Source organism: Glycine soja, chromosome 5 (genome assembly GCF_004193775.1).
Source record: "Glycine soja cultivar W05 chromosome 5, ASM419377v2, whole genome shotgun sequence".
Lineage (NCBI taxonomy): Eukaryota > Viridiplantae > Streptophyta > Magnoliopsida > Fabales > Fabaceae > Glycine > Glycine soja.
This window is the reverse complement of record NC_041006.1, coordinates 1,684,795-1,756,582: the sequence shown is the minus strand read 5'-3', so window position 1 is coordinate 1,756,582 and position 71,788 is coordinate 1,684,795. Positions and strand designations below refer to the sequence as shown.

The following is a 71,788-nucleotide window of genomic DNA, read 5'->3' as shown; positions in this document are numbered from 1 at the left end:
ATCCAAAATAAATAAATAAAAGAAGTTACAATACACGCTCCCTATGGTGCATAACCAAATATCAGGCCCTTTTCAGTATTTCTTCTACCATCTTATGTGCACCAATTGAAGGGTCGGGTCGGGTCGGCAGCTTACTCTAGTTTATTGCTTTGATTGAGCTTCTGCAATATGCCGGCCTAGGACAGAATTGGGCATTCAAGAGTTGCTATTTACACTCTCCTTATTACTAATATATTCTTTGTAATTCTTTTTCCTGAAATATCCTGAAAATTAATCTTGTGATTATGCACTATGCTGCATTTTGTGATTCTTTTAGCCTCTTAATCTGGCGTCATGAGTTGACACACCAGGATTCAAGGAGTAACTGATGACAACAGTAAAAAATATAAATAAGTAAGGCATTATATGGTTTTGACTATGGGAACCCTAGGAAGTCTATTAGCATGTTTGGGACACTCTTAGGCTCTGTTTGATATGAGAAGGAAAGTACAAAAGAAGTTAAAGAAAGGAAAAAGAGTGAAAAGTGAAGTTGTTTAAATAAAAGGAAAAAATAAGTTTTTTTCTCATTTTCTTGATTGGACATATAAAAAGCAAAAGGAAAGAAAAAAACCATACATTAAAGTAATTATTATTATTGTTATTTTCAAAACATTATTATTATTAAAATATTTTTTATTATTCTTTCATATGTTATTATATTCGATTCCTAGCTTGCCTTTAAGTATAGAATATATCATATTAAAAAAAAATATTTATCTTTTATGTACTCACAATATCAATAAAAATTAGTCATTACTTCCAATTAAATTACTATTTACCAATATCATGGTCCCAAAAAAAAGTGTTACCTTTTAGTAAAACTGTAGCTTATTAGTTCAAAGTTTTGGTTCTCTTTATTTGGTATGTAGGTGCGCAGGTTTTTTTGGGGCAAATTTGTCTCAACAATTAAAGCTTATTTTTCTGTTTGTTTTCTTTCCGAACTTAGAGGATTTGAGTCACTATAAACATTCTTTCCTTTTCTTTATTTTGAGTAAACCAAAAAATGAATACCCGTTCCTTTCCTTCACCTTTTTCCTACACTAAACAAAACATTAGAGACCACGTCTAAGATTGAAATTATGTCATGCAAAACCTACAAATAGAATAGATAATTATAAAAGGAGAATTGACATCAACACGACACAAAAGCAAACGAAATTATGTTAATTTGTTTCCCAATAGTTTTTATAGAGATTTTTTTTAAAAAAAAAAACTCATTAATTTAAAAATAACCTCTCAATAAAATAAAGAATATGTACATATATAAGTACATATCTTATAACAGAAAATATCTTATATAAGATGAGAAAATTAAATCTAGACCATAAAATCATATATAAAGAATTAAGATTTAATATAATATAATTTCCACACTCTCATATAAAATATATATATATATATATATATATATATATATATATATATATATATATATATATATATATATATATATATATATATAACTTTGAAAATAAAAGTTTTTAAAGCTTCTCTAGCTAGAGTCCAAGCTTACACTCAATCACTATATACATCTGGACACGCATGCATTATCATGTATAAATATATATAATAGAATCAATTGTTTAGTTGCAAACTCATGTATGTAATTTGATTTATATATTTTACAAAGCTAGCTCGTAGTCATATAGCCTAAGTTTTTGTTGGTTTTGTCGGAAAAATAGAAATAATCTAGGTGAATAATTCTCTTGGAAATTTTCCTAAAATAAAAAAAATCTTTTGGAGTTTAAAAACCTTTATCAAATCTTTATCAACCAATTACTAATCTGATGCCATAAGACCAAGATCAAATCCTAATTGAAGTATTAGTTGAAATTACTTGAGACAAATTCGATTTATAGAATTGAATATAAAAAGAGAGTTGGAGAGAAAGATCAAGGCACAAAATTTTATACTGATTCTATTTTTAAGAGATCTACATCCAATTACCTCAAGAACCTTATGAGTTGAGATTTTTACTATAATTTCAATACTGCGAGTAAAATTAGTTTTTGATTCAGAGGGTTAGAAGACACTCGAGACTTTCGACATAGGACAAAAAAAATGTATTTCCAAGCACTAAGAGCACACAGAAATTAAATGGAACATCCTTCTTCTCGAATCCTTCAAGATAACATCAAATCCTACACTTTGTGAAACCCTACAAAGAGCTTTGGAATTTAATAGGTTAAACTGCATTTGGAAACAATACTGATACCCAGGCACCAATAAAACAAAATTTTCTTTCCATGCAATAAATGAAGACTGGAATGAACATAACGCAATAAAATAGAACTGCTTCTATCACTACCTACGCCTAAACTTAATCATGGTTTTGTTCAATTAAAATTTCAGACTAAAGGATGACAGTAAGTAAATGATTGTATAACCCACCAGTGGAGCACGTTAGCCTATATATCACCAGTTATATTGAACTCTATGATCGACTTGAGAAGAGGAATGTACAAATGCCTAGCAGACAGTTATCACCATCAGCCGTTATCTCCTGAGCTCAAATTAATTTTGCTGATTCACTGCATTCTCTTGTCGTTGGAGTTGTGGAGTTGTGGAGTTGTGGAGTTGCGGAATCCGCCACTGAAACTACCAGTCATTGGAAAATTAATCTTATATTGAAGAATTAGGGTTCAGAAACATTGACAAGAAAAAAAGAAATAAAGTCAAAAATAGAAAATGTTCGGTACCAGAGATCTATTCTTTTTTATCAGGTCCTTTAAAAATCATTTCCCCTCTTAACATAATACCTACTTTTAAACATTAATTGTTTTGAAATCAAAACTCAAAAAACATATAGATGAGCTAGTGTTGTATATCACCATAACACTTTAAATGCATCTTCAACATCTAGTCTTCAGAAAAGAGCATTTTTTTTTTTCAGGGAAATGGGTGGGCCCCGTACAGCAATGGAAAATTTAATCCAGCTTTTCATGTTTTCAGCAATACAAAAAAACACATGTAAAAAAAACAGAGAAATCCATCCAGCATCAAAATAACATCTTTTAATGCCAAAGGGTAGCACAATATGCAGCTGCAGCCAAAATCATATCTAAAATCTAATCAATGATGCTTACATGCTTCCTTTTAAGTTTTAACAGAAATAATTGAAATGAAGCAAAAGGTTATCTTCTGGAATTGGGATAAGGACATTATTCCAAATGTAACATCATGATTTTTTTTTTTCACAGCAAAAAATAGGAGTTGAGGCAAAATACTGTCAAAATGGACAAAGCCTGACCTGCATAAACCAACTAAATGTATGGACTGGACAAATAAAATTCAAGCCCAAAATCAGGTTGGCCTGCTAGCCTGAAATCTTATCTATTTTTTACCCCAACAAGCTATCGACTAAGTGCATGCCTGACACCATTTTTTGTTATAAGAATTGAAGCCTAGTTGATAAAAGAACTAGCAAACTGATTCATTTGTCATTGGCTCAACCCCATCGTCCAAATTTCTTAATTCTCATTTGTTTAAATATTTTTTAAGGATTGATTTATTGCAGAGAGATTTAGTGGCTGGCCAGAAAAATATACCTACACCAAATTGGAGCTGCCTGAAAACAGCTTGGCCCAAGTGGATCAAGCTGGCCTGTTTTGACAGATCTGAAATCATATCCTATTATTTCACTTACAAAAAACCAAGCCAGTTATTCTGAAAGCATAAACAGCACAGCAAGGGACAATTACCGTTGCAAGTCCAATAGTGATTTAGTCATTGGTCTGATTGTAACATCCCTGATTTTCGACTGCTCAGCGGCTTTCACACTACGGCATCTCACACGATGACACTTCCCTTAACATTCTTGTTGGTCAGAATCCTTCACCGGTCAGAACCCTCCATAGGTAACTCTTTCCGAGACCTTGAAAATCAGCTCTATCTGCTTCCAGGATCAATAACTATCCTCACAAACCAACACGAGACTTTTCAACATGTTTTGTTTTCACTCACACATTTTATGGGAAACTTTCCAGAAGGTCACCCATCCCATAACTACTTCAAGCTAAGCACACTTAAATATAGAATTCTTAAGTGATAGACTACCGAAAAGTAGATGCATCTTATTGGTATAGGTAGTACCAATTAATTCCTTTAAGCCACCTCAACTGTACAGTCCCATACCTGCACGACTTCCGAATCCCTCTCTTTCCAGTGTGATTCGTCGGGGTGTTACACTGATTGGGGAGGAAGGATGGAATCCCAAATTTAGTCCTTTTTTCATGTCAAAGGTTAATGATAGAATTATTCCCTCAGTTCATCTACTCAATGTTCCAAGCCGGAAATATTTGTTCCCAACTATCCTAGCCAGTTTGAAACCCTGCCTCTAAAAATATATCTTTACCTAAAAATTTAAGATTTAGAGATACTTGGTTCATGACATGGTATTAGAGCCTTTGACAATGTTGTCTAGTGATCAATCTTTGTCCCCCCATTGGTCTAATACAATTGGGCCAACACAAAGGCTTCTTGCATGAGGAGGCATGTTAGATCTATAACAGTTTGAACCTTTGGAATAGTTGGTTTATGAGTGAACCCCAAAAAACAAAGTGATTGAAAGCAAACACATAAAAAAGGCTAATTGCACTAACTACTATTTCACTTTTCATACCTTGATTTGACAGATGCAAAGCGCTCTCAGCTGCAGCAGGTTTCAGAAATTCAGTGTTGTAGTTTGGAGCATCACTTGTTTTATTGTCTCTTGGAACTTCAAAGTTGGAAATTAGCACATTTGTTTGATCACTTGTTTGCACCTCACCTTGGGAACTTGTCACATCATTTGCTCCATCATTTGTCAAGTTTCCAATTAAAGATTTAGGTGTTTCATGTTTTTCATCATTTCGATTCAAAGCCGCAGCTTCTGGTTCTGGGTTGGCAGAAACCTGTGGGATAGTCATGTATATATAAAAGAAACTTTAAGAAAGAGCAGCCCAGCATTCCTAAGGATACAAAATTATTAGTTTGACATCTATTATTTAGGAACATCATAAACAACAAGGACTCACTAACCTAAACTTGTATATCATATCTTCTGATGAGATTCATATTCTCATTTCCCAACACAGGTTGGTCATTTTTCAAACATACACAATTAGATCCAAGCAAACCAACCATCATTTAGAAACTAACAATGTCATCTTATCAAGGGAAAATTATAAGAATTGGACATAATTTGACCCATGGCAAATTGACAAGAAAGGAAAAACATTATCATTGTACACATATCCCAGGAATATATCAAATGAATTACATCAACTACAGTTCACAGGGGCACAAAAAGTTATAAAGAAAACACTTATAACAAAGTTACAGAAATGGATCTCAGGATTGGGCTAATAAATTATAGGAAATAAAGCAGCATTTTCAAAGAACAATGGAAGATACATAGACATACAGTATCTTCAAGGCTTGAACAGAATAAAACTTAGAGTAAACTCAATATCTCAGGCAGTATATACTCTAGCTTGCAGCAGTTCTGGCAATTTTTAAGACCACAAAAAATCTGAGTAACAATCATAACGTTAAGACCAACTTCCTTTCAGTAAGAAATATCAACAAAATCACTTGGTCATTTTTTTCACAGAATAATTCTATTGACCCATCTCTGACAGGTGGAATTAAAAAAAAAATAGAAATCATTACTCAGGCCATCCTCTAGAACTCTAACCAACAAAAAGTAGAGAAAACAACTTCACCTTATGGGTATCAGAAGGATTGGCAGTCATTGGGTTACTTGACATAAGCACAGCAATGGATTCGGTGCGGTGTTCATGACATTCGGAACAGTCTCCACGAGATGCTTCTCGGTTTTCCATTTGATTTTGCTTGACCACTTTAGGAGTCTTTAATTGGTTAGAATGTATACCATTTGAGACAACACTATCAATTTCACCGACAGTCCTTTTCCTGCTTCGTGAATTAAGCTTAAGTTGAAACAAACTTATATAGAAAAAGGTGGTGCTTAATACTAGCAACACATTGAAAAGTGAAAGAGATTGGTGAGGGGAAGAACCCAAGAAGACATACCTACTGCAAGTATGAGCACCTGAGTACAGAGAGTTAGGCTTGTTTAAAAACAGAATTCCACGAAGAGGTTTTCCATCAATAACAGTTTCAATAGTATATCCTTCTGAGATATTTTCAGTAACCTTGGCTTCAAACATTTTTTTTCCGGGAGGTGGGGATTGGTTTACTGGGATATTTACTCTACCTGCATTTATGATAGTGGGCATTTAGCTATCCCCAAGTGGTACTTTAAATTGTAAATAGTCAAATATCATTTCAATTGTTTTTGTCCTCCAGGCTCATAAATGATTAAAATCAAAACTTTTAGAGGGATCATTATTTTAGTCATCACTGACTTGCCATAACTACATTCCATATCTAAGATTTGACACATACTAGTTGCAAGAGCAAGACCTACATGAACACAAACTTGACTAATTAAACATGATGAAGAGTCAACAAGGAACACCAATTCTTGCTGCCTTAAACTTAATTAGCCAGATTGCCCAAATATTTAAATGTAAGCCCTGACATAACTTTGAAGAACTTCTTGAATCCAACAAATCTTTAAGCTTATGTTGCACGAATATGGATAGACCATTGGGTACAATATGGTACAAGATACAATAATTAAAAAGAAAAAAATGCAGGCATGGCAATATAATATATAAAATGTAATTATATTTTTAAATAGCTTATATTTTATTAATTTATTTTTCTTAATTTTTTTATTTTAAATCGCAATATCTTGCTTTGTCATCATCATTGTATTATTGCTGGTCTTTATTCTCTTGAAAAAAATTATTAAAAAAGCATAATCATAATCAAATTTAAATTTTAAAAAAAAAAGAAGCAATATTCAAGTCAGGATAATGATCCCATCATCATCCCAAGAAAAAATGTACATCAAGACTTAAGAGGTTTGAAGATAAGATAGTAAAGCTCTAACACAAGGGAAACCGTATAATATATACATGTAGGGCTTTATGAGAAAAACTAAACTTTATGATATCCATGAGATGAAGCAGAAACTTTATGTATAAAAAAAATTCTTACTTGATTGGCTATAATTCAACACTGTCATGATCTGTCCCACATCAGAACCCACTCCATATCTAACGAGAACTTGATTTTGGCTAGGATTGGGATTTTGTTCTAGGCATTTCAGTTTCAATTGCTTCTTTAAAGATAATTTTTCTGGTCTCTGTTCACTTTCCCGTGCAATCCCTAATAGTCAGAAGTATATCACAATTTGTTATGTACATAATAATCTAGCAAAATATCAGAACCAAAAAAGGTTGCATTAGAAAAGTTAATAGAGTTGCAAATAAATGACACTTTGCTGAACCTGTATATAGGTAATACATATCATCCAGGGCCTCAAGACTTTTATTACAACCACCGATGAATATAAGAACACCACTCCTAAAAGGGTCTAAACAGTCACCAGCCACAGAAAATCTAGCAGAAGGACCATTTGTTGCAGTTGTAACATTTGTCCAAACACCAGTATCTACACTCAGATCAGAAATGAAAGGATTATATAAGAAATCTCAATTCAATCAAATATTTATCAAAACTATCACGCTACCCATTTCTGAGCACCATATGAGAATTGATTAATCAAATTAACTATATGTCTTTCTAAAAATTGAGAAATTACCATATATATTACAATATGCACTAAAGCAATAATTTTGGGAAAAGTTGGAGCTAGACCCTACTTTAATTTTAAAAGTTAAAATGACTAATGTGAACCTCTCATCATCAAAAAGATTGAATATCTGCTCAAGAAATGTGAAAAGCATTTTTCACCAATGAAATGTGTAGAAAAATAAGTTTGCCAACAGACAGTCACTTGAACAGATCCTCCATGAGGTCTAAATTCTAAACTAAAAGGGCAAGAATTATAAAAGTCAGAGCAATTACACTCACAGGAAGGTTCTGCTTTAATTAAACAGTTAAACCACAGTACAATACAGACAAAAACTTAAATGCAAAAAACATATTCTTCTAAGCTATAATGAACATACCAATATCGAGCATATAAAGGTCATTATAAAGATTTTGGGCATCTGTAAATCCACCAAAAACAAACAAGTTCTTGCCAAAAGAAACAGTGGAATGACCAGCTCGAGGTGGCAACAATTGGCCAGATGTACTCAGCTCCCTCCAAATTAGAGTATCTAATATTTACAGAAGTTCCAAAGAAAATTATTATATTCTGAATAAAGCTCCTTTACTTTGCACTATTTATAATTCATTGTAAATTTATATTTGTAATATTACAATTCAATAAAATTAATAATTAAAAAATAAAAAAAATGAAACAAATCAATACCAGTATCAAGAATGTGGATGTCAGACAAATAATAATCATGCCCATCTTCACCCCCTATCACAATAATTTTGTTTTTCCAAGATGAACAACTGTGGCTATCACGAGGAGATGGTGGAGTGCCTGACGTTGTAGCACACTTCCAAACAAATGTCTCTACAATTGAAAGAGTGAAAAGCAATTATCAGCATGTCCTACATCTAATCAATTAATCAAAAGTAACAGACGAATTTTCAACACAAATGCAAATGTGAAAGGAAAATAAAAACTAACTAAATGTTGAAAAGCTCCACAGTTCACACTCAACACCCCTACTTCTCTCAACCAAACAAGAGCTCTCTCATTTCATTCACAACTGAAACTATAATGAGCCTCTACAAGGTAGCCAGGAAATATATGATTTTTCCAAGTTCAAACATGTTCATACAAAAATAATCAACAAACTAGGAAACCCTAGTCAATTTTGTCATTATCACCTATATTTGGTCTCACTTAAATACAAAAGGAATAAATCTTGCAGTGAACTAACTTGCTCCCTAACTGGCAGTATGATGTGGGAAAATCACCTGTATTTAATATGTAAAGATCATTGTAGTAGAGCTCATTATTATTATCTGCAGATTTTCCACAACCTCCAAAGATGTATAGTCGTTTGCCAACAACTGCTGCACTATGACCCTCACGTGCTGGTGGTCCTTCTCCTCTTATGGTTGGAGAAACCCATGTTTGCAAAGCTAACAATGATTTAACATCAGTGAGTCAAATAGTAAAGAGATAAATCACAGACAATTAGACATAAGCTACATAACATTCTCACATTTTAACTTAGCTGTAATTTTCAAGGTCATCATCATCCAAGGAAAGGGACCACATATACACACAGAGGCTATACATAGACCATTGAACTTGAGCTAAAGAACAGACGATTTTTGGCTTTTGGAGGCAAAAAAAGGGTGATTAATTAGTTTAGATGTGAGAAAGATGACTCACAAGTGTCTAATATGTGCAAATCCTTGAGAGGGTTCATTCCATCTGTACCCCCAAACACAAACAGATTATCACCAACGGCTGTGCATGTATGGCTGTCCCTAGGTGTAGGTGGGGAGCCTTTTAAAGCGGGTTGGCTCCATGCCTGCTTCACTGCAAATCAGAAATAAGGATTCAGAAAAATAAAAAATAAAAAAAAAACACAATTCCTACATTATAACAACAACAAATGCATAAAAACATATATTTAAAACCAGGCCAGGCACAGAAGTACTATAAAATAAATAAGGTAATACTAATACACACTCTACAACATCAATTACAAAACAATTATTCATTATCCGTTTCAAACCTATCAAAAAACAAAGATAAAATGTTTGCCAACAGCAAACACATCATCACAATAACATGGGAATGAGGAAACGCACGTACCAGTGTCGAAGACATGAACTTGGTTGGTCTGACAGTTATCTTTGCCGTAACCACCAAATACATAGACAAGTCTGCCACTTTTGACGGCGTTGCAGGTGTGACCCCACCTCTTCCCTGGCCCTCCACCACCCTTTGTTGTTGTGCCTATCGCCTTCACCTCAACCTTTTCCCACCTCATTTTCGATAATGCAAGAAATCAATTTCTTGCTAACCACCCCAATTAGAATACTATAATTTTAAAAAAGGGATTTTTCTGAATTTTTTAATTCGAAAAAAATATGGGGAAGAAGAAACAACTGGGTGGGGGCGAGGGTGAGATGAAAACAGAGGGAGACGACATACATGCGAATGGGGAAAAATTATAAAAGTGTCAAATCAAATGAGAGAGAGACAGTGAAACTGGTTTTTTTTTGTTTGGCTAATAAAGCTGAGGCCAGTAAAAAAATCTAAAGAGAGAGGGGGGTGAATCTCAAGAGGGGGTCTTTGTGTAACACATGGGGAATTTTGTGAAACGTGGCATGTAAATTAGTCCTATGATTTGTTACTTTATATTTTTTTTCTAAACTTATTTTTTTTCTTAATAAATAAATTTGTTTAACTTCATTAATTAAAAATTTTTAAACTTTAGAAACTAAAAAATTCAATCAAAAACTAAAAGAAAATAAATTTAAAAATTATAAAAACTAAATAAGTAATTAGACCTTAATAAATAATGAGAAGAGTGTGGCATTAGGCTTAAAGAATTCTTAGAATTTAGGTTTTTGTTTAGAGGGATCTATGATGGTTCGTTTAATATACTTATTTTGAAATGAACGGCTGTATTGGTATATCGGATGAGTTATTCGTAGTGACATTAATTTAAAGTAATAAAATATTTTATAGTATTCTATGTGGATCTAGAAACTTTAGGATGAGTCAACATCTGATTGACCTCATAGCCCAGTCTTTCTTTCTCAATTGTATACTTACTTTCCAATTTGTCTCTCTTTGCTTTCCATGCTTCCCTTTTGCACCTTTGAAAAATGATTTTATTACTGATTGTTGATGAACCCTAATACTGTCGAAGTTTCACTCCTCTAAGTTGTGGCATTTCCGTAATCAATAGGAAAATAACTGAAGAGGAACTGTTGTAGAGTGTTTTAATGAAAATTGGAATGGTGGTGAGCAAGGTTGTGGATTCAGGCATCAGGAAGGAAGGGGATCTTGAGGTGTGTGTGTTTATTGAGCAACACTTGTAGGTGTTTTTGCATATAAAGCTGTAATCAATTTTGACAATGAACTAATAGTCAAAAGCAAGAAGTTCTTTTATTTTAGTTATTTGGAAGATAGAAATATTGACTTGAGGAGCATTGGAATGCTTTACTGGGGATGACAAATCATATTTGTATACTGAGACATCAAGAATTGATTCAGGGTTTGGATGATTTGGGGCATCAATTGTAAGTTCTAAGATTGACTCATCCTCATTCCATTTAAGAGTTAATTTTTGGCAAAATTTAGTGAAATTTCAATGGTGAAAAAAGGGGTAAAATGGGGAAAGGAAGTCTGGGTTAAGGGGATTGACTGTTTTGCTTAATTTTTCTATTGTGCGAATACTGATGGACTGCGCTTGGGGCTGCCTCCCTGATTGACTTGAGTTTATAATAGAATGCTGGTGAAATTTATTAATTCCGATTACTGGATTGTGTTTTGAATGAATTGAATCAAAGCTTGGTACTGCCTCCTATGCCAGATTTGCAATACCTTTTTTACTACCAATCACACAAGCTTTGGTCTCCAATTCACAATAATCTTCCTCTGTCCAACCACAAACAGAAGCCCCTTCGTTTGATCTCAGTTTCAACTTGATGGACCCCGAGCTGTATGTAAACACGATATTCTACCTAAATATCTTAAACACAACAGGTAACACTTGGTAAAAGGCCAATCACAGGGATGCACTTGTTTCTTGACAGGAAATGTATTATATTTTCTCCATAGATTGTGTCTTATTTCTAAAATCCGTAGGTGGGCAACCTAATGAAGACTGCAAGGGACTGTGATGGCTGAAGAAGAAATTTTGGACATGGGGAGTGGTAGGAAGTTTGGATCCATAGCAATAACAGATACCAGCAATTGTTTGAAGAGTCCACAACCATACTCCTGAGTTTCTCAAAGTGAATACATCAATTTTTGCTACACGTAGACATAGCAATACTAAATTCTAAGCCTCCTGATCTATATAGATCGGGGACAAGGGTATTATATATTCTGTTCTCATGTAAACCACACATAGCTTACTCTACCTCTTTATGTCAATATACAATCCCAAAACCTCCTCGTATCCATCCACTTAAAATAATGGACTAAGAAACGTATCAATGAGAATGAGATGGGATCACCCCCGCCAAATCATGAACATTGTTAACCTAAGCCAAATGTAGCAGTAGAAGAAAAACTGACCCAACCATGTTGATTATAACAGTACACCATACAACTACACATTCAGCAAGGCAAATTCTGCAACAGAAGATCATTTTTCTTTTTCATAATCTATTCAAGTAAAGCACACTACACATACTAATTACCTACTCCTGCTTAGTCTTCCACAACAAATGGAGCCACAAGCTGTTTGTATACTTCATTAAAATTAAGGCTTTAAATATTTCACTTGATTCCATTCTTTCTAAGATTAAATTTAAATGCAATTCTTTAGCTACTCTTGATATTGTTCTCCAATCAAAATTGAAGGAGCCCCTCAATAATTATCATAATAAAGATTTGCATTAAGGTCTGCAATCTACATACGTTTACTAAAGTGAAACTTCAATTCTGATAAGAGAATGCAACCAAAGGTACCTAAGAAACCACATTTAAGTTTTGTATCTTCCCAACTATATGACTGCAGCCCCAATGAATGATTTTTTTTTAAAGTCGTGAATTAAAACCATGACAGAGACTAAAATGATTAGTTAACCTTCACAATCTCAAAAACAAGAACATTAAGCTTCAGTTTATCCAAAAAAAGAAAATTTCACCCAATTTCACCATAAACACGTCACTGAAGGTAAAAATCTAACACACTCACGGTCAACATTTTAGTATCGCATTCACAGCAATTTTCCTGCAATATCAAGGATTCGGAATTGAAAACATTGCTTAGTCTAACAACTACCAATAAGACAAGAGTGACTCAAAAGAAGAAACCTAAACTGAAATAAATTGCGCCAAATTGCAGCGTGAAGCATTATCATTCTTTTTTTAGTAATTTTTTTATACAAGAACGATACAGTGAAACTGGATTGTTCCTATACGTTGTTGCTGTGTGAGTAATTTTGACAAACATTAGGAGGGGGTGCTGCTGCGGAGCCTGTAAACGATGCGTCCTTTGGAGGAGTCGTAGCGGGTGACCTCGACCTTGACTCTATCGCCGGGGAGGATCCGAACGTAGTTCTTGCGGATTTTGCCGGAGATGTAGCCTAGAATCAAGTCCTCGTTGTCAAGGCGCACGCGGAACATGCCGTTCGGGAGGGACTCCATGACCAGACCCTCGAGGACCCACTTCTGCTCGCCGGACTTGTCGCCCTTCGCGGCGGATGCGGCGGGGATGGCGCGCGCAGCCGGAAGAAGCGGCGGAGGGACGAGGAAGGAGAGGGTGTGACGGAAGGGTGGGAGGGTGAGAGGGGAGAACTGGGTGCGGGACGGTGTAGGGTGGTGACAGTAACGGTGGTGAAGGATTGGGGTGTGGAGTGAGGTGGGAGATGATGATGGGAACATGTCTCTGTGTTGTGGTATGAAGACGAAGCTGAGTGGTTTGAACGATTTGGTTGGAAGGAAAATGAATGGGGTTTATGGTGGGATAAGGTTTGGGCTTAGGCAAGGCAAGACCAAGGGGAAAGATATATTTTTTAATACATAAATCATTAACTAAATTTATATGATTAATATTTATTATGAATAAGTAATTTAATATAAAATATATTTTGAATTTACCATAAATAATTTAAATTGTAATATAAAATTTATTATAGATATCAACAATTTTTAAAAATTAATGAAATTTAATTTAGAGGTAGAAGGCAAAAAAAAAAAAAAAAACAAAGTAAATTAAAAGGAAAAATTAGACTAAAATACAATTTTGGTCTCCATATTTTTAGTTCAATCGTCAATTTCAATTTAAGTATTGAAAGTTAATAAAAAAATGTTGAATGCTAAATCACTGTGTAACAATGTAATGTTGAGTCCTTTAATTGAATTCTTACGTAATTTAAAGAGACTATTTTAATAATTTTTAATTAATTCCTATTAAATCAAATGCTTTACTAATCAAATTATCAATTTAAAAAAGCTCGATATTATAGTGTTGCATCAACAATTGCCAATCCACATTTTCTTATTAGTTATCAATGTCCTAAAATTGAAGGTTAAACTAAAATCCTTAATTTTGAAAGATAAAGAGACTAAATGTCTATTTTTTTTTATAAGAAGGTGAAAATTGCACATGGACTAAAATAAAATAGTCTTAAAATTACCAAGTATACAAAAAAAAAAAATAGTAATTTAAGGTGATTGTGAAAAATTTGGTCCTCAAGCATGGAGAGAATGAAACAGTCACTTTTCAAATTGTATGATTAAATTTATCAACAAATAGTAAATTGAGGGGGTCTAATTTAATTAATTAAACAAGATGCGAGAATTGATGTAAACCATGTGATGTCTGATTTTAATTTCCACGGATATAAAAAACCTGATGAATGGATTAAAACTATTTAATTTTGTAAATTAGCAGTAGGACATTAAAATTACATAATTAAAACAACTTAGTTAGACGCCTTTGGTAAGAACTAAAGGGTTTAACATCAATAATATATCATTCAAACCTGAAAAGAAAAACAGTAAATTTTCCTATGCACGGCTGTTAAACCAATGTCTTCAATAGGATACCTAACATAAACTTATTGAACAATAATAAACACACATTTCCAGGGTATGAAAAAGGATTTAGAATCTTCCTTTCCGAACCCCTGCCCAAGCTATGGCTGCAACAGCAGCACCTCCCAAATGTGCAGATCCTGATATTTGACTGTTTCCCTGCAATTTAATAATCAACAATATTTTTTTTTAGTATTCTGCCATGGAATAATGACAACATTTGTAGGAGAGGACAAAGGGGGATAGTCTTTGAAGTGGGCATCATTATTAGAACTTGAATTATTTATTTAATACAATTAAGCAAGCCAGAGGTTCGTATCTTGTGGTCAGGCAAAGATGACTTCATGCACGACTTAGTGCAATTAGAACCATCAATTACAATCACATGATTCAACAATTTATCTATTTTTCTTTCACCAATTCTCATTAAAAAAATGAAAAGTTAAATAAACTTAAAAATGAAAAAGGAACTGCAGGAGCACAACTCAACTCATTTTTTTTATTATTCCATTGTGCTGTTCTCATTCTTTTTGTAACCAGTTGGTTCACAGTCAATTTCTCACTCCGTGCACCCTATATGGCTATTCCATTCCTCTGTTTTCACTTTTCTTAGATAATGGCTTCACACAGTCACTCACTCTATAAGCACCTTATTTGGCTGTATCATTGCCATTGCTCTGTTTTTGTTATCACGAAACATAGGCTTCGTGTAGTCACTTATGAGCTAACCGTTTCTTAGAGAAAATTTTACTTTTCTTGACTGTATTACATGTTTAATGTAATTATCATCCATAGTTTACACTTCACAGTATGGGGAAGTGCACTTAGGATGAACTACCATTTAGAAGGAAGACAAAGAATTATGACTCGTGGCATGAGTTCATTTCGTTACTTATGTGGTATTGGTTTTTAATTTATCAGCTTTTATATAAGTTGATAATGTTAAAATGGATGTGTGGCTACACAAGAAAGGATATAATACAGAATGATTATATATGAAAAGATATTACTCATATTAGTATAATATCTGTTTAGGAAAAGATTAAAGAAAATTGATTAAACTGGTTTGGACATGTGCAAAGAAAATCACTGAAGACACTAGTGAGGAGAGAACATCATATGGTTAGTTTCTAGTATTGTAATAAGAGGTATAGGGAAACCAAGAAGGACACTAAAGGAAATTATTAAAAGGGATCTCATGGTAAATAATACTCCTAAGAAACAGGTTTTTGACCAACCCAATGACCATCATGTAATTCACACAGTTGATCTTACCTAGTGAAATAAGACGGTTGTTGTTATATCACTTAATAGCAAGACTCCATTATGACTTTGATCCCATTTTGACAGATGATTAAGTTGTTTTGTCAATTCCTATCCTAGTTTATAGCTATTTTTTCATTGCCTCTAAATCTTATTAATCAATACAATTTATTTATACTATTCAAAAATTGGTTTGGCTATTTGTAATTTACATCCCAATTTGATAACCATGATCTTAAGGCATCAAGATTGAAACAAAAAGACTGTTTATACAGAAATTACCATACACAGAATAGACCTACTAAATCTTGAAAAAGTTTGTAGAAATTAAGTTGATTTTTTTTGGGGGGTTACAATAGTGGAAATAAGATTGGAACTAATGATCTCATACAAACTACCCAAAACCCTCGCAAGTCAGAACTAAGTCTTATTTTGTAGAAACTATGATGCCATTGAACTAGTTACAACTCTACAACTAATTTACTCAAGATGGAAAACACTATGAAGAATAGTAAACAAGTCTTGGAGAGTTCACCATACCTCAAGTATCCTTAGCATATCTTTCCCAATCAAAAAGATACCCTTAATTAACAAAAATTTATAAGAGAAAAGAAAAGGATATATTAGTATCTGCATCACAAACTTCACAGTTTTGGTTTAGCGTAATAAGGTTGAGAAGAACATACCAGCAAGACCGCGGGAACTGGTATAAAAAAGTCAAGGTAAAGGGTTGCTTTTGGAAAGAGAAATATGTCAAGTAGCATAACTGCATTTACAGCTCCACTTGCCCCCTAATGATTGCCAAGTTCTAGTTCAATTAATCCGAGGTAGTGATATTAACCGATATCACAAGTTATACAAGATAGTAATTTTCAATGCAACAATTAAGAGAACATTAAAAAAAAAAATAGATGTTTCCTGCAACCAGGAGAACTTAATGAAGTGCAATAGACAGCACAAAATATATTAATGCTGGTGGGCAATGACAACTCATGTATGCATACTGATATGTGCCATAAAGCAAAGGTACTGAAAAAACAAAGTGTAGAACCCAAATTGAAATGAAATCATTGACTACATTAAATGTCGCACAAATCACACCAGAAAGAAATTTCCTGTCCAGACATGCTAAGCACCCACGAAAAATTAAACTTATGTAGCAATGTCCTCTTTCATTTGATTCTGAATAGAAAGATTTTCAAGGAATCAACACAGTTTAAAAGTAAAAGGCAAAAATAATTCCCTGAAAATACACTGTTCGTCAAAAACATAGATGGCAAGTCAAACCAAGAACATTGTTAAGAACAAAACACAGCCTATATTTCCTAAAGCTTACCAATGCTAATTCCTTTGAAACAATCATAGTTCTCCAGTCCTGTTGCAAATGCAGAGAAACATTGGCATTCAATAATGAATTGTTGAGAAAGACCTTTCCTTTTATTTATTTATTTTTTTGGGGGGGAAGGGTCCAGGATATACACTTTTTGCATGTTTGTAAAGTATTTCAACCAAATATGTTTAAATTCCAACAAGAGAACAAGTATTCACTTTTACTCATATGTTAATGAAATTTATCACTAGCAGTAATCATCTAGACCTAGGTATAAAATATGTTTATCAATTAACCATTGGATACTATTAACAAAACAATTTTTTTTGTCTATCTTTCTGGAAAATTCATTCATAGATGTTGGTTCTAAACCAAATGTGAAGAAAAGTTTCAGCTTTCAGTTTCAAAAGTTACAGGTAGGTAAATCAAATTGAAAGTAAAATATAGACATTAATATGTCAAAAAGGTTGTGATTTGAAGAATTGGTATATTAATTACTATACTTTTCTAGTTTCTGAAGTGGGCATAAATCAAAATTTTGTTAATTTTCTTTACTCAGAAATTGCAAATTTTAATAATCATTGGACCTTTGATGTTTGTGCTTTATAGGCCTGATGGATCAAGTAAAAAACAGAGCCACCAACTGCCCCAGCAAGATACAACTTCAGCAGAAATTCAGGTCCAAAATTTCTTCCAATCTGCCCAAAGCCCAATGGGAATAGTTAAAGAGTAATATATAGAAGCTAAAAGAACAAATAATTCATTGAAGAAAAGCACGAAATAAATTTATCAACCGAGTGATGGCATCTAAGTTAAACTAATTTTTTTGCAAACTAGACAAGCTATATGCTAATAACAAATAATTAAATCTATTTACTACCATGGCGTGTATGCCAATGACAATAATATCTTTCTTCTTTTGGTAAAATCACAGCCTTCAAAATTCAAATCTTATTGCTCTAAAGGTCTCAACTCCTAGTCCTAACATATAGTAAAAACTTAATTCCTAACACATCGTAGCAACTCAAAGGGGTCATATTAGTAAGATATATATATATATATATATATATAAAGGAGAATTAAACAAAGACAGAAACAAGTGAAAAATAATGAACAAAAATATAATACAAGAATAGCAACTTACATTCATTCCAAAGAAGTAGAGTCCAATCATGTTGGAAACTATATGCCAGGTATCTACATGACTGAATGCATTGGTAATCAAAGTGTGCAAACGTCCACTCTTAAAATTGTCCAAAGAGATCTGTTCACAGCAAGTAATTGAATTAGCAGTCTAGATGTTGTTAAATCCATACAGACAATAACATTGAAGGTTGAAACAACACATTTCTCAATTCTATCATTCAATAGCCTGTAAAGTGCCACACCAGCAATCATTATTACTTTGTTTTTAAGGCAAAAGAATGAATGAGGCCTGATGGATGGGGATTAAAGCGATCCCAACTAGGTTAGCACACCCTGATTCTCCAGCCAAGCACAGGACACCCAAAATATATTAAATATGAAAAAGGATAAAGATAGACAAGGCATCATGGGGGGCAAACACCAAACCCATGAGATGATCAAAGTTAGACTTAAACTACCTAAACCTGTAGTTTGATAAACTTATCCTATCATTTACAAAAAAAAAATAGCTATCATATGTGGAAGCGAATCCCACCAACAGAAAGAATTTACAGAAGTGTCATTCGCCACTAATTTATCAGCACAAGCATTTCCCTCACGAAAAAAGTGGCCAATCAGGAATTGCTTATCTTTAGTTAGCTGAATGCAGTTTTGATTATATCTGTTGAAATTATGGGGCTTTTATGTATAGAGGGAGGAAAAGAGATAAAAGAGAATCCTTTTTTATATTAATTGAGATGTAATACAACGAACAGGTGTGTTTTATATTTTGTAAAACCTAAAACACTAACTTTTATTTATAGTATATATTAATCAAAATCCCAATTAATTAGAGAAACAATTTATGATAAGATGAAATATGATAACCAATCCTAAGAGCTAATAAGGAAATAATGAAACTAATTCTACCTAGAGGATAATCAACGATATGATAAGATATTTTTACAAATTCTAACAAAACATTATACTAATCTATATGCATCAGGTATGGATTTGGTTCAAGCATCTCATAGTATCTCCAAAAAATAAACTTCCACTTGAAAATGAGGATGTCATGGCTGTTAGGAATTAATCAAAGCTTCAAAACTCTAGGATTTCCTCTCTCCATCCTCAATAAAAATAAAATAAGTGCACTGATACAACTAAAAAGATATTAGTAATATATTATGCCACTATAACACCATCTTACTCCGAAGGTTTGCTAAGAAACAATTGATTGACCCACGATAAAGGAGGGAGTGACATACAAAGCAAATGTCAGGCAAATAATATCTACAAGTGTGGCAAAATCAAGTTGAGCAAAATTTATAAATAAAGAAACTCACAGTAAAGTTCTTTATCATAAAATTTTGATCTGCTATCCTCCACAATAAAAAAATAGCAACATTAGCTATAATCAAGCCCAAAACCATGTCATTAGCTGTTAGCCCACGGAGCCATGATCTCCTGCAAACAGGAAAAAATATATTATTGAAATTACTATATTGTATGCAAAATTGTAAACAGATTAAACAAGTGTACTAAAATTTAGAAATCCTGACCTTTCAACATAGTACTATTAGTGGAAATCTTTTTATTACCATCCCCCTAATGAAGGAGAAAGTGACAAGAAAATTCAGACTTTCACCAACATAAGGCATAAACTTTTTGCCAAACAAATAACAATATTTTAGAGCATAACTGTCTGCCATCCTATTTGTTTGATTTACATGCATGAAGGCTGGAATGATACTACATTACATTACAAGTCAGCTAATGACAAGTTGTGCGCAACCATATAAAGGATTGAAAATAGCTATGAAATGTAAACTATCGAAGATTTCACTGTAGAGGTGCAAGAATTAGAAGAATAGGAACCTAGAATGGATAAAAGATTTGAACATAGTAAATTAAAGCACATGTAAGTACTTAAGCTCAAGAATTACTACCTCTGTTCTTTTTATGAGACCTAATACCTAATTCATCATGATTAAGAAAAGTAGGTAATTTAGTTTTAGAAATAAATTTGTCCTAAATTTAAATATTTTTTTCAAAAATACCATTGTCATTAATGCTCTTCTCTCTCTTCTAAATGTTTGTCAATACAACCTCTATCTTATTTAATTAAGGATATTTTAGTTTAAAGATTATTAATGCAAGACATTATGGATTGGATTTTATAAAAAGGAACAAGCATCACTTTTAATTTAGGTCTTATAAATAGGAAAGGAGATAGTAATTTACAAGACTTGGAATTGTCAAATTTGGCACTCAGAGGGCATTGGCCTTCATGTTGCACATTATATGCTAAAAATGACACGTTCTCTAAATAGGACTGTCTACAATTGAAGTTTAGAGTGCCTTCTAGGCTTCTATGAGACCACCACCAAGGAATGTACAAAAGTCACGAGAGCTTTAGGTACGATCACAAGAAGCAGTCCCATGAATCACCAACACAGAAATTAGTCAAATGAAATAAAAGTTCAAAAAGATTCCATAGTTTTGGGCCCTGAGCACTTGTGTAGAATAAAATAAGAAAGTAAAATGAATTAAGTTTCTCTTGTAAAGCTAAAATCAACTTATGTACTTAAATTTCTTAGAAGTTTTGTCATCGAACTTCTTCCCAAGCTCAGATTTATAAGTTAAGTTTAACTCAAATAAGAAGCTCAATTCATTTTACCTTTTTATTTTCTTCTCCTAAAAGTGCTTACTTTATCCAAAGGGAAACTTAGTACGTTAACCCAAATGACCATTCAACCATGCGTTAAAATCAGGCAAGGAATATATATACTTTAGTACACACACACACACACACACACAAAAAAGAAGCAAAAACCCTAATTAAACCCAGTGGTCATTCGAATAAGAAAGCACGGAACTGCTATAGTACTGATTCCACGCATAATGCTAGGGAAAAATTACCAAGAACGCCGAGAAAAATCGTGATTATGGCTGAAATTGAAGTTGTGTCGAATAAAATAATGAAGACTGGGCCTGCAACCGATTTGGAGGCTTCTGGCAGAGACCCTGAGGAGAGGATTGAAGGCGAAGTGACGCGAGATCATTGGTTGGGAGAGAAAGGCGCGAAATTTGGTGGAAAAGGAGCGGCATGAGTGAAAATGATGAAGTGGGTGAGTGAGGAAGGGAGAGTGAATGTGGTTCACTTGATGCAGTTGGGGTTGCGAAGGTTTGGGAACAGAGGAGAAGGCGCTGTGAGTGTTGAAGATACGGTGGTGAGAGTTGGTGTTGCGAAGGGGATGCTGTGCCTGTACCTGTGCCACCAGTTTGCGAATTAAACCCTGCATTTTGAGTTGTTACGTACAGGAAACCAGAAGATGTGTTTGTCTTTTGTAACATAGGTGCTGCCTAGAGTTGGATAAATTTCTCACACTGGTTAGTTAGGGTTTGTATTTTTTGTTAACCATAGGAATTGAAGAACACAAGTGAATTAAAAAATTTATAATAACTTACATGTATTTTATTTAATTAATTGATTAAATTTTTTGGTACGTTGCGTTTTGGATTTACTTTTACTTTTATCAAAATCAATTCTAAAATTACAATAAAAAAACCAATAACAAATAGTTGTTCTGTTTTGTGTTTTTAAATTTTCACCTTAATTTTAAGGGTCAAAATTGATCGGAGATATCCAACTAAATAAGAAAAAAATCTTTATAAATTAAAATTAAACTTTTTAAAAATTTAATGATTAAATTAAATCATTTATAATAATTTAAGAATCAAATTAGTAATTAAGTCAATTAGTTTTTTAAATACTAATCTATCAACTGTAAGATATGTTGAATTTGTGAGGAAAGACTCGAGTTTAATTTTCACTTAATATATCCTTAAAGATGACCGATAAAAAGTCCTAAGTAAAATTAAATATCAAATTAAAGATTAATTTTATAAACAATTGAAAGGACTACATTTATGAAAATATCTCAAGATCTCACTTATATCTTTGATCTAAGTGATATTAGTTTAAAAACCTTAAATAACATTTGTAAATGGAAAAAAAATATTAAAGGTGACCAGTTATGTTTTATAATGAGCACAAAGGTCATAATAGCAAAAAAAATTAATATAAAAAATTTTCTATAAAAAAGTTTATGTATAAATTAATTTTAATTTATGAGAAAAAATTATTTCATTTTTCATTTTCTTCTCTTATGTTTGAAAAAAAAATATTTAAAAGGGGATTAAATGTATTTTTAAAGTCAAGATTACAATTAAAAGTGTTTTAAGCGCTACTAGTGAGAGAGAGAAAATTGAAATGAAAAAATGTAGTGCATTTTTTTAATCAGGGGGAAAAGGCATTTTAAATTTTTTGAAAATAAAAATAATATTGGGTAGTTTTTAGGATGTGAGTAGGTGTAGGTTGATTGAAGAGATTAGTTATAGGAATAAAAGAGAAATTTGAAAATGTGATTTTAAAGATAAAATGAAAAAAAAAAGTGTACATCAAAATATATATTTCTTTTATTAATAGTATAGATATACATAAATGTAAAACAAAAAACTAACCGCTAATACATAACTCTCACTACATGAGAAAGAATAAGAGAAATTAAAGGAAGAGGTCAATGCGTCCTAGACATGGACACATCTTCATGATTTGTTCCATACTTTGCAAGCCAATTTGTACAAGAGTTAGTCTCACAAAGAATATGCAGATCCCGAATCATATTGATTAGAGAAAAATAAAGGTGGAATCTATCGGAACTGTTCCGAACTAAATTAAAAGCCATCTTTGAATTGGATGCACAAACATTAAACCTGCAGCCATCATTCCAAAGTTTTTTTGAGACCATGGAACATTGCAAATAATTCAGCTTTAATGCTAGTTGATGTTCCACAAGCCCCTGAAAAACCTGAAGTCCAATTACCTAAATGGTCACGAAATATGCCACCGAAGCTAGCCTTCCCAGTTTTCCAAAAGAGCTTCCATCTATGTTCAGTTTGACAGGTGGAAATATTGGAGGTTCCCAGCTAACATATCTGATGGTCTTCTACCGCCAAATATTGGAGGTTCCCAGCTAACATATCTAATAGTCCGAATGAAGAACCGTCAACTTTTCATCACTTAACTTTTCACTCATCTTCCTTTATTATTTTAAAATTTATCAAGTTTATTACATTCTTATGTCATTTTTAAGCACGAGAATGTAATTAAAGTAAAAGAGAACATCATTTATTTTCTTTAAATTTTTATTTGATTTATTTAAGGTAAAATTTATAATCCATTGTGTTAGATGAGTATTTTATAGTATAGTTTAATTATGAATTGTGTAAAAAGGGTTAGAAAACTAGGTATTAAGGATTATTGTAGTTTCCTCAAAACCCTAGGTTTGGTTTGCTAAATTTAGGAATTTTACCTAATCTCTTGTTCTTTTATTTAAAATGTTTAGATCCTGTGAAAAATATGGTAGTTGTTCCTTTCAACGGCGTTAGAAGGCATTGATTATGTTCTTTTTGAGTGAGTAACTAATCTGCTTATGGATATTTTTTTTAAATTCTTTTAGGAGAAGCGAGTAAACTTCAAAATTATATTCTCTTGTGATCTTTGAAATTTTAGGAGTACTTGAAAGTAAAGTAAAATATTTATTTTTGCTTGATTGAAATTTATTCTGAGATTTTCGATAAGGTATTTAAGAATGAATATTAAATTATAGTTTGTTTTATTTATTATGAGTTCATGATTGATTGTCGTTCTCTATAATAAAGAGATAAGGTAACCTATGAGTTGAATACTCATAGTATATATATGTTTTCCGTTTGCTGCAACGAAGAAACAATGCAGTCTATGAGTTGAATATTCATAATTCCTAAAGATTCATTCGATGCAATGAAGAAATAATGCAACCTACGAGCTAAATGTTGTAGTTCTGTAACTACCGTTTGTCACAACGAAGAGATAATGTGATCTACGTATACATAGTGGAATGAAAGTTTGTTTATAAAATTATTATTCTTGAATACAAGTTTATATGTAGTTCTAAAAGTTTTCAAGAGAGTATATAATAGTTTCTAAAAGAAAGTTGTATTTATTTTGCTTTTATTTAATGTCATTTAAATTCTTTTTTTATGTAAAGATTTGTGCTATGTTGTGCTCTCTTTCATGTTCGCTTTGCATTTTATATTCTCACTAAGTCTTCATAACTTATCCTCTTATTTCATTTTATTTTCTCAGATACACAGGTAGTGGAGTAGCTGACTTCATGATATTTACAGGCTTACCCAAGAATTTATTTATCTTTTTAGTAAGTCTCCATTGCGTTTGATGGAGAGTGTTTTTTTTTTGTGACTTCAATATAATGCAATTATAGGGATAAGAGTAATAATAAATATAGACAAAAATCTCTTTAGTTTGAAATTTAAATGATTCTTTTATAGATATGTTGATGGTGTAATTATGATATTTTGAGACACTTTGATGATTAGTATTTATGATCAATATCATTATTAGTTGATATTTTAGACTATATATTAAGAATCTATGTTGTGATGTGTGACCTTAATATCTAACTATTAGATCTGAATATATATTTATATATAAATTTGTTTGGATATATGATATATTTTTACATATCATTGGACCTTTGATAATTGCAAGAAAGAGTTATAGAATTGCTCAAGAGGCATTGTACTCAAACTTTAATAATCACTGGACCTTTGATGTTTGTGCTTTATAGGCCTGATGGGTTAAGTAAAAAGCAGAGCCACCAACTGCCCCAGCAAGATACAACTTCAGCAAAAATTCAGATCCAAAATTTCTTCCAGTCTGCCCAAAGCCCAATGGGAATAGTCAAAGAGTAATATATAGAAGCTAAAAGAACAAATAATTCATTGAAGAAAAACACGAAAGAAATTTATCAACCAAGTGATAGTATCTAAATTAAACTAATTTTTTGACAAACTAGCCAAGCTATATGCTAATAACAAATAATTAAATCTATTTAGTATTTACTACTGTGTATGCAATGACAATAGTATCTTTCTTTTTTTGGTAAAACCAGTCTTCAAATCTTATTGCTCTAAAGGTGTCCCCTCTTATCATATACTCATATAGTAGTAAGTAGTAACTTAATTATTGCTCTAAAGGTGTCCCCTCTTATCATATACTCGTATAGTAGTAAGTACTAACTTAACTCCTAACACATAGTAGTAATTCAAAGGGAAAGAAAAAAGAAAGGGGAGAGTTTAATATAACGACAAGTACTATACAAGAATAGCAACTTACCTTCCTTCCAAAGAAGTAGAATCCAATCATGCTGGAAAATATATTAAAGGTATTTCTGTGACTGAATGCATTGGTAATCAAAGTGTGCAAATGTCCACTGTTAAAATTGTCTAAAGAGATCTGTTCACAGTAAATAATTGAATCAGCAGTCTTTGTTGATGTTAATCAATACAGAGAATAAATAACATTGAAGGTTGAAGCAACAATTTCTCAACTCCAACTCCATCATTCAACAGCTGGTAAACTGCCACACCAGCAATCATTATTACTTTGAAATTTGACGAAATCGGTTGAAATTATGAGGTTTTACGTTTTAGGTATAGAATGAAACGCTTATAGATATTAATTGAAATGTACTACAATATACTTAGGTGTTTTATGTTTCTTAAAACCTAAAGCACCAACCTTTGTATATACTTTGTACTAATCATAATCCTAATTAATTAGGGAAACAAATCATGATAAATGTGATAACCAATCCTAAGAGATAATATGAAAACAAGGACAATAATCTCAGTATGAAGGTTTCCTAAAAAATTATACATTACAAAGAAGTTATTTCATTTTTTTTCTCTTAGTTCTTCTCCAAGAGTTATCTTGGATAAACTTATCCAAACAGGTCCGAATTCTTTATGATAAGTTGAAAAACTGAAAATGTGTCACGTAGAAAATTGGTCGAGATAGTGTTCCGGAACTATCTAACAATTTATCATGGCATTACCAAGTTGATTAGAGTTCATAAATGAAAAAACTCACAATAAAGTTTTTTATCATAAACTTTTCATCTGCCATCCCCCACAATAAGAAAACAGCAACATTAGTTATAAATTTATAATCAAAAGAGCAGCCAATGCATTCAAAAGATCCCCTTAAAAATCAATTTATATCATGTTCGTTAATCACTTGTGAGACTCGCAGCAAATCATGATCTCCTTCAAACAAGACAAAAAATATATTATAATGAAAATCACAAGCAAAAGCCCTAAGTAAGCCCTCATATTTTAAAACATAATAATGTTATAGGGAAAATTATAAAGAACGCCGGTGAGAGTGATAACTATGGTTGAAATTGAAGTTGTGTCGGCGAAAATAATGAGCGTGAGCATTGGGCCTGCAGCGTAGGAGGAGGGTTCTGGTTCTGGTTCTGGCAGAGAAGGTGAAGTGATGGAATGAGTGGAAATGATGAAGTGGGTGACTGATCAGAAAGGGAGAATAATTCCGTTGTGAAGGTTTGTGAACAGAGGAGAAGACGCGAGTGAGGAAGATACGGTCGCGATGAGGTTGGTGTGTGCTTGGGCAAGTGTAATATGAAGTTCTACGTCATGTTGAAATTAAAAGGTTGTGAAAATAACATCCATCAATGAGTTTTATGGTTTTTAGATTAAAGTGTTATGTCAATTTTATTTATCTAATTGCTCATCATTAGTTATTATAAATTTCTTTAGTATTTATTCTTTCAAACGCTCCTCCTTTTTATTTGTCTGTTAACATTGTTTCGTAAAAATAAAAAATATAATAAATTTTCTTAATCTTAGTGAAATATTTGTGGAATTTCTTATTTCATTATTTTTCTTTTCACTCCATAATAAATATATGTAAATTAATTAAAAATAAAAAAATAAGGATATAATTAACAAAAGAGTGTTTAATAAAATCTTGAATTTTACGAATAAATAAGAAGAAAAATTCTTTTAAAAAATAGACGATTAAAAAGGAAGGAAAGAAATAATAACAACTACTTCCACTAAGAGATGGAAAAAAATATTTAGGCTTCATTGATTTCTTTTCAAATAATATCGAATCATTTGGGGTCCTTGTGAAACAAAAGTATAATAAACATCATTGACACTATTTATTGACCACTTGAGAAACAAAATTAACTACCATTAAATATTCCTATAACCTCATAATGAGGTTAACTTATCATTTTCTCAAGTACTTATCAATGAGTGCAATATTATTACATTCATTTAATTTTAAACACTTCTAGACAAAATTAATTATATTTACACACCTGGTGAGCCTTGTAGACACCAAGTGTAGAATTTCATGTGTATGCTGCTTTCTTCCATAACAATATAAAATAATTTTACATGCATATATTTTTTTGTTTTAGGTAAAAATTCACTTTTCATTTTATAACTTTTATTTAAGTTCAAGTTTGCTATTTTTATCTATACCAAAAAGTTTGCTCTTTTCATAAGCTTAGATTGAGATTTTATTTAACCACCATGATTAAAGTTTTGTTATAAGATTAAGCTCAGTTCGTTATTTTAAATTTATTCAGTGCCTTCTTTTAACATAGTTTACAAACTTAAAGAATGATATCATCTACGTATCTCAATTCGCAAACAATGGATAATGGGTGCTAAAAGTGTTATAGGAAAATGAAAGCATGTTGATAATACTCTAGCAGATATTCTAACAGTATAGATCACACTAATTACTTTCGGTTTTAAAATATCGTTAGTTACACCAAATCTGTTGCTAAACTTTAATCATGTGTTTGGACTAGAAGAAAATACAGACAATGATACATTTTCTTTTATTTGGTTGAGGAAAGAAAGAAAAATTGACATTTAGAAGAAAAAATCAAAATTTTCTTTCTTTCTATTTTCTCTTCTATTCAATTTTAAAATTTTTCTCACTTCCTTCGTTTTCTTTCCTCTGAAACAGAAGGTAATGCTGTAACTTGCAACTGTGGAAGTGAAGGTCTTCCAAGGAACTTGTGCCTCAGTATCATATGCCCCTTTTGTGGGCAGACTAGAGTGTTTAACAAGCAAGGTGGTAGGGTTTGGTTATTCATAATTTGCTAGACCGAGATTTCGGTTTTTGTTGTTTGCAGTTGTCTCTTGACCAATGCAGTATAGACACCATTCTTGTTGAGAAGCTCTTCATGGTTGCCTCTCTCAACTACTTGGCCATCAGATATAACTGCAACAGTATCAGCAGTTTTAACAGTTGATAACCTGTGAGCAATGACTAGAACTGTTCTTCCTTTCATGAGAGATTCCATGGCATCCTGCACCCGTATCCACCATCATTAGCATATTGTGCAAAAAACAAAGACAAGTTTATATGTTCATGAAACTGGAAAAATAATCCTAACCAAAATAATATGTTAACTCACCTGCACTAGGTATTCACTTTCTGCATCTAGGGCACTGGTGGCTTCATCCAAGAGGAGAATTTTTGGGTCCATAAGCAGGGCTCTAGCAATTGCTATTCTCTGTTTCTGCCCTCCTGAAAGCCTTACCCCACGTTCTCCAACAAAGGTCTGGTATTTTTCTGGGAATTTTGATATAAATTCATGTGCATTGGCCATTTTCTGCATTCAAATACATACCAATTATGAGCAAATGAGTTGGGACTTGGGAGAGAGGTGTCCCATTGGAGAATGAAGACAGAAAGTATTACAGCAGCGTTTTCTATATCAACATCGTTCACTTTGCCATCAAATCCATAAGCTATGTTCTCCTCTATGGAACAGTTGAAGAGTGTAGGCTCCTGACTCACTATACTGATCTGCAAATACATGAGCATACTGCATTAAATTTAAGTTCTCAAAATCACAAAAGAAATTTAGATTTTGGAGAGTATAAATTCTGTTACAAAGGGCAGCATATCATATTCAACCTGTACTTCACTAAACTAATTTCTCAAACACCAAATTTTACATCTCCATTAATATCATGCTTAATTACAAGGCAGTCATACAGCACAGTAGGAAATGTAATAGGTGACGTGACAACATGATAGGCACAAGGCATGGATTAATAAATAGCTTTTCACCTTGATTTTATCCCATACTCATCAATTCATAATACTAGTATACTATAAGATATATAGGTTCCCTAAAAGTTAAAAACATGACACTACAAGTCTATAACACTAAATTGGGTAAAACATTGTCAGTAGTGTATAAATGTCTTATCTAAGTTAATATGTACTTTGATATTCATTTGCTAAAATGTTATAAATTTGTTGTGTCCTAAATACAGAAATAGCTGCTGCAGTGCTAACCTATTAATCCATGGTCCCGGCGTTAGACAGTAAATAGTAATAGTAATGACAAAAAAAATTGTAGTATTTAAATTCAAACACTTGAGAAAACAAACTATAATCAAGATACCTTTCTGTGTAAATGCTTGTGTGATATTTCTACCAAAGGAACCCCATTCAGTAGAATCTTCCCCTTGGTTGGGTCATAAAATCTTTCAATTAAGTTTGCAATTGTACTCTGCACAAAATAAGAAACAAGTTCATGTTTGTGATGTTTTCTCCTTTCACTCTACCTTGCTAACCTTTCTATTCCTCTTCAACCCAAGCACATTAAATACGAAACATTGTGGAATGATGAACTGCAAAACACAGGAAGAAAGGAAAAATGGAGATGTGTACTATACCTTTCCACCACCACTTGGACCGACAAGAGCAACCTTTGATCCTGGATGCAGCTTCAATGTAATGCCCTAGAGATGAACAATGCAGAGCATAATTTGCTTAACAATTTACCACTCAATTTGTAAAGCCAGAACATAAAACTAGATGGAAACTGCTACCTTGAGCACCGGATGACTAGGGCGTGATGGATAGGCAAACCACACATCATCTAGTTCTACTTCCCCATCTTGATCACTACAGTAAAAGACATTTAGTGTCACTTAGTAAACAAACAAGGCCTAAGTGTCTATATATTGCAAGGTCTATTAATAATGAGTTAACTACTTTCATTGGCAATACAGGATTTGAATGCATAATTAGACACTGTAAAATCTTATATTACAAAATTCCAAAAGGCAGGCTCCTTCATCCACACATCCTAGACTACGTGTATAGATGTAAAGAAATGCTAGAAACACATTCTTTACTTATTAGGTGAAATTCACCAGTGGTCCACTCAATGATATGGATCCTGCCCCCTATTAAGTGGGTACCATTAATTTTACCCAATTGTAGTTTGTCTTGTGATACTAAATTTTTTTAAGTTATATTTTAGGAAATATATGAAACTGACCCAAGTGGACATTTATCTCCTGACTTAGGCATGGATGAGGTACGATCCAAAAGTTGAAATACCCTTCTGCTAGCACCTGCAGCTTTCATAACTACTGTATACAATCCTGACAGACCGGATATAGAAGAACCCACTACAAAGACAAAGGAGCCAAGTCAATATAAAAACAACACTGGCAGTTCAGATACAACAAATTAAACTATCACTGAATTAAATCAGGAAAGTATAACAAGTAGCATCCTAACCAACTAAAAAGTGATATCCATGGATCATACACACTTTAAACTATAGTGAATGTTTTACAGGATTCATTGTCATGTAAAAGGGAAGAATAGAACGACGAACTTACCTGAGAGACTATAAAGAATGAAAGATGTAAGATCACCCGAGGACATGTAACCCTTTATTGTCAAATTAGCTCCATATATAACAACTATAATAACTGAAAGTGTAGATGCAGCATTAAGGCCTCCAGAAAAGAGTCCAACAACTTTCTGTATTGCAAAAGAGATATAAGATTAAATGTTGCAAACGTAAACAAATAAAACTACACACAAGCACATATCAAACTATAACTGGCTAACTCACAGCTTGTTTAAGACCAAGATTAAGTGTTTCATTAACTTTCTCTGAGTAGCGTGTTGTTTCATAATCTTCTTGGGCAAATGATCTTACTGTTCTTATTGCACCAAAGGACTCCTGTGCAACACAGATAAAAATAATATCAGTTTAACTATCTTCTCCTATGATATGTATTTGATGAAAAAGACATACCTCAGCTATTGATGAAGCTACTGCAGCTGCAGCTTGAGTTTTATGAGAAAGTTCACGCAGGTAACGGCCAAACTTGCGAACAGCAACAGAAAGAACAGGTACAACAGCCAAAGCCAACACTGTAAGTGTTTATGTGAGAGATAGAGAGAGAAGTTAGGATAATGGATATAAAAAAAAAAAAAAACAAATGGCCCAGTTTAGCCAGAAAACTGGTGAAGTAGTCAAGGTATCAATCTAAACAACTTAAAAGATCAAACAATTAGAGAACCACTCAAACCAGTAGTTCAAACCCAGTTTGAATAAGTTTTTGTTTATTTACTTTTTTATTTTTTTTATTCAACCAAAAATATGTTTGAGTCAAATAACAGGACATGTATAAGGCCCACTGCCCACAAATGAATTGCTATTATTTATTTTTTATTATTTTTTATCTTCCTGGATTTACAATATGGTCGTTTCATGCTAATGTTAAATTTTATCTATTTTGATTTCTTATTATTTTATGTTAATTCATTGTTTAATATTTTATACGATATTAAAATTATTTATTTAATTATCACTGGTTTGATTATAGATGAATGAACCAATACATTGTTAACCAAACTTTCACTAGTTCAATGACCAATCTAATTTATTAAAAATATTGGTTAGGATACACATAAAAAACGTGTGTGTATTTCTTCATTGTTGAATTACTCACATGTTAACTTCCATGATGTTGCAAACATGAAGCTTAGACCAATTAATGCAGTTGAAAAGTTTCTCAGGGCCTCAGAAAGATTGGTAGTTGCAGCATTCTTTATGATCTGAGTATCTTCAGATAGCCTACTTAAAAGTTCCCCGGTTCGAGTAACATCAAAGAAAGCTATCTCCTGAAAATTCATCATCCATAATGTACAAGCCTACTCAGAAAAAGCATCACACCTAAAGAGACACGATGCAAGAGCCATTATGACTATTGTTTTACCTGGTTTACAAGGTGACTGAACAAATTCTTTCTCAGCCGTGCAACAACCCTTTCACTAGCAGTATAAAAAAGCCAAGCTCGAAGTGCAGTGCAAATTGAACTGTAAAACCAAGAAAACTCAGTGAATCACCTGGGATCCCATAAAACTCATGTGATGGATCTGAGGTCATAAGTTCATAACTACTTCCAGATAAAACTATGTCTGATTAATTTGGAAGGTACTCAAGCAAGGATCATACCCAAAGACAACGATCAGAAAAATTTCTAGTATGGTGTTCTTAACAGCATTCAAAGCTTCATCTTTCTCCTCTGGAGTTTGCATTTCCCTTGAGACAATGTCAATTATCTTCCCACCAAATTTTTGCTGCAGCAGGAACATTTCCATGTTCATTAGAAAGCAGCTTGAACCTTACATCCAGCAATGGTGACAGCAAATAACCAGATACATGCTGACAGAAATTTTAGTAACTGTGTGTGAGAGAGGGACAGGAAGGGGGAGGTAGTAAAAGAAGCATACAACTAATATACTTGATGTGGCTGCAATCAACAGAGCCACTGTACCAATCATTAATTTTCCAGCCTCAGGTTTTGCCTGCAATTTCAAACGAAAAAAAGAAGCAACTTTAATTATCACAAAAACATGGCAGCAATTCATCCAAAGAAACACTGGCCACTTACAAGTGAAAGCACTCGACAGAATCCCACATTTTCCGCCTGTAATTTCCATGCATAAAGTCAGTAATTGCACATATTAATATGATGCTAATGCTATGAGATGTTACATAGAAAATTAAATGATGTATGGACAATGATTACCGGCACTGCATCACCATGTTCAAGGTCTGAGACTTGACCTTCCGCGGCACCATCCCTCTTTCCTCTTCCCTATATACACTAGAAAAATTAATGGAGTACCACAACGACAAATGCAGTTGCAAAAGTATGTCCACACCCCTTTCGCAGTTTTTCATTTTATTGCACTAAATGCATAACCATACCAAGAACTGGGAAATTAATTAATAGTTTCACTTTCACAGAGCAACTGTCACTAGGTAGGAGCCTTAACCAATAAACCATGAATGAGTTCCAAACAGTCTGAAACCGTTAATAAAAATTATGACCTCTCTTATAAACTTTAATGATTTAATTATTCATTTAGTCCCAATATTAGCCCAATCTTTTTACATTTTTAATCTCTGAACATACATTTTTAAAAAGCTGACTCATTTTAGTTCCTAAACATACCCTTTTTTAATCCAATTTAGTCCCTATCGTCCAAAAATTGTGGGGACAAAAATGAACTAAAATGTAACAGTAGCCAGTGGGAACTAAAAAGTGTAGGTATAGGAAATTGAATTAGTTAAAATGTATGTGTAGGGACTAAAAACTACTAATTTCCAGGTATAGAGATAAAAGGTAAAGATTATGCGGTTACAGAGACCAAATAATTAAACCAATTTTAATCTCATTCAGCCCTCAAAAAGAAAAGGAAAAAAACGAAACATGTCAAAAATAATAAAGACTCCAAGTCCAACTACGTTTTCAACTGAGCATAGCTTACACTTTACAGAACAGAGCAGAACAGAAACTGAAATACACGCAGAGAAGCATATAAAAAAAAAAAAGTTTCAAACAGTGCAATAGGATATTATTATTATTATTATAGCAGAGGCAGTGGAAAAAAGCGTGTTTTTTACGATTCAGCACAGAATTAATTGACAAAAGACAAAAATTGTTTGAGTGTGGCCAAAATGGTGAAGCAGAAGCAATGAATATGGAGCAAGAAGAGAAGAGGACTTACAGCACCCTCAGCCTCCAAGAGAGGGGCTCTTTGACTTCTTAAGCCGTTCATTCTGAAACGAAATGAATGACTCTCACACTCCCCACTCTCTCTAAATACAATACTGTACACTACTGCTCCGCAACACGCCAATTCCAACGCCTTACATTTGGTAGGTTATGTCCATAGAAAACATCAAATCAAATCATTTTAAATTAATAGGGGCTCACTGGGTTATTCAAAAATCAAAATCTACTCTTTACATGTTTATTATATTGTTGCAAATAGAATTAAGTTTATGGATCATTATTTTTATTTTTTTTTTAATTTGTGCAACGTATTTTAAACGGAAATTCAAATATAATTTCTATCCCCGAAAAATTATTTAGTCCACAGGAAATCACGCTTACTGCCTTACCGTGATTGCCCAAGGGTCGAGAGGAAATTAAGAAGAAAACTGGATAATTGGGGCAATAAAATATGAGGTTTAGGCTAAGAGTGTGGCTAGACTGTAGAGTAACTAGTGAGGGAGCACTTGATTAAATAAATTGTGTAAATTATTTATAAATTTATTAGTATTTATTTATTTTTACATATGAAAAAGACTGTAGAGTAACTAATATGACTCAATTTATTATTCCATCAAGAAAATGACCATTAATTCATGAGAAAATTAGTAGCAAATATTATTGATGATTGCTTAAGTATTTTCTTTATTGTTACATAAACTTTTAAACCGAAGTCAAATATAAAATTCATATCAAAGTTAGCATGGAATTATATCATAGTTAACAATAAAATAGACACTATTGTCATCAAATACCTGAATTAACTAGCTGCAATTATTTTAAATTTATAATAAAAATAAGTAGTTAAAATTAAATATTTAGAAAGAAATTTGTTATCCATTACAAGATTGTGTCCGCTAAAAAGTATGTGCGGTCTAAGAGAAAATAAAAAAGAAAGGCACCATTGTTAAGCAATACAAAAAGAGGCGACTTTGACTTGAGTAACTTGTCATGAAACTTTGTTAGCAAGAAAAGAGAAGGTGCAATCTGAATCTGAATATTTTATGGAGACCCAGTAGAGTTATTTTACGGAGCTTGAAGTCGTTTGGACAGAGAAATATGTTAGAAAAATATTAAATTTTATATTTTTTATTAATACAGAGTATTTACTAATATTTTAAATGATTAAAAAATTAATAGGCCATTTTTAATGAAATTTCTTATTTTATTATTTTTTCATTTATAAAATTTAAATTCAAAATTTTACTTAAAAAAGAGGAATTATGTATCACTAATAAAAAAATATTTTATTTTGTATTAGTTTATTTATATGTAGAAAAAAAGTATTAGTCTATTTATGTGATGTACATAACCACGATTATATGTTTTTTGTTTGCTTTTCCGGCTTTTGGTTGTTTTTTAAGGTGATGGACACTTGCATGGAATTTTCCTTAAAAACAAAATTAGAGCAGTGAGAAAACGTCATCAGCCACGTCATTCTCAATCTATAGTGTATCACCTTAGTTCAGTCCGTGAATGTGGTCCCCACACTCCATGGAGGCAAGACGTGGTTTTCTTTTGTTTATTCAATGCACGTTTTATGACGTGGATAAAAAAATGTGTTACATATTTCGTACTAAATTAATTACTATTTGACAAAATTAAGAGAAAATGAATAAATATATATAGATATTCATTCATTCATCTCACACCACAGGACTTATTAGAGTTTGTTAACCACATTCGGTTTGGAGCACAAGAGTTAGGGAGATCATGCTAAGATTGGCTTGGGCTACAGGAAGGTAATTCCCTGAGATAATACTATTATGTTTTCAATAACATGATATTATATTTACATGTTATATTTATCTTAATGTTATAATAATTGATATATTATATTAATGTATCGAATTAATCCAATCATGACTGAACTCTCGTATATTATTAAATTTGAATCCAGATAAACAATTCTATCAAATATTTAGTTAGGATAGAGAGAGATTTGTTCTAACCCTGTAAGATATTGCATGGATTAGAACATGTGAGAGATGCTGCAGTTCACATGTTTTACTCATCTCCCAGTTTGCTTCCTGCACCCCTTGACAAAATTATTCCTATCTCTCACGCGCTTCTTATTACCTCAAGTGGCGCACCTCCTTCCCTAACCCTAGCTAGCACCCCCTGACCTCACTCCTTCACTGCTACGGTGCGCCACCGTCACTTCTTCACCTTAGTCGTGCGGCGCGCCAACCTGACTCCCTAAGGCTTGCGACACATCAGGTGGTTGAAGGCACCGCCATTCCCTTGCGCAACAAACCTGTTTGAAGCCACCCCGACACCGACGAAGGTAAGTCACTCAGAATGAACATGTTGTGCAACGTAACGTATTTATATACATTCCGGATCATTTGTTTTTCAAACATTGTTCTGAAAAGACAATCTGGAAGGCTTTCAGTCCTATTACATAATGATCAATCTAGAAAACTAATTACTATCCAAAAAAGAAGCTTCAATCTTTCAGAATAATTATTCCAAAAATGTTAAACATATTCCGCAATGGATAATCTAGAAGATGGTTAAAAATTAATGGAATAATTATTTTGAAAGGTTGAAGTTTCTTTTCTTCATTGCCTAGTTCGAAATTGTAATTAATTTTTTGGAATACATATTCTGTAAGACATTAATAAGTCTTCTAGATTGCATATTTTGAATTCTTTTACCATCAATACCCTTTTGGATTACTTAATAGGGAAAATAGTTAACTAAGAATTCCAAAAAATGAACCTTAACAATAAAATTTCCAAAGAAGGAACAATGCCTACATCGACCCAACCTCAACGGAGCTATGCAAATGGAGGAAAACAACAAACACTTAGGTGAAAAATCAATGTTTGTGACATTTAACCATTAGATAGACACTGAGACAACTTCAGAGCACCTCCAATGTGTGGAGAGGACACTTCAAATGATGTTGAAGCTATCAGGTACTGGTCGACAAAGTGTTATGACCTGTTTGGATAAATTTATTTAGAAACACTAATAAGAGAAAAAAATAATGAGATAAATTTCATGATAAGTTAAAATGAGATGTTCATTAACAAAATTAACTAATTTATAGAAATCATATAATTTGTCTAAAAGATGAGAAAACATATTTCTAATAAAGTACATTCAATTCAAACAAAACATTGTTATTCAATATTCATGGGAATTAAAAAGAGCCCAACTAGGTACGTACTGGTCGGGCTCTTTGGCTATAGAAAAAGAAAAAAAAAGAAAACAGAAAAATATAGAACATAATAATGAATTAAAATAAAATAGAAAAAAAGAGATAATATAGAAAAAATAAGATAAAAAGAAGTTAGCTAATAGTCAATTAATAGGAAACTTATTTAAAGTATGAAAAAATTCATTTCATTTTTTTCTTATTTTCTTCTCCTATAAATTTTTCTAGAGAAGATTATCCAAATAAGCTTTAGTTGATTTAGAAGAACTAGGTTGGGAAAAAGGAAAGTTATAATACTACGTTCTAAAAGCCCAATATATAATATATCTTCATATTTTTTTTTTCAAATTTTTTCTTTCTTCACGTTTTCTTTTTTCATCTTTCCAGAAAAGAGTGTGTTGTAATTTTATATTTTATACCTTGCTTAATTTTTTTCCTCCCTCTTTGATCTGAATTATTTAACATTAATTATAATTTTATCAATATTTGGTAACAAAATTTTATTATTTAACATGAACCAATTCCTTTTACGGGCCGGGATATTATCTCGGAACAAATGATATAACTTTTTCCTTTTCGTTCTTCTGTTACGGTTAGATATGACACGTACCTTAAGAAAAAATGTCACATAGACAAGTGCCTAGCTTCAACATGATGATACACACAGGATCGGTCGAGTTGAATTAGATTTTGTTAGATTAAAAGTATATGGTAAGGAGCTAAAAAGCTTCATCTGACTTACATAAAAGTTTGATATGATTATAAATCTATTTTGATTGTCTAATTTATAATAATTTAATATTAAGAAAGAGATAAAAATATGTATGTGAAACTTTATAACAATCAAATCTAACTTATTTATATGATATAAATATATTTTTAAGGTTTAATATAACATGATGTTATTTACAAATATATTTTGCAATAATATATTTAAATATGATAAATTTATTTTTTAATAAACTTAATTATAAATTTTAAGTTGACTTTTTATGTAAATCAATATGATTAACATTTAAAAATATAAATAATATAAAATTTTAATAAATTATAACAATTTAATATAATAATAATAATATTAGTAATGAATAATTATTTATAACTTTTTAAATAGATGAACTTTTTAGGTCTAAAAGATTTTTCAAATGGCCTACACAATCTATTTAACTAAATAAACTTTCCTAAAAACTTTGGCCTAATCTAATTTCTAGTCTAACCTGACTTACTTAGACCTAATATAAGTTAGGTTATAGGTTTTTATCGAACTGACCTATTTTTTACCCTGAATACACATGTCAGATGCAATAATTTGTCATTGTCATGTGGGAGCAAAGAAGTTGTCGAGGAGAGAAGAGAAGGACGTGAAAGTTTAGATTCTCAAGACAATTCTGCGGTTTGGGAGCAGAGAAATAACAAGAGTTTCTAAATTTTCTACGGGTTACACTGTACACTAAATCAACGTTCAAATGGTGAGAAAGTAATGAAAGAAAAAAAAAAGAGTTGACATGTGGAAAAAAATCAAATTCAGGAAAGTATAATCCCTTCTTATTCTATTTTAGTAAATAATTTTTAAAATTATAACATTGTAGTAAAAATAACTAACAAGTTACTAGTAAAAAGGTGAAAAACTATATGGTGATCGCTATTTGAAAATTTTGATTTCTGACATTTCAAAGCTCAAAGGGTCCAACATGTAATGAAATGGGGTGACCAGGAAAGCCCGCATATAGGCGTACCAAAACCTTGAAAGGTTTTTGCCATATCCATTTTTCTTTCTAAATATACTTTCATTTGTTTTTTATTTTAATTTTTATCATCATATATACTCATTATACGTATAACATTGATATACAACTAGTATTCTAGAGTGTACTTTCTGAAACAGTATTTTATTTTTAACATTTTAGAAAATACTTTTCAAAACACATATTTTTTAACATTCCAAAAAGTATGGAATCCTCTTTTTGTGTTTTGGAATATTAAAAAATAAATGGTGTTTTGAAAAGTATTTTCATGAATGTTAAAAATCATAACACTATGACCATTATATTAAATGATATCAGTCATTCAATCTGGAGGTGTTTTGGTGCAACAACTGAAAAATTCAAGATCTAATCATGCGCAATATAAAATGAGACATTAATGATATTGTGTGAGTGAATAAAAATAAAATAAGAAAAGTATTTTGGAGCATAAACATACTACATTAGAGTTTGGAAAGGAGGATGAAGAGAGTGAAAGAGAAGAGAGAGAGCCTGATGAAAGAGAGAAGGGGGGGTGGGGGGTTGTTGCTACGAAAGATGGAGTGTGTGAGGGAGAGAAGAAGGCTTGAAATGGAAATATTATTGATTTTTTTGAAAAAAAAGGAAAGAGAGTATACTTAGAAGAAAAAAAGGGAGAGTGGATATAACAATAACCACCTTTGAATAGTTCATGGCAAACCCACATAACAATTCATTAGCCCAAAAATAGTCGATTTCATTTTCTGCCTATATGACTTTTTGTATACTCTTTAACACCTTGTAAAAACTAATGGTGTGTTTGATAAAGAAAAAAGTGTGTGGAATAAAAGTGAAAAGGATTGAAAAGAGTGGAAAGAAGAAAGTATAGGTTGAGGAAAAAGATAGTGAAAAGCTTTGAAAATAACACGAGACTCGCACACAAATTTCATAAGAAAAAATAGAGAAAAAAGATTAAATCAACATTAATCTATAATAATTATATAATATAATTAATAATGAAAGAATGTAATTAAGTTGAAAAGAGTGAAATGAAGAAAACAACTCTCAATCAACTATTTTGCATAGGCATATGACCACCTATTCTTTTCAATAGAACCAAAAACATAACGGGATTTATCTTCTTTGAGAACATATATAGTATGTCATATCCTAGCACAACACTAGAAACAACATACATAATAAGCTCAATATCATTACAAGAAAGAAACAACCAACCCTTATTCCCAATACAAAAGCAAAAAGGAAAAAAAAAAAAAACAAATGGTTGACGTACAATTCCTTAGTACACGGTCATAACACCCGCGTGATGAACAAAACAAGTGTAAATCCTTCGCAGTCCACATTATACCAACTCTCATTTAAACAAAATTTTTCAAGTAGTAACATAAGATCAATCTCCACTTTTACACATGCAAATCGACCACATGCCATGTTGACAATGTTCGAATCCACTTTCACTGTTTTCCCAATTGCGGAAGTAATTATTAACAATTCATTATCATCATTGAATACCAAAACCAAACTAGGAAATCATATCCATACCAAAGTCCTTTCCAACTTTTGATTCGGAAGCTGAAAACTCCAAAGTCCAAGCAGGACAAGTAGTAATTAAGATAATGATCGTTATACCATCCAAGGTTCCTCATTAATAACTTTCTCCCGATTAGCCTCAACATCAAGACTAACCACAAAATTTCCCTTTACAACATTTATCAACTCAAAATCATCTTCTAATTTCCAAATAGATTGCAAATTCTCCCTCACGATATTAAAAAAGCCCAATTTCTTCCAAAGTAATTTCACCACAAAACACTTCTCCTCTGACTGGTATAACTAATCAAACATCTTTGGTTCAATAACAAACTTAGGAAGCAAATGATTTCCTCCTTCATGCTTAAGCTTCACCATTCTCTTTTAGTAATTAAATTTCTTACATCCCCTAGAACCTTATCTTTAAACAATAATTTAGTAGTAGATATGCTTCCTCCATCATTTGGTGGCTTTGGTGGTTGCACCATCTCATAAGAGCTAGGGAGAGAAAACCCTAACTCAACCATCCAACTTTTCATTTTGGGAATTTACCTTACCTAGCCTGTTCATATGCATAACCAATAAACATTAAAGTAATATATTATTGATGAAAGAGATTAAAAGAACTAAAGCCAATAAATTAAAATTACTTGAAAAAAGAATAAGACTATAAGACTACATCTTACTATTAATTTTAGAGGTAATTATGGAAAGAATACATAAATTTAATTTAACGCACTATTAGTTAAATTAATTAATTTTCTTAATCCATACAAATTAGTTAATTATTTCTTATATAAATGAAATGAAATAAATTATATTTAATTGATTAAGATAAAGAGAAATGCTAACAACATAATATTTTCTAAAATTTAATTGAACGCACACCTTACACAGTTAATTAAAATTTATTAAAAATTAATGAGTCTCACATTTTGTTTGATGAGTTTTATTTTTGATTTTATAATTTTTAATAAATTTTAATTGAAGATAAAGAATGTATTATAAAGATATAATGTTAGAACTCTTCTTAAAATAAAATATATTGTGAAAAAAGAAGATAAAGTATATTTTAGTGTAATTTAATTTTACCTCCAACAACACCCCAATTTGTACACCGCTGTGCCTGCTCGTATCTTTTTCGTGCCAATGCACAAAAGATAAAATAAAAAAATCTACCATATATCGTACATACATTTTAAAAAAAATGATAGCAAGGAAATAGATTAATTCTAATTCTAATATGTAAGGAGAGAAATTTAGCATGTTTGGAGTATTAAGGGTATATATGCAAAGAATTCCAGAAAGCTATATTATAGGACATACTCCTACAAAGAATCTATTCAACTACTTACAAGTTGATAAACTTAATAGGAAAGAATGGCTCATTCCACAAAAAAGAGAGAGGAAATAACGACTCAACTAAATTAACTCATATGACAATTAGAAAAATGAATGTCTTAATTTCTTTCTAAATATACTTTATAATTTATAACCAAATTAACTTAGAAATTATATTCAAAATGATCTAAATCAGTTGATTATTTAGGATAGGTAAATTATTATAAATTTTTGACACTATTTTCAATTTTTACAAATAAAAAAATTATAAAAAACTCAGAGATTAAAAAAATAAATGTCTTTTTCTTTCTTTCTGCAAATACACTTTACAGTTTATATTCAAATTAACTCACATCAGAAAAAAGGAATGTATTGATTTCTTTCCAAATACACTATATATATTCAAAATTAAGTCACAGATCAGAAAAACCAATTAATGTCTTGATTTCTTTCCAAATACACTATATATTCAAATTAACTCACAGATCAGAAAAATGAATTAATGTCTTATTTTCTTTCCAAATACTACAGTTTAAATTAACTCACAGATCAGAAAAATGAAACGTTCTCTCTCTGTCTTAAATACACTATTTAAAAAATTAATTAATGTATTATTTTCTTTCCAAATAGTACTACAGTTTAAATTAACTAACAGATCAGAAAAATGAAATGTTCTCTCTCTATAAACTATATTGTTTTTTTTTATTATGTGTAAGTACTGTTATAATGTTATGCTTGGAAAATGACCCTTTAATCCGTAAGATATTAATTAATTCAAACTAACTTGACCGTAAATTATGCCCCTTATCCCGTTAACCGTTGCAATATCTATTCTTATTATGCAGTTCAGCAGTTTTCACATGAAGCTTGCAGAAGCCATTAGTGCATGAAACCAAAGACTCTGATTTTTTATAGCAGTTTTTGTATGTTTTTATGCTGCTAACGCGCCAGCTTCCGCTCTTTGAGAACAGTGAAATTTCTTAGGACGTGCGATATTTTGCATGGACGACAACGTAAAAAGTTAAATATTTTAAACATGAGTAAAAATATCATTTTGAATATCAATATTGAATTTAGTTTTTATAGATTGATAGTATATATATATATATATAACTTTTACTAATAGGTACAGCTACAAATATTCAATAAAATTAAAATTTCAATAATGAAAAAAATTACATATTATATTTATGCAAAAGCTTTTAATTAATTACCTTATATTCAAATTAACTTGTAGGATGAGTCAAAAAAATTACAGTAACTTATACGTCCAGATCAGAAAAATGAATATCATATTGAATTTCTTTCAAAGTATAAGTTACTCGTATAAGTATTTTTTTAATTTTAACTTTTAAAAATAATCAATGTCCCCAATTTCCAACAAAATTTAATGTTAATACAAAACATTAAAATATTTGAAAGGAATCTGAACTTCACCTAAATCATGCCTCAAGTTGCTATGATTCCATCTAAGACTAGTTTGAAAATAGTGTTTCCATGTCTATATAAGCTTTGCTCACACTCTTGGTCCTTCACACCACAGTTTCAAAGCCCTTCTAAAACGCCTTACTCTGTATCTTCTTTCATCATCCAAAAAAAACCATTCACACAAAGAAAACCTTTGGGTTTCCCAAGATGTCATCATCGGAACTCTCTTCTTTCTTTCTCCTGCCCCTATCAGCCATACTCAGTTTCGATGCTTTGCTCGGAGTTATGTTTCTAGTGGCCGTGTTCGGCTACTGGCTGGTTCCCGGTGGTCTTGCTTGGGCTTTGTCCAAATTCAAGCCTGCGATTCCCGGGCCTTGCGGTTACCCGGTGGTGGGCCTGGTTTGGGCTTTCATAGGGCCTCTTACTCACAGGGTCCTTGCAAAGTTGGCTGAAACCTTCGATGCAAAGCCCCTGATGGCATTCTCGGTAGGGTTTACTCGCTTTATCATCTCTTCTCACCCCGACACTGCCAAAGAGATCTTGAACAGTTCTGCTTTTGCGGATCGTCCTGTTAAGGAATCCGCTTATGAGCTTCTCTTTCACCGCGCAATGGGGTTCGCACCCTACGGTGAGTACTGGAGGAATCTGAGGAGGATTTCAGCGACTCACATGTTCTCTCCGAAGAGAATTGCGGCCCAAGGAGTGTTCCGGGCCCGGGTTGGGGCCCAAATGGTGAGAGAAATCGTGGGCCTGATGGGGAAGAATGATGTCGTGGAGGTGAGAAAGGTGTTGCATTTTGGATCGTTGAATAACGTGATGAAGAGTGTGTTTGGGAGGAGCTATGTGTTTGGTGAGGGGGGTGATGGGTGTGAGCTTGAGGAGTTGGTGAGTGAGGGGTATGATTTGCTTGGGCTGTTTAACTGGAGTGACCACTTTCCTCTCTTGGGTTGGTTGGATTTTCAAGGAGTGAGGAAGAGGTGCAGGAGTCTGGTGGATAGAGTGAATGTTTTTGTTGGGAAAATCATTATGGAGCATAGAGTGAAGAGGGATGCTGAAAGTGAGGATAATAAGGCCAGAGATATTGATAACTCAGGTGGTGACTTTGTTGATGTGCTGTTGGATTTGGAGAAAGAGGATAGGCTAAACCACTCTGATATGGTTGCTGTTTTGTGGGTAAGTTTTTTCTTAATATTTAATCTCATGTTCTTTCCTGCTTTCCATTTCAGATAATTACTTGGTTTATTTTTATATCATTTATAGTACTACTTGCTAATTTGAATCCACTTTATTTATGAATTACTATATTAATATGGTTTAATTTCAAATGTGCCAATGACAAAGTAACGACGTTTAATGAGATTTTACTTTTCAGGAAATGATATTTAGGGGGACTGATACAGTGGCAATTCTTCTAGAGTGGATTCTAGCAAGGATGGTACTGCATCCAGAAATACAAGCAAAGGCTCAGTGTGAAATAGACTCTGTGGTTGGGTCTGGGTGCAGTGTGACTGATGATGACCTTCCTAACCTCCCTTACGTGCGAGCTATAGTGAAGGAAACCCTTAGGATGCACCCACCGGGCCCTCTTCTTTCATGGGCCAGGCTTTCCATTCACGAGACACAAATTGGCAACCACTTTGTTCCAGCTGGCACAACTGCTATGGTCAACTTGTGGGCCATCACTCATGACCAACAAGTGTGGTCCGAGCCAGAACAATTCAAGCCCGAGCGGTTTCTGAAGGACGAGGACGTGCCAATCATGGGGTCTGATCTTAGGTTGGCACCTTTTGGCGCTGGTAGGAGAGTGTGCCCTGGAAAAGCCATGGGCTTGGCCACTGTTGAGCTTTGGCTTGCTGTGTTCCTTCAAAAGTTCAAATGGATGCCTTGTGATGATTCTGGTGTGGACTTGTCTGAGTGCTTGAAGCTCTCCATGGAGATGAAACACTCCCTCATCACCAAAGCTGTTGCAAGGCCTACATCTTCTCTTGCAATGTAATGGGTTGGAGTATCCCATCATTTTACTCCCCTTAATAATAATATTTCTTTCCTTTTAAAAAGAAATTGTCACTTATCCATCAAAACAATAAGGGAACCATCCTATGGCAACTTTAAGTTTTTGCAATTTTGCAAAATTTATACCTCTTTTTAAACTAATATTTATTTAAAACAGTATGAGTGATTTACTTAAAGTAGATATCCAAATTTTATTAAATGACATGTAAAATGAAAAATATTTGAGAGATATAATGATAATCAGTATGATATAAATGAAAATATTATTGAGATTAATAAAAACAATTAATTATTTACATAATTGGAGGATTAACAAAATAGTACTGCAACTTAAACAAGATTTTAAAAAATAAATAGTAACATTACTTTCTTTTGTCATGTACAGTTAGTTATATATTGTATTGTGAAGAGTTATATCATCAAAAGTGTTACAATTCTTATAACAGTAATAATAATAAAAAAGGGAAGAGTGCACATGCAAATTGAAAATATGAGCAGAAATTGTTTTCCCTTGCTTTATGTGGATACGAATTACAAAGTAGGAAAATAGAAAAGTAGAAAATTATAAAATTACAATAATACTCTTTCATCGAATTGGCCATATTCCAAAAAGTTAATTATGAATAAAACACAAGAGAGATGGTCAGAGACTTAGCATGCATGATGTACGTTATATAATTAAGCTATCAAACCAATTAATTCCGTACATGTTCATCATGGCTGCATCATTTTATCCCTTTTCTAGAATGGTCGTGAATTGTGTGGGGATAAAGATAATGATTAATAATTCACAAACGTTTTAATATTTTTAATTTTTTTTTTATATTTTTATCCTATCATAAATTCTATCGTATTTATATATTTTTTTCTTTCTAGGTGTTAAATAATATAATAAGTGTTTATGTAATATTTTTCTAAAGATAAATAGATATAACATTTTGAGCCAGAAAGAAATAGTCAAATAGAAATATAAGTATTGTATAATACTAAAGATGTTAAATGAATGTTTGCGATAGAATAATGATTTTTAGATATTTTGTTTTTATTTTTATTTTTATTTTTATTAACAATTTTTTTTCTTCTCTTTTATCTCCTCCTCTAAATGTCAAATAAGTTTCTGGTAGCCAAAACTTTGTGACATATGGATGCATATATGGAGTATCCGTATATCATTACCTTGTGTGGGTGGAAATGAAAGATTAATTGATTCCTTTGTATAAGCTATGAACTAGCAAGTAGCGTGATGATAATAAGAATTTCACCTTTTCTCCTAGTTTTATCGTGACTTTGCAGTCTGCAGAAACTTTAAAGTGATTGAGGAATAATTAAGAACCTAACAATTATATATAATTGCCTGTAAAAGCTTTGTTCCTTTCCCATCCATAAAAGAATGATGCAAATAGGATTTGAATATCCAAAGAAATTAATAATATCTCTTATATATATATATATATATATATATATATATATATATATATATATATATATATATATATATATATATATATATATATATATATATATATATATATATATATATATATATATCAAATGCAAGTGCTTTAGTCCTTACTTTTTTCATTTTTGTTATTTTCTTTGAGCATCCTTCTTTTCTTTATTAACTGATTCTCTCTCCCTTTCGCTCTATATTCCTTTCTGCCTTCTCAAATCACAACGGCCGGCTACCATCCATCATGAACACATTACTGATCGATCATCATCGGTACTCAACCAAAATGCTTTAAGAATACCAATATAATATATGTAATGACAGCAAGCATAAAAAAAAGAAGAAGCACAACTTTATTATTGAATAAACAGAAGTTAATCTTAATAATTATTATTGCCTGTTATAAAGGTAGTTTTCCCCTTAATTCCTATGGTTGTGTTTGGTATAGGAAAGATAAAATAAAAGAAAAAGTGAAAATAAGTGAGAAATAAAATAAAAGTAGACGTGTTTGATACAAAAGAAATAAAGAAGAGATAAATAAATAAATTAATGAAAATAAGTGAGAAATATTACACTATAATATTATTTCTCTTTGATATTCCAAACAAAGCGTAAGTCAATATTGTTTATTCTAAAGTAATACTAACTTTGAGGGTAACCGTTATATATAAAGATAGTTTTCGCCTTAATTCCCAAGTCAATATTATTCTAAACAATACTCACTTAAGGGCAATTATTATGGAAGTCACTCCTCCGACTTCTAGTATTTAACTCGGATTAAAAGGAAAACTGCTCAAATAGGACCCAAGTTTAACATCTAAAACTGGAATCTGTACCTAACCTGAAGGAAATATTGAGATAAGAATAGAATTCACTTAAGTAATCAGATATTTACATGATCACATGACTACACATGTGAAACGTAATGAGTCTAACAATTTTTCCCAACAAATACACTTATATATACCAGGGTTCCTCTCAGGTTTGGATAACTTTACTCATTCTCACCTCTTCCGATCCTCATCAGAGTCTCTACAAATGTTGCCATCAAAATCGTTCGTTGAAGATTGTCATGAACCACCACATCTCCCACCATGTCGTTTGATTAGAATCCTATCCTTCGTGTCCACATCACAATATTACCCAAGATTATTTGTGAACGTACTTTTTAGACTTTCACTATTAATTCTTGGTGAAGGAATGTGTGGGATGATGAGAGAGTAATGGAAATAAAATGAGAAAGATAATGGAAAGACCTCATTAAAAAAAAGGTTGATTTCCATATAATGTTTCTTCTTCTTAATCTCCAGTGATTAACAAATTAAAAGCTTTAATCTTTTCAAGCATTTCCACCATAATACTTACACAATCCCATTATTCTCAACTTTTTTCTTTCTTTCTTTGTTAATTTTTTTGTTTCATGAAAGGTATGTGTGAGATTGATGTGAGTTATTAATGGAATTATGGAATGTGGTAGTGCAAAAGAAATTTGGTTGCAGGGAGAAGAACATCCAATACCCTAATATAAAATGACAACGTTTTGGACTCAATTAACGGTGTTAAAATCACTATATAGCTAGGAAAGATACATTGAGTTGAAAACTATTTATTTACACAAAAAAAAATTGAATAATAAAAATTAATGGATTCAATTGAAATCTAAATTAAGATTAGAAGATAAAATTAAAATACTAGTTAGTTCTTATTACAGTAAACAAAAGTTTTGTTATTATTCTTAATTTTTGTTGTTGTTTCGCTTACTTTTTTTTATAGCATTCTTTTGGTATAGACTAATACTAGTTTTTCTAGAAGTGATTTTGTTTAAATTAAATAAAATTATTATGCGTGATAAACTCTCTTTTTAACTAATTAACGTACACTATGTATCTAGTATTTGAATTTGAGATCTCTCGTCAAATTAGAATAATCTCACACTACAGTTTGATTAACACTGATCGGTGGTTTTTGTTGCATTCTCTATTATCCTTGTTTTATATTAACATGGTTTAATAAAGAATAAAGTTACACACCTAAATCTTTAAAACGAATTATTATCAACTAAACTACAAGTTCCTTGGTGCGTTGTTTATCCTTTTACTTGAAGATGCCGCCAAAAGGTAGATCCGCGACTGGCATAAAATTGTGAAAGAAAGATTGAGTGAATCGAATTAGAAGGAAGATTATATTAGAAGTTTATCTAAATCTAGTAATCCTATACCCGCTTTAAATAGAAAACTAAAATTTAATCCTCAAACCAGATTTGTATGAAATTGTGATTCCAATCGTTCGAAAAGCAAAAATTTAAAACTGAAAAAGAAATAAACAAATAAAAGAAGTTGAATTAAAAAACCCAGCGCCGCCTCCTCAACTACGAAAAACCTAGGGTTTTAAAAGCCCTGACTCAAGCATATGAACGAATCATCATCCTTCACCACCAATCGAACCTATATAGAACAATAAAAAATAAAGTACCAATGCAAAATTTCTTCGTTCATTATATCACACAAGAGATTAAAGGGTCTCATTCTGAATTCCCATCGCATTGTATGCATATACATGTGGCTTATTTATTAATAAATCTGTATCCATCATACTGGCCTGCTGGATGCTTCTCCAACATATGCTTTAACATGTTAAAAAAACATTGGAAAGCAAAAGTACTTTCTTCTTAATGTGCTCTCCTCAATTTATGGACCACACAAATTATTAAGTGGTTTTGAGTTATAATGTTAATTATCATGCTGATCCTATTATGACATCAAGAATTTAGCTAACCTAAGAATTGTGTGAATGGGGACAACTGTTGGGATCTTGCTTAGGGCAAAAGCCGCTAATCGAGCCACTACTTTAATACCTAAAGTCATTATTTTATTTCTTTTGACTGCTTAAAGTTTCATACTTGTTCTCTTTTAAAAAAAATGTTTCATACTTACTAGAAACCTTCTTTGGTACAGAAAAATTGAGAGCCTAGTTGTCTAGGATGTGTGCTCAGTACTGCAAGTGGAATCTGCAATGTTCGTGACATGCAGAGCTTAATTACGCATCACCTGGATCATATATAATCTAGGGTCATCACGCCGACGCATCACATGGAGAGCCTAGTTGTCTCTTGAATATTATTTTCTCACTTCCAAATTGATTTACTTTAATATTAATACATAAGTATTAGAATCAAGTGATTTGATATAAGTAATTAATTTATTTTAAATTTAGATTGAATCATTTAGATATTATTTAAGTTTTATCTTTAATAAAAATAATTTTTTTATTAAATTTTATTTATTTTTTAATAGAACATTGAATTAGTTAAAGTTTATTTCTCCTAATAGAAGGGTTAAGATAAAAAAAATATTCTTTAATGTTGTATTCACCAAAAAAAAAGTATTCATTGATGTTGTTAGTTTGTAGTGAAATACTACAACTTTTATTCTAATTTAAGGTTTAATTTTGGTTGAATAGTGATTAAACTAGTATTAATAAAATAATAATAATAATTAAATTCGTAAAATAGTATTAAAGATACATAATATCATAAGTTTATATCATTATAAAATAAAAAACAAACATTATTTTATAAGTTTTAATATTTAAAGTATACGTAAAAATTTAAATTAATCAAATTTATCATAATGATATTAGATCTAACTTTTTAACAATACACAATAATATGCATTAAAAGTAACAAGTTTATATATCTAGAGTAAAAAAAATTGGATAAATACTTCAAGTTAATTGTTTTAAGAGAAAGATTAAAACAATGCCGCATTAAACATTTGTCATAGATATGTTGTAAATCGATTCTTCGCCCTTTCTCATAAGTTTTCCAATCCTTAATTTAATAGTTTTTCTCAAGATTGGTTTTATTTAGACGGTACACTAGATTGATTCACCATTTTTTGATCGGACGACCAACCATTTCGATTTTCAAAACACACATAAATCATATTAAATCAACTAAAAATTAGGCTATGTATACGAACTAGCTTTGTAAAATATATAAATAAAATTTCATAAATTAATGAGTTTCAAACTAAATAATTGATTCTGTTATATAATACTATTTTAAAGATGTGTTAAAGTTGAATGTGTAATCATACAATAAAAAGATAAAATACAGAATATGACTATATACAATAAAAGATTGGTGTAGCATCTATTAAGGAAAAGATGATAAAAAATCAATTAAAGTAGCTTAGACATATACAAGAAGGTCACAAAAAACATAAATTAAAAGAGTAAATTACATGATTTTTAGTCTAATTAAAAGGAAAAGATGGAGACTAAAAAGAAAGATATTGAAAAAAATTATAAAAAGATCTTAGACTGAATAATATTTCTAACACTTTAATTTTTAATTTTGCCAAATTTCATTGTATTATCTATGTTGTTGACTTTACCAAGTGAGATAATACTTTGTTTTTCACATAGTTTCAATCTTAGACATGATCTCTAATGTTGTGTTTAGTATATGAGAAAGGGGAGGAAAAAAAAAGTGTTATAATCCTTTTCTTTCCTGTGTTTGGTTACTCAAAATAAAGAAAAGGAAGGAATGCATATAGTGACTCCATCACAAAATGCAATCCTCTCAATTCGAAAAGAAAACGAAGAGAGAAATAATTTTGTAGGTTGGTGTACAAATTTGCCTCCCAAAATCCTGCACACCTACATACAGAATAAGGAGAACTAGAACTTTTAACTAATAACACAGTTTCAATAAAACGTAACATATGAAACAATAAAATAATTACTTTTAAATATTTTTCATATTAACAAATTAATTATAACATCTCATTTTTTATTTGAGGATATTTTTGTCATTTTCATACATGTTTTTTTCCTTCTCTTTTCTTCCCCTTTTTATACAATCAAAAAGAAAAGAGAAAAACTTAACTTTCTTATCTTTCAATTTTTTCTCATACTAAAAAACTTAAAAATTATATCATTTTCACTCTTTATTTTCTTTCACTTTCTTTCCTCTTACTTTTGTTCTCAAATGCAACATAATCTAAATGTGTCCTAGGTTCCCATAGTCTAAACCACATAATGGCTGACTATTTTTTTTTCTTGGCATCAGTTACTCCTTGAATCCTGGTTTGAGCAACGCATGGTGGCAGATTAATGCAAGTCAGCGGTTGAATAGGCTAAAAGAATTACAAAAGGTAAAGTGTATTAGTAACAAGGAAAGTGTAAATAGCAACTCTTGAATGGCCAATTCAGTCCTAAGCTAGCATAAGCTCAATCAAAACAAATTTCTGACTTGGGCCGAACCCAATCTTATGCTTAAAGAGGACTGGTGTTTCCTGCATTTCCAAGTTGCTTCCTACACCTTTTTTGATATTTTTTTATCTTTCGGTTTGTTCATATCGGAAACTAAAAAAGGAATGCATTCCAGAATGTAATTTAATATTTCGGAAGAGCCATTTCAGAGCAAAAAATAAAGTGCAGGAAGTTACAACCCTTAAATATATAAAATATACTGATATCTTAGACATCTCTGTAACTTTAATTATAACAATAAGAATTATCCTGATATCATGTATCCATTTTAAATTGTATCTGATAAATCTTGACTAGATTTTTATAAATAATGGATAACTTTATTGTGGCAATGCTTTTGCACACGCATCATTCACACCTATCAAGTATCAACGGTGACAGATTTTGATTTGCTTGTGTCTGTGGAGCCAGTTGTTTAAATGTAAGTCTGAACTAAAAGTTTCACATTAAATAAAAATAAACAAATTAAGTAATATATAAATGAAAAAACCCACAAATAACAAATTTAATAACTTAAAGTTTTGAGTCGAATGTAATGTGAAATTTATTGGTGTGGTTTGCTGGTCACCCATTGATCAATATCTTTCGTGCACTTTCACATCAAGTGCTGTGCTAAAAGCATTTCTTAATGTGAATCTTTGTTACATGCAGAATTGATTTGGGAAGCCATCTTTTTCTAATTTATTTTTTTTCTTTTCAATAATCAAATACTTTATTCAATATTTAGGATGCATGATAAAGGAGAAACTAATGTTCGAGCTTGCTACACTGCCATTTCTGTAAGTTGGTATCTCAGTTTTTATTCCACACATGCTCATGAATGATTTAATTATCTGAGCCTTCGCATTAGGACTGGGTGGAATTCCGGCAAGGTAAGGAATATGGATTACCAGGGAGAACAAACAAATTGGTGGATGGATGCTATTCCTTTTGGCAGGTGATTGAAATTTTACATTTTCTTCATCAATCTTCTTTGTGATATAGTTGGATTGAAATTTGAATATAATCAGGGAGGTGCTGTTGCACTATTGCAAAGATTTTTATGATATGAAGTATATGAAGAAAAAGAAAGTTTGGATGGAACCTCTATGCAACTTGCCATGGTAGGCATGAAGTTAGGTTGATTTTGAAGTACATGTTTAACGATTTTTTACCATATAAGTTTTTCCTTTAATATCTATATTTCTTTCTATTTTGGATAAAGTGTTCGGTTAGATCAAGGAAACACCTGACACACTCAAACCAAATACTTCTTCGATCACGTATTCATATATTTTGTATATTTTGGTCCTCTAACGTATGCGAATGACGAAAATCATTCGGTCGTGATTATCGCTAATAAATCTACTTAAGGGTAATTATTTGATTAGAAGTGTCTAAGGACTTAAGTCTCAGTAAAGTCAATATAAAAAAGAATGAACCCCTAGGTAAGGGAACTAATTCAGTCTCAAACATTCACTATATAACACTAACAACTCACTATATAACACTAACAATTTTAAACTGAATCTTGACTAGAGCGTTGAAGTGTTTTTTATAGATATTGTTAGTCTTTCAGATTCACACATACCAGACAATTCTACAAGGAAAAAATCTTTTGATATAGCAAAAAGATTCTTCATCATAGATACAATAAAAGATCATTCAACTTAAGAATAAGTCTTCGATTCATTTGTGATAGAAATACTTCCTAATTCCATCTCTTATGATATTAATACTTCTTAAATTTTAAATCTCGCATGCACCTGTGAATCATGAAAGCAACCAAAACTTCGGTGAATCTCAATCATAATACAGCGGTGTTACGTTGTATGGCACGAAATTCTTCACTAAATTTTAACGAAGCACGTGTTTCAATATAATTAGCTCAATATATAACAAGTTAAAAAATAAGAAAAATCGATGGTTGATGGAAGAAAAAAAATGCTAAAAGTTACAAAAGCATTTGGTACAAATAGTAACCAATGCTATCGGGTCACTTCATAACTCAATTTTATTAAAAAAAAAATGTTAATTGGTACGAATACAACTTCGTCAAAAGCACACGATTGTGATTCTCATCAAATCACTTCTTAATTCTTATACATCTTTCTAATTTTTTAACTAATATTCTTTTTAAGAAAATGTCATCATTTCACATCCACCTTCAAGCATTTGGCTTTGTGCTTGGTTTTATGTTTAATGTACTTTTGATGCGCAGTGCTTGACATTAAAATGGTTAACAGAAGGTAAGTATAGGGACAAAAACACAAAAAAATAAAATTATTAGGAGATTAAATGTAAAATTGTACAAATTTTAGGGGAAAAACATAATTAAACCTTTTTTTCCTTCGTGGAGGTATATCATTATTTTTGCGTGCCAGTGAATTAAAGTCCATAATAATTAATTAAAATTCTGCGACAAAGTGATTCTTATGACTTAACTCTTCAGCAAAGTTCCTCTTAAGTAACTGATGCTTTAAATGAAGATGCCACAGCCCACAAGTCATCCAAGGGGTTCTTCTACAATTATAAACTTTTTTCTTCTTCTTTTTACTATAATAACACTTAGATTTTAATTTAAAATCTCATACTAATTACTTACATCTACACACTACACAACTATAAACTGAAGCCTCAAGTTTAAAATTCCACTCTCCATTATATCAACTGAAAATCTATTTTTCCAATTAAAAAGAATATATTGCTTTGCTTTAAGTAGTGGTGTATAAAAAAGAAAAGGAAGGCTGGGAAAACAATAATTAAAGGCAAGCCCAGTCAAGTGTAGCAAATGGCAACCAGAAGGGAAATACACTTTTATATTATTGTTTCTATGAGCTAAAAGATATAATCACTACAATTTTGTGCTACTTAGGAACAGTTATAGGTCCAGTTAAACTCACAAGTTCGATTCAACCTGGAAAAAAAATTAAAATCAAATAGACTTGAGTTGAATCGGGTTAAAAAAATTGCTATCAAATTATTGTTAGGTTGAGAGTCTTGTGTCACTTACACTTAAATTTTGTGATTTATCGACTAGAATTTCTATATTTTTGTTTTCATCAGTATGAATATTATTTAAAAACTAAATTCTGCATAAAACCATGTACAAAATACTTAACAGTTGCGTATATAATTAATTGGTTTGAGGGTTTTAGACAAAAACATGGATAAACGCGGCAAACATCCCTTAGATCGACCAAGATAGAGGCAGAGGAAAGCTTTGTGTCTTTAGTGTTCTTCCTTTCACATCACGTGGTCCTGCAGTGCCTTCTCTTTATGTTTCATTCTTCCAATATTATCCCTACCCAATTTAAAGATCATTCGGTAGACCCAAAAGAAGCAGAAGAAAAGGAGTTAGTTAATTAGAATTAAATAATGATGTTATCTGCACATTACCTCCGTTACATTCCTCTGCAACATTGTCATTGGTAATTTGGTATTATTGAGAACGATATAATATATATATATATATATATATATATATATATATATATATAAACATGTCTTTTTTATTCTGAAGATTGAGTACATTATGTTTTATTGGGAGACTAAAAGCACATTAATATTTATTAAATATAGAAAGTATTATATGTACATATCAGTACACTCCCTTGCAAATAATCTTTTTTATTGACCAAACGCTTGATATTAGTATTTTCAGAAAAATAATTTGAACTTATTATTATTTTTCTTTTAACCATCAGATGAATCTTATAATTGGCTTTTGCAAATAATATTAACAGCACTCAAAAAGCTGAAGTGTTTAATAAATTTATTTTTGAAAACAGAGAAAATGATAATGTCAGTCACAGTCACAAGGGTATCATTGATATTTGACAAGTGAAACTGTGTTACAGATATAACAGTTTTTTCAGTTGAACCCAAACTCAAAACCTTAACTTTGTCAAGTGGTGGTGACTATCTTGAGTTGTATGTAGCTAGCTACATTTACATTGTGAAAGCAAATCTGTGAAGGAACAAATGTTGTCTCTGTGGTTTCCAACCGCTGGATCTGTTGTCCCCCGTGGTGACTTCTTTGCCATCTTACTGCTGCCACTGCTCTTGTGCACTACATTCACTTCTACAGGTACTTCTTCTCTTTCATTCTCACTTGTCCTTGGATATCAACTTTACTTCACTGTTAATACGCTCTTTCAGTAGAGTTGGCATGAAGATTAAAGGGCATTCCCCTTTTTTTCACTAAAACAAAAAGGTGCAAAAGCAAACAGTTTAACTAGTTTTTATTTTAATGTATTTTGGGGGACTTCTCTGATGTTTTCCCAACTTTTTTCAGTGTTTTGTTTTTTTTAAGGTTCTTATTTGGTCATGCAATGAAATCAATTTGTTTCCTTTAGAGTTTCCAAGAGATTTGTCTGTATACTCTTAAGATTGCTGAGGCTGGTATTTGCCATATAATTTGTTTTTTTGTGGTTAAATGCTTACCATGTTGGTTGGGTATTGATGTCTACTAGTTCTCTCGGTAGAAGTATAGACAAAAACCCAGTTGCGCTTTTTTAAAATTAATGTTCTTTTGGTCATTAAATGTGGATTTGACATAATAAATATCTTTTTAAGCATCTTTTGAATGAAGAGAGGAAAATGAAAAGGCAAAAGTGCCTATCTGTTTCTTTTCTAACTTGAAGAAAGTGTGTGCGATGTTGCCATAGGCATGGATACAATTACTATTTTAGGGCTTCTCTAATCTCCACTTGAGAAACAATCCAGTGATATATATGTGGCTTTGTTCTGTAAAATTGTTTGTTTTAAGCATACTTGATGAGAATTAAGTCTTCCACTTTTCATGGTTGTTCATATACAGAAGCCCATGATGCACTTGATCCAACTGGCAATATTACAATCAAATGGGATGTCATAAGCTGGACTCCAGACGGCTATATTGTAAGTGATCATAACTTTCTTAATGTGAGAAAGACATTATATTGTGAGTTTTGACATTTAACCTGAAAAGCATTTTGTAGTAAGAAATAAGAGCTATGTAGCACTACTATTAGGCTTGATGGATCTTCCAAGCTGTACAAGCCATGTTTCAGCAGGACCTCCTGGGTGTCTGATTGGTTAAGCTTTAATATGGTTAATGTTAAACTCCATTTCTAACACAATAGCTAGAACTCCATGTTCCAGCAAGCTATGTAAGCAGATTATCGAGATGAAACTTCAATTCTGATTGGAGAACAATACAAGTAACACTTAAGGAACTGTATCTAAGTTTTCTCCTATGGTTAATTGGTTAATATTTTTTGAAATAGTATAAGTAACAAACTTTGAACTAGACGATGAATGTCTTTAGGTTGAAGCAATCACCATTAAATTTATATGTAAATAAATATTAGCTCCTATTTTCCCTGTTTCTTTAATAGTATAAATCCTTTCTTGCTTGTACAGGCTGTTGTTACAACGTACAATTTTCAACAGTATCGCCATATTCAGGCTCCTGGATGGATACTAGGGTGGACATGGGCAAAAAAGGAAGTAATTTGAAATGTAATGGGAGGCCAAACCACAGAATAAGGGGACTGTTCAAGGTTCAAAGGGAACATCCCTCATTGTTGCAAGAAGGACCCAACTGTAGTGGATTTACTGCCCGGAACTCCTTACAACCAGCAGATAGCAAATTGTTGCTCAGGGGGAGTCTTGACCTCATGGGCCCAGGACCCTCAAAATGCAATAAGTTCATTTCAACTAAGTGTTGGTTTAGCTGGAACAACTAACGAAACTGTCAAACTGCCAAAAAAATTTACCCTCAAAGCACCAGGGCCTGGTTAAACTTGTGGCCCTGCCAAGATTGTGAAACCAACTAAATTTATTACCAAAGACAAGAGGAGAAACACTCAGGCATTGAGTAAGTTACTTGTATAATGCATTGACATGAAATTTTGAATATACACACACACACACACACACACATGTTTCTAGATATAATATATGTACACATTAGACTTAATTATATAAATTTGCTCTCTTGCAAAACTGAATTTACTTTTGTATCTGGTTGTTTGTGTAGTATATGAGTGCACGTATCATATAGAAACAGATACTGGATGGGCTAGTTTCATTGAATTTTCAACAAGAGAACTCTTCCAATTTTCCTTTATAGCAAGTAGTGAAGTAACTAGACATGATCATTTATGCTTTATAAATTGTTCAGATAAATTATTAGTATGAAACCCAAGTTTTGGTTTAGCTTAATCTGCATATATTTTTGGCAGTGACCTGGAATGTTACCTGCACATATTCTCAATTCCTGGCTCAGAAGACCCCAACTTGCCGTGTTTCTCTCATCCTTCTATAACAATACAATAGTAAACTGCCCTACCTGCACCTGTGGTTGCCAAAACAAAACAGAACCTGGCAGCTGTGTAGAGTAAGTCCTTAATTCATCATTCTGTACACATATGAAACTGTCCTCTGATATGTTTTTCTGAACTATTCTTACAGTCCTAATTCCCCGCATTTAGCTTCAGTTGTGTCACCACCAGGCAAAGCTACAAATACACCTCTAGTCCGGTGCACAAATCACACGTGTCCTATTTGAGTGCATTGGCACGTGAAGCTTCAATATAAAGAGCACTGGAGGGTCAAGATCACAATCACAAATTTCAACTACAGAATGAACTATTCGCAATGGAACCTTGTGGTGCAGCACCCAAACTTTGATAATGTAACGCAGGTTTTCAGCTTTAATTTCAAGCCACTAACACCTTACGAGGGCTTTAAGTAAGTTCTATCAAGCACTATCATATAGTCCTAGATAAACTTGTGTACAAAATATTCCAATTCTTATATGATTATTATGTGATCTGGTTTTGCAGATGATGCTGGTATGCTGTGGGGAGTCAAGTTATACAATGATTTACTCACTTCAGCAGGACCCCTTGGGAATGTGCAGTCTGAGGTCATATTCCGAAAGGACAAATCATTTATTTGAATGGAGATAACTGTGTAATGCCACCTCCGGATGCCAAATGCAAGTTCAAAACTAGTTTTCTCTTTACTGAGTACACTCCTAGGCACTTTAGCTTGTGTGGTAATGTTATTGACTTAAGTATGAAGAATAATCTATGTGGAAGCATAAAGGGGTCATCTACTATTTTGAAGTCAAGTTATGTGCACAGATGCATACATGCTTGGCACAAGAATTCTGTCCTGTTGTTTACTTAGGAGTTTTACTGCCACGTGTATTTTTTGTAGCTTCTTGCATTGTAAAATTAAGTTGCTTTTGAATCATTACTTTTTCTTTTTCACGCCTCTTAGAATAGTTAACTGATGTGATGAATTTAAGCAAAAAGAAAAAAATTGTTAGCACCTACTACTCCTTTCGGGTGGATGGCTTCAGTGCTTTGTCATTTGTGCGTAATACGGCCATACTCGTTATCGTATAGTGCATTCAGTACTTATCATCTTGCTATTTTTGCTTAAAAGTAAAAGCCTAAATGACCGATTTTATTTTATTTTTTCAGTTTCATCGTTTATCTATTAAAAACTTCATTTTGATTCTTTGTTTTATTTTTTTGTTTTAGTTTATTCTTTTATCTTTATAAAAAGTTTATTTAGTTTTTTATCTTATTTATTTTGTGTCCTTCAATCTATTTAAGATTGATTTTGTTAATTATTTAAAAATGAACTTTTTTTTTCAATTTTCTTTCCTTTTTCTTCTCTTCATTCTAACAAAGAAATTCATTCTTAAATTATTAATAATATCAATCTTAAATGGATCAAATAATTAAATTGAAAAAAATAAGATAAATAATGAAAATAATTTTTTAAAAAGATAAAATTAAAAATTAAAATAAACTAAAAAATAAGATAAATGATCAAATAAAATAAAAAATTAAGATAAAGGATTAAATAGATCATTTGGCCAAAGCCAAAGTTTAAAGCCTAGAAATATTTTATAAAGAAATTGAATTCTTTATGTTTTTAAATTTTATCACATTTAATTCAAATTCAAACTTAAACCAAAGTTAAACATATCTTGGTTTATTTTAATCAAATTATGCTATGTCAAATAGAGGAGGACAATTTTCAATTAGGTTGAGCTAGAACTCATCAACAACCAAAACAACACATTTCACTGCATTAAAAATCAAAGAGAAAATAAAAAAAAATATGGGGGGCAAACAACCAAAATCTATGTAGAATTATGTGAATCTAAAACAACAAAGATTATATCTATTATTAAAAAGTTTTTTTTTTAATAAAAGATGAAAGAGAATCTCACCAAACTAAACCATTGGTTCCTCATAGGAAAACATTTTACAGGAATTTACATGAATTCAAAGGGAAGATTTTTTATTGGCTAGTTAACAAATTAATTAATAACTTGAAAAAAATTAAGAATTAAGAATAAAAAACAAATTAGCCACGCCTATTCCTGCGGTAGTTTTTGTTTATTCTTTCCTAGGAACTGGCATTTTCCCATTTTATTATTGATTACGTTCCTTGTACCACCCAACGACAACCGGTCAAAGTGTTTAATGACATTTGTTATTTTATTCATTAAAATATTCAAACTTATTTTAGAAAATAAAAGTAGAATTTCAAATGTTATATAATGCGTGTTTTTTTTTTATTTTTAAAAATATATAATAAAAATAGTATAAATATTGTTATCTAGATAAGAAGCGGTTCCAAAACTCGCTTATTATTTGTTTGATAATAATGTGCACGTAAGTAAATTTTATCGTTCACCCTCAATTTTACAATTACAAAATTTAAAATCTAACTTATTCCTAATGTGATTTTAATGTACAAATAGTTATTTTTCATTCAAAATAAAAAAGCATAATATTTAAGGTATCGAAACAATCACCTTTTTATACTACTTTTTTAAATGAGAAAAATGTACCTCGCATTACTCATTCTCCCTTTCCTTTTCATAGACAATTAATAAATTTAAGCTCGTGTCCGGCTTAACGTTTTCAACGACGGATCCATGTCTAGTTTGAGGCAAGTAATTGTAACTTTTACTTTTTTATATGAATTTGACATGAAAAATAAGAAATATCCACGTTCAAAACTTGAATTCAAACACACAGTAAGTAGTACTAGTATGTGTGAGAAAATAAAATGGTGTGAAAATAATTTCCCTTTCATATGATAACTATGTAGTGATGGTCTCGCTTCAATTTTTGACTTGATCTTTTATTGTGTTGGTAGTACTTGGTAGCCATCCTTGTATGCCATTGCTGTACCACGTGGTTATGGAACGAGACTCTATTTGAAGGTTTACGTCTTTGCATGAAAAATTGAAAATGGTTAATATCATCAAGTACAGAGTGGCTGGCATCTTGACTTATGATATGAGCTTGAAGAGTTGAATTTAGTGACCCTCTTCTCAACAAGCTTAATGAGTTGGTCTGGCTTATACCTCTTCCGGTTCCTCGATTGATGATGATGAATTTGTTTGTCTCATCAAATTTATGAAAAGTTCCTTTTTCAGTATATATATTCTAAAAAGAAAAAAAAAATTGCTTACTTTCCTCATTCCAACAAGATCAGGCTGGCTTCCACAGTTTGACTCGTTCCTTTTGATCAAACTTTAATTTTAACTAAATGACAGTAGCAAAGAAACATAAAATATTACACCTAAAGTTTGTCCTTATTTTACAATACCCCATGCAGTATTAATAATTAATAATTCAGTACGACAAAAAGTCATTACCAAAGTTGTCACTTAATCGAACGTAAATTCTAGTAAACAATGGCCCTGATTTGAAGTGTTTATGCCATGAAGAACACATTTTGATACATCTAAGGCTTTTTGTTTATTACATCCATTTGGATATATGAACACTGAGAGGGACATTTGTGTCCCAACAAATATCATAGATATAGCCTAGTGTGTTTAGTAGATCAGTTATTCTGCAGACAAGTTCTTGAACCGAATCAGCACAAGCAAGCTATTTTAAATAGTTAGCAACAGATGAGAATGGCACCATTTGAAGTTTCTATTTCCCTGTGCCCTACAATGTCCAAGATGATAGGCGTAGGCGTGTCTGTCACATGCTTGCACAATTTGTTTCCTGCATTGAATGGAAAATGAAATTTTTATCCTCTAAATTGATATACGTTGTGAGATAATTCAGAATTCCGGTTATGTAAATGTACTTCCCAACAAACGGAAATGCTGCCAGAAAGCACAAAATGTCTTTCCTTCACCTTGTCTCCATAACCTAGATGAAAAAGTACACCGTTCCCCCTAAGCAATTAAGGGGGAGGATGACTTGATTGAATAGAGACCCAAAAGAAGTGGAGTTTAATTTGATGCATTATTAGTGTTAAAAAAGTTTTATACTTACAGTCAATAATGTGTTGTTAATGCCACAATATTTAATGAGTTTGACAGACAATGCAAGTTGTTAATGTCAAAGTCATTAATGTAGCAACACATCATTTGTACTACTTTTACACTGATATCAAAATTAGATAGGAAGGTATGTTAAAGATCTATAATTTAATAAAAAAGCTTGATTAAGAAAATATTTCTTTCACAAATTGTTTATGGTGGTAGTTCACATAATTTGATTAGTCATTTTGATAATATAGAGCCTTAAACGACAGCCCCAGATTTCATTTTTCCATTTTCCTCCAAAGCAGAGGAATTGAGAAAGCATGGTTTCATGCTAGTGCAAAGTGTGCAGTGCTAACTACAAGTTTACCTGCAGCAAAGTGCTCACATAGTCTGCTGCATAGAGAAAAATCAAGTGATTAAATTTTCACAAAACAGGACAACATACCTCTTCCAAAAGCACTTTATGTAATCCGCAGAGTGCAAGAAGAATCATTCTCTTGCTTCACCTGCAAGGATTGCCTCTCATGCTCAACTCGCTGAAGCTGTGATGACAATTGTAGTAAGTCAATGGTTGCACCATCTTCACCGGAAAGATGATCTTTTACATTCAAGTAATCTGAAGCTTGGAAGATACCATCTGCCATATCAAAGTTTACAATACAATTATTGTCTGATATTAATACAGGACTGAGATGACTTCCATCTGCATGATTTAGTTCTGATGGAAAACTATCTGACACTCGGCTTGAAGAAGTCTGTGAGCTTATTCCTATCTTTTCAGAGACCTGACTCATGTTGTAGTTATGGCTATGACTGCTTGGAATAACCAAGGAGTGAGCCAAGGGAATTCCTGATGATTGGCTTGAAGAGTTCTGGGATTGAGATGACAGAAGAGAGAGAGCACAACAAGAGTCTGAAATCCCCGACAATCCTTGAACAGTTGATGAGGTATCAAAAACATTGAAGTTCTCATTTCCTACAGTGTCCTGGAATAGTGGTCTCAACCCAGAATTTTGGGCCCCAAGGGCAGATGGATAGGGGCTATTGCTCTCACAGAAGATGCTTCCTGTGGTGGATGTAGCACTGTTTTCATGAAGAAAAGGAAATTGATTTCCGTTATATGATGGAAATAAAGATCTTGATGGAGGATGTCCATTGGTTGCAGCCATAGAGGAAAGATTCCTAAAACCAGTCCCGTGTTCTGCTTTGATAGGTCTCCAAAAGTCACTCATACCATATTTCTCAGAACACGTGACCCCACTTGGAAGCATCTCTGGGCAGATAAAAGATGAAGTTAGCATGGATCCCTGGAATCTGCTATCTGCAACCACATGATCCTTATAAAAATTCAATTCAATTAACTTTACTAATATCAGATGACTACAAAAGTAGAGAAAACTGGAGTCAGGGAATCAGTTCTTATAAGAGTCATGACCACATCTAAATTAACTACTATGAGTAAACGAAACGGTTCAAAATTTATTGAAGGAATAAAAATAACTTTAGAATTTAAGCACATCCCATACATATAGTTTAATGACCAATTTCAAGAGTTTCTGAATATTAAAAAAAGACTAGAAATTATGTGACACACTTTTGATGTTTTAGCATATGGGAATGAAAGAAGTTTATTTCATTCCATAATGCAATTAAAAAAATTAAAACAGTAACATATGGAAACTCTCACACTGCTTTATCTCTTTTTCTCCCTTTCTATTTAGAGACAGAAAACGAGTGGCAGTAGCCAACCAATATGATAGAATATTAAGGTTAGTAATATGGAACAAAAACTGGGAAATAAAGTTCGCTGTTGATTGGACTTCATGTTATTAATAACCTGACATGTTAATGACTCATAAAAAAGGAGATAGTTTAATTCCTAATGGGAAACCTTTTACTCAGACAAGTATGGTGTTGAATAGAAGATGGATGTGTGGCACTAGTGAGAAGAATAGATTGCATGGTTTTTTGTCATGTGAATAGGAGGAAAGGTAGACCAAGAAAGACATTGGAAGAAGTTGTCAAGACTCAAGAGGGACCTCATAGTAAATAACAACTCTGAAATTTTGGTTTTTAACCAAGCCAAATGGCGTTGTACGATCCATGTAGCCAACCTCACCAAGAGGGATAAGGCTCTATTGTCAAAAACAAGAATGTTGCCGAAAATCATTTCCCCTCAGAGAGAGCGCCATTATTCTTGTTGAATAAGTCACTTTAAAGTTCACATCCACCACATAACAAAAGAATCCAAATTAAATCTAGTTTAGGCAAGTGTACCCAAAAATAAAGTTAATTTGCACAAGGTCAAAACTGACAACCGATAAGGAACAGCATATAATCAGAAAATGTCAGAGAATAAACACTTTGAAACAAAAGGGGCAATAAGATGGCAGTTCATGTGTTATAGATGTATATTCATCAGGTAAATCAGCATTTGAAAATCCACATTTATTCTGGTGGGTGACAATTGACAAAGCAGGACACCACATAGCAAATTATTTCTAGAATATAATTTAAACTGGACCACATTACATATTCTGAAGTGTGATTGTGTGAACACAAGGAGTTAATAATGACATTGGCATCAAAATGAAACTTGACAGAAAACTGTATGACAAATGTACCACAGTATGGACTGGAATCAAAATCCGATAAGTTAAATAGAAAGGTGAAGAAAAACTTTGAATCATTTCTGAGGCTGTATGGGCATATTACATTAAGCATTTGAAAAGGTAGAAATGGACAAAGAAAAGGGACCAGCTTTTCAAAGGCACGCACGCTTCTATATTTTTTAGTGCCAACAAAGTTATAATCAAGCAGTCAATCGCATGAAATTTAATCAATGAAGAATGCAAGGGATTAACGTGCATGTGACCAAAAGAAAAGAAGGGAATTTAAGAGAAAAGGAAAGTGTGTAGGAGAGGAGGAGAATTATATCACGAACTAATTTCAGAACATGTATAATTACCCCCACATGGCTGAAGCAACCTCCCAGACTTTCCTGGGTGAATACCCATTTGTGGTTTTCTTCTACGCTCATTATGACCTGCAAGGCGTTTTCGGCAGCTCCGCTTACCATCATCAAATTCAGCCAGCAAATGAAACCTGTATATCATACTAAACATTACAACAGAACTATATATCTCAACAACACTGCTTCTCATGTCAACCTTGTCCGTTATGAGAAGTAGTAAAACTATCCTTAATCATATAAAAAAAAAGGGGAAAGGAAAATGATGTAAACAAAGGCAGATAAAAGTCTTTTAAAACCCACATGACATACAATTGAGTAGGTGAAGAGTCATGTTCTAGTATTCCAATCAATAGGCACAGATGACAAGCCATAGTAATACATATTTAGCAGCTTGGAATTGAAAGATGAAGAAAGGTTGACCAACCTACTACATTGCTGGCAAAACCTTTGCTCAATGCCATTGACTATAACAATGGCAGTCTTGGAGTGAACCTCACAGACCTTGTGCCTCTTGTGGTAGTCCTTGCAGGAGCTGAGATCCTTGTTGCAGCCATAGACTTGGCAATATGCAGTCTGAGAGTGCAACCCTGAAGCTCTCACTCTCTTAGGAGGCGTTGATGACTCAGAAGAAGACAAAACTTTGGAAAACGCCCGATCAGTGAAATCTCCATGGTCAGCAAATCGACCCAGCTTCAAATCAATGAGGGAATTTGAGTTTGAAAGCTTTGAATTTGAGTCCCCTCTTTGAGAAAACCCACTTGGGGCATCCACAACAGTGCCAGTGATTCTGTCACTGTGTTGTTGTTGTCTATTACCATTCACCTTTCTGGTTGGAACACTCCCAATTAGATCATCGGACATGTGTTTTCCCAACATTTCAGGAAAACCCAATTCCTCAAAACCTTGATTCTCAATGCTGTGGTGACCCAAACCCAACATGTCGTTGGAAAAACCACATGGGGTTTTGAGTTCCCAGCCCAAGAAAGAATTTTTACTCCTCCCGAGAGTGTTGGGAGGTGAGAGTGCCTCATTGGAGACACACTCCTTTTCTTCAGGGACATAGCTCCAAGATTCCATCACATGCAACAGAACCAGGTCAGGTGCAAGACAATTAAACACGACCAAACAACAATTGACTCCCGAACAGTGTCCCAACAGTGATGCTAATTCGCTATGGTAAGTTTGTAGCTTGAATTTCGGATTGAGCAGAAAGGCAACAGCTGAAAAAGCATTGTTTTTTTTTTTTTACATTACCCAACAGAGAAGGACACGAATTCAGTCTCTTAAAGCAACGAGTCCATGAAGCTCTTCGATTTTATAGAGACCAAAAGGATTAGATTCGAGGAGAAAAGAAGTGGAAAGGAACAAGGTGTGAGAAGATAGAAAGAAAATGGAAGAAAAGAAAACAAATCAAATAGGTGGAAGATAGAGAGGATGTAAGGATGCTGAACTGAAGCAGAGTTGATACAGAATCGGGAAAGTTGTAGTGAAAGAGAAAGAGGGAGCGAGAAAAGGAATGGTATAGTGTGTGTGAGAGAGAGAGTTTGAAAATAGTAGTGGAAGATGGAAGTCTCAACTTAATTGAAGTAATTGAAGTGAAGGTGAAAGAGAAGAGAATTTAGTGGGCATAAGATGGAAGATGGAAGATGGAAGATGGAAGATGGAAGTTGAAGAGGTTGGAATTGAGAGTTGTTATTTTTGGAGAAAGACAATGAGAGTGGACAGCTTTCCACCATGCTTAGCTAGGCACATAACGCATTTCAGAGAAAGAGAGACATTCTTCTTCCCTATTCTTTTTAACATTTTCATTTTTTTAGGAGCATTTTCATTAATTCAAAATAATACTGATATTTTTACTTTTACTATTGAACAAAACAATATTTTTCCAACTTATATTTATTGTATTTTGATTAATTAAATTATTTTTTTGTTTAATACATTTTAATTAGATTCTATAGACCAATTATAAAAAAATGGTCCACTTTAAACCAATTAAATCATTTTAAAGAGCTTTTTATTTTAGAAAAAAAATTATATAAAATTAATTAATTGATATTATAAGAAAATCAATTAGATTGGATAGATTTTTTTTTCCTTCATAAACTCGTTCAATCTACTGTTTGAAGATTCCCAGTTATAGAATTGTGGGATAAATGAGAGTAAAGGAAAGGTTCCATGCAGCTAATATTCTATATTTTTATAGTTTTTCGTTTTTTTTATCACATGTGAATGTTCATTAATTTTATTAATAATTAATCTCTACTATAAAACTGATATATTTTACTCATTTTTACTTTGTTTTTTTTTTTTTTTGTTTAATGAGTTAAGGGTCAGAAATGTTTTATTGCTTATTGAATTAAGGAAGACTTTGACTTATCATTCGTTAGCTTCATTATAAGCAAGTCTTGGTCTCTCTAGTCTCTGTATAAAATCATTAAAAAAACGCATCAAGTAAAAATTAAATTAAATTAAAATTATGTTACATTTCTTACAAAATACAAAATTAATAACTAAAAATTTAAACAGTAACAATTAATAAGTGTTTCTATTATTCAGACTTTATTTAGTTAAAATATTTTTGTTGAATTGTAAACTTTTATAATGTTCAAAAAATAAGAAACAACAATCTAAACCGCTTCTCCAGCCAAAGTTTTCTCCGGAAGTTTTCACCAGTTTTGAATTTGTTCCATAGTCACTTAATCATACTCTCATTTATTTCATATTTTTTTTTATCATCATCACATTGTTACAAAATATATATTAATTTTGTTGATGACTAATCTTTACTAAAAAAATCTAACTGATCATCTTTAATAAGATATTTTTTCTTAATTATATTTTTTTCATTCACAAAGCTTAAATTCAAAATTTTATTTAAAGGAATTGAGCCTAAGACAATTTCGACCGATTAATTTCATATTGAATGCTTGACCAATTCATCGTTTTAATTATTTATTATTATTAAACCGTTAATTCTAATTTAATTTTTTACAAATAAATGTGTCTATGAAAATCAATCAAGATCAAACTTATCATCCACTCAATAAATATAATTTAGTTGACAACACTTAAGTTTAATTTATGATAAATAACATAAGTTTGATTCTTTAAAAATATATTCTTATAGAGAAATGAGAAATTTAAATATGAATAAATCTTAAATCAAATAATAATTAAAAAAAATCAAACTCACCAAAGACCACAATGGGGCAAATGGCAACTTAGCCGTTTTGGTGTAAAAGTTTACTTAGGTAACTTCAATGTAAAACAACGGAAAGAAACAAGGATAAGTTGTTGCTCCTTTAAAAAGATTACAAGGCAAAAAATCCTTAATAGTAAATAACAGTTTTATTTAATTTATCTAAAAAGTCAGTTTGAGCCTTCAAAACATAAAATGTTTGAAATGCGTAAAAAAGTAAAATACAAATACTTTTTTTTTGGTGAATAAATACATATAATGGATGTCACTTTATAATTGCCTTAATTACTTATCTAGTTTAATTGATAAAACATTAATTATTATAAATTTGTAATATTTAATTTTGATTTGTACAAATAAACAAAATAAAATATTCACTAAACTTAGAGGTAACATGTAATTTTATTGTGATTTATTCAAGTGATTAGCAAGTCTCCTTATATCTGTCTGAAAAATAAAAAAAGGCAAGTCTCCTTATACGAGGAGAGCAGAAGAGTCTCCTTACCCTTTTAACTTAATATTTTTTTATATAAAGAAAACAAAAACGTAGCTAACAGTTCGAACAGATTGACTTATTCATAAATCATTTCAATTTCCTTAAAAAAATCATTTCAATTTAATTCACTAAATATTTAACTAAACTTGCTTTTTTAATATCCTAAAAAAGCTTGCTTATTTAATTGAATAAATAAATTTATATCTGGAGTTAGATTTAATTATTTAAATTTTATAAGTTTAACATTAATAATTTATAATAACTAATGTGTTTGGGTATTACTTAAAGTTATAATTTTATTGATTATATTCATACTTAAACAATCGTAATTTTATTTATGATTATTTCATATCTATCACCTAGTCACGAGCCTTACGAGTAGTCTTTTAAATAAATTATTATTATTATAAAATTTTCTTTTAATAAAATTATGAATTTAATTATCAACGATTTCATATTTAAATCTTAAATTACATATTTTTTCTTATTTATACTCCATTAAGTAACAAAAAATATTTATTAAACATTAAATCAACAACTTAGTCAATTAAAAAATTATGAAAAATCATATCATAAATAAAATAAGAGAATTTTAACTCACGGTGTTTAAAAAAGAGTTAAAGATAGAATTCTCTTATCCATGATGAGTGACACAAGTAACAAATAACTTTACTTGTTTAAACATATGTTAGAGATTTAATCCATGATTAGGTGAATAGAGAGAACATGTGAGGAGAGAGAGAAATTTTTTATTAATTGATACTTTAATCTCATGATTTTAGGTGATGAAGATACTCTATTGTCAGAGAAAAAATAGAATCCTTTTCATAAAAAAATTAGAAGCACAGTTTTAATATAATTTCATTGTAACTTTTAATTTATTTATTAATATAGTGATTAATAAGACTAATACAATCAACAAATTAAATTAAAACTTTATGTTAAATTAAGTAAATCAAGATTTTATTTTATTTTTATACTAAAGAGGGTCAGAGGTCCAAAAATATTAATTTATTGAAACAAATACTGCTATGAATTAAGCTAACTCAATTATTTATACCCTAATCATAACAACATCCCATATTAGAGGGAAGATGAGTATATGAAGGTGAGGTTCAAAACGTTTTGATGCAGTCAATGCCAACTCACCATGGAATTATTATGTTGGGATCTAATCGACAGGACCCATATTTCTGATTTAACCATTTTCTGACACGTGTTGCTTTCATTAATTTATTGTTAACGTCTTCTGCGCGTGGCACCACGCTCTTCGGACAGAGAGTGACATGCCAAACAGGCTCCACCACGCAACCACCCTTTGTTTACTTCCCTTCGTTGTTAAAAGAAAAAACGCACAACTACTCTCGTTGCTTCTCCTCAAATGAAAATTATTTGTCTTATTCCAAATTTCAACTTTCTCTTATAAATATATAAATAATGTATGATGTAAAAAAATTCATTACTACTATCATTTAATAATAGTAGTAAATTAATTGAGTTTTATAATAATTTTTTTAACTAGCAAAACATTTATTGTGCATTAAATTTGAGTTAGTTATGCAATTTTTTCCACTGTAGTTAATTACTAATATAGTTTACAACTAATTGTTCGATAACAATGCCAGTGGTGATCCAGGATGTGCGTAAGCTATGAATAACTGATTGCACTGTGTTTTGTTTTATTTTATTTAAGTTAAAATTCTATAATTGGGATAAGTCTCCGTACGTGATGTTATTCTTAATATTTTTTGCTGAAGATGTAACTTTAATTATTATATTGGATTATTGCGGTGTAAATAGTAAATGATTTACTAATTGTGTGAGTGTATAAAAAATTCAACCACCACATAAAGTTACATGGAACTCGATCATTGAAAGATGAGTAAGGGATTAAAGGTAGAAACAGACCTAAGGGACATATGATTTTGGTTGCAGAGAAAGAGATTAACAACACATTTTTTAGTATATTTTTTATACACTTTTCATCATTAACTAAAATTTATTGAATGCAATATTAAATCTGAATCAAATTGAACTGATATTTAATTTGTAGCTTAGTTTGAATCAATTTGGCAATTTTTATATTTTTAATTTATTTTAAATATCTTTTAAAGTTATTTTAAACTCAAGAAATAAAAAATTAGCACAATGTAAAAGTCTAATAACTGAGTTATGATCAAGCCTTGAAATTGACATTTACGTAATCATAAGCTATAAAATAAAATAAAAATATGTCAATATCATAGTATAAACTCTCTTTTCAAGTGAATAGATACATTAATGATTAGATTCTAACTTTGTTTATGTAATACAAGCTTATTACAGTAATCTAAATGTTTAACATCGATTAAAAGTGATATTTTACGGCAATCATTGCAATTAATGAAGTAGATCCTAGTGTGGTTAAATGTATTTTCTACATCAATTCAAAATAGAATAAATGGGATATATATGTTAGTTTTAGAAACTACACGGTGACATTGTTGTAAGGCTTTTGTGTGGCGCCTCAACCCATGGCCACTAGGTATAACCCTCTACCATCGCGTGAACCACTATGGTTGCTTTTTGCCACATGCTCAACCACAAAGT

The 71,788-nt window shown here is 31.7% G+C and overlaps 6 protein-coding genes, 1 long non-coding RNA gene and 1 pseudogene across 15 annotated transcripts; 3 read left to right on the top strand and 5 right to left on the bottom strand.

Annotated features, from left to right (window-relative positions):
- Positions 1-2,087: 2,087 nt before the first annotated feature.
- LOC114411790 (RING finger protein B-like) lies at positions 2,088-10,274 on the bottom strand. 7 transcript variants are annotated; one of them, XR_003666527.1, is made up of 13 exons: positions 9,812-10,274; positions 9,383-9,532; positions 8,959-9,126; positions 8,396-8,548; positions 8,088-8,240; positions 7,403-7,567; positions 7,111-7,281; positions 6,076-6,259; positions 5,745-5,955; positions 4,661-4,931; positions 3,741-3,931; positions 3,588-3,656; positions 2,088-2,637 (listed from the first exon to the last, which is right to left on the bottom strand). XR_003666527.1 is itself a non-coding variant. In XM_028375486.1 (11 exons), the coding sequence occupies exons 1-11, from the start codon at positions 9,987-9,989 to the stop codon at positions 2,549-2,551; spliced, it is 1,887 nt and encodes a 628-aa protein (XP_028231287.1). In that variant the 5' UTR covers positions 9,990-10,273; the 3' UTR covers positions 2,088-2,548. The 7 variants fall into 7 exon arrangements, 3 of the variants coding, with proteins under 3 accessions (XP_028231287.1, XP_028231286.1, XP_028231288.1); XR_003666529.1 differs by having other exon boundaries at positions 2,563-2,631; XR_003666528.1 differs by lacking the exon at positions 3,588-3,656.
- Positions 10,275-12,803: 2,529 nt separating this feature from the next.
- LOC114411789 (translation initiation factor IF-1, chloroplastic-like) lies at positions 12,804-13,669 on the bottom strand. Its single transcript, XM_028375484.1, has one exon. It carries the CDS (start codon positions 13,565-13,567, stop codon positions 13,136-13,138), a length of 432 nt encoding a protein of 143 aa, XP_028231285.1. The 5' UTR covers positions 13,568-13,669; the 3' UTR covers positions 12,804-13,135.
- Positions 13,670-14,579: 910 nt separating this feature from the next.
- LOC114411788 (RHOMBOID-like protein 12, mitochondrial) lies at positions 14,580-21,838 on the bottom strand. The gene is made up of 8 exons (XM_028375483.1): positions 21,363-21,838; positions 19,787-19,907; positions 18,460-18,579; positions 17,903-18,013; positions 17,322-17,360; positions 16,672-16,776; positions 16,526-16,567; positions 14,580-14,881 (listed from the first exon to the last, which is right to left on the bottom strand). The coding sequence occupies exons 1-8, from the start codon at positions 21,743-21,745 to the stop codon at positions 14,792-14,794; spliced, it is 1,011 nt and encodes a 336-aa protein (XP_028231284.1). The 5' UTR covers positions 21,746-21,838; the 3' UTR covers positions 14,580-14,791.
- Positions 21,839-28,100: 6,262 nt separating this feature from the next.
- On the bottom strand, positions 28,101-34,396 carry LOC114411787 (ABC transporter B family member 25-like). Its single transcript, XM_028375482.1, has 17 exons — positions 34,243-34,396; positions 33,258-33,326; positions 33,120-33,155; positions 32,959-33,033; positions 32,681-32,805; positions 32,442-32,541; positions 32,175-32,346; positions 31,475-31,593; positions 31,289-31,399; positions 31,050-31,194; positions 30,701-30,833; positions 30,246-30,321; positions 30,090-30,155; positions 29,816-29,923; positions 29,101-29,208; positions 28,814-29,011; positions 28,101-28,705 (listed from the first exon to the last, which is right to left on the bottom strand). The coding sequence occupies exons 1-17, from the start codon at positions 34,291-34,293 to the stop codon at positions 28,496-28,498; spliced, it is 1,902 nt and encodes a 633-aa protein (XP_028231283.1). The 5' UTR covers positions 34,294-34,396; the 3' UTR covers positions 28,101-28,495.
- Positions 34,397-36,171: 1,775 nt separating this feature from the next.
- Positions 36,172-38,987, top strand: LOC114411435. Its single transcript, XR_003666435.1, has 2 exons — positions 36,172-36,576; positions 38,755-38,987. It is a non-coding gene; the product is annotated as an uncharacterized LOC114411435 (long non-coding RNA).
- Positions 38,988-43,548: 4,561 nt separating this feature from the next.
- Positions 43,549-45,553, top strand: LOC114411786 (cytochrome P450 78A5-like). The gene is made up of 2 exons (XM_028375481.1): positions 43,549-44,669; positions 44,869-45,553. The coding sequence occupies exons 1-2, from the start codon at positions 43,704-43,706 to the stop codon at positions 45,490-45,492; spliced, it is 1,590 nt and encodes a 529-aa protein (XP_028231282.1). The 5' UTR covers positions 43,549-43,703; the 3' UTR covers positions 45,493-45,553.
- A 10,646-nt stretch (positions 45,554-56,199) lies between these two features.
- LOC114413778 lies at positions 56,200-59,052 on the top strand (annotated as a pseudogene).
- A 2,766-nt stretch (positions 59,053-61,818) lies between these two features.
- Positions 61,819-67,262, bottom strand: LOC114411785 (squamosa promoter-binding-like protein 6). Of its 3 annotated transcripts, none has more exons than XM_028375478.1 (4): positions 65,929-67,262; positions 65,499-65,635; positions 62,976-63,851; positions 61,819-62,261 (listed from the first exon to the last, which is right to left on the bottom strand). In XM_028375478.1, exons 1-3 carry the CDS (start codon positions 66,579-66,581, stop codon positions 62,992-62,994), a joined length of 1,650 nt encoding a protein of 549 aa, XP_028231279.1. In that variant the 5' UTR covers positions 66,582-67,262; the 3' UTR covers positions 61,819-62,261; positions 62,976-62,991. The 3 variants fall into 3 exon arrangements, with proteins under 3 accessions (XP_028231279.1, XP_028231281.1, XP_028231280.1); XM_028375480.1 differs by having other exon boundaries at positions 62,976-63,803; XM_028375479.1 differs by lacking the exon at positions 61,819-62,261 and adding an exon at positions 62,268-62,461.
- Positions 67,263-71,788: the final 4,526 nt, after the last annotated feature.

Excerpts from the sequence above, each read along its gene's own strand:
- LOC114411790 (XM_028375485.1), bottom strand. The coding sequence starts at position 9,989 with ATGAGGTGGGAAAAGGTTGAGGTGAAGGCGATAGGCACAACAACAAAG. Across the intron at positions 8,241-8,395 it reads CATCCACATTCTTGATACTG|ATACTCTAATTTGGAGGGAG; the intron begins GTATTGATTTGT and ends TGTAAATATTAG. Across the intron at positions 5,956-6,075 it reads GGTGCTCATACTTGCAGTAG|GAAAAGGACTGTCGGTGAAA; the intron begins GTATGTCTTCTT and ends TTCACGAAGCAG.
- LOC114411789 (XM_028375484.1), bottom strand. The coding sequence starts at position 13,567 with ATGTTCCCATCATCATCTCCCACCTCACTCCACACCCCAATCCTTCAC.
- LOC114411788 (XM_028375483.1), bottom strand. The coding sequence starts at position 21,745 with ATGCAGGGTTTAATTCGCAAACTGGTGGCACAGGTACAGGCACAGCAT. Across the intron at positions 18,014-18,459 it reads TCTACTTCTTTGGAATGAAT|ATTGGAAGAAATTTTGGACC; the intron begins GTAAGTTGCTAT and ends GGCTTTGGGCAG. Across the intron at positions 16,777-17,321 it reads TTTCAAAGGAATTAGCATTG|GGGGCAAGTGGAGCTGTAAA; the intron begins GTAAGCTTTAGG and ends GGCAATCATTAG.
- LOC114411787 (XM_028375482.1), bottom strand. The coding sequence starts at position 34,293 with ATGAACGGCTTAAGAAGTCAAAGAGCCCCTCTCTTGGAGGCTGAGGGT. Across the intron at positions 30,834-31,049 it reads CATTCTTTATAGTCTCTCAG|TGGGTTCTTCTATATCCGGT; the intron begins GTAAGTTCGTCG and ends TTGTCTTTGTAG. Across the intron at positions 29,012-29,100 it reads TTGATATAGAAAACGCTGCT|AAAATGGCCAATGCACATGA; the intron begins GTAATACTTTCT and ends ATTTGAATGCAG.
- LOC114411786 (XM_028375481.1), top strand. The coding sequence starts at position 43,704 with ATGTCATCATCGGAACTCTCTTCTTTCTTTCTCCTGCCCCTATCAGCC. Across the intron at positions 44,670-44,868 it reads ATATGGTTGCTGTTTTGTGG|GAAATGATATTTAGGGGGAC; the intron begins GTAAGTTTTTTC and ends TTTACTTTTCAG.
- LOC114411785 (XM_028375478.1), bottom strand. The coding sequence starts at position 66,581 with ATGGAATCTTGGAGCTATGTCCCTGAAGAAAAGGAGTGTGTCTCCAAT. Across the intron at positions 65,636-65,928 it reads TTTTGCCAGCAATGTAGTAG|GTTTCATTTGCTGGCTGAAT; the intron begins GTTGGTCAACCT and ends TATGATATACAG. Across the intron at positions 63,852-65,498 it reads GTTGCTTCAGCCATGTGGGG|ATAGCAGATTCCAGGGATCC; the intron begins GTAATTATACAT and ends ATGTGGTTGCAG.